Source organism: Rhyacophila brunnea, unplaced genomic scaffold (assembly GCF_057557595.1).
Source record: "Rhyacophila brunnea isolate RB1 unplaced genomic scaffold, BYU_Rbru_1.0 scaffold_188, whole genome shotgun sequence".
Taxonomy (NCBI): Eukaryota; Metazoa; Arthropoda; class Insecta; order Trichoptera; family Rhyacophilidae; genus Rhyacophila; species Rhyacophila brunnea.
Window position 1 is genome coordinate 159,644 of NW_028232846.1, and position 72,089 is coordinate 231,732.

General features: G+C 31.9%; 3 protein-coding genes and 2 non-coding genes across 5 annotated transcripts; 3 read left to right on the plus strand and 2 right to left on the minus strand.

The window, feature by feature from the left end:
- The first annotated feature begins 1,658 nt into the window (after positions 1-1,658).
- Positions 1,659-2,099, plus strand: LOC147073022 (uncharacterized). Its single transcript, XM_085945689.1, has one exon. The coding sequence runs from the start codon at positions 1,659-1,661 to the stop codon at positions 2,097-2,099; it is 441 nt and encodes a 146-aa protein (XP_085801815.1).
- A 2,744-nt stretch (positions 2,100-4,843) lies between these two features.
- Positions 4,844-6,955, minus strand: LOC147073023 (uncharacterized). The gene has a single exon (XM_085945690.1). It carries the CDS (start codon positions 6,953-6,955, stop codon positions 4,844-4,846), a length of 2,112 nt encoding a protein of 703 aa, XP_085801816.1.
- Positions 6,956-20,560: 13,605 nt separating this feature from the next.
- LOC147073024 (uncharacterized) lies at positions 20,561-31,715 on the plus strand. Its single transcript, XM_085945691.1, has 4 exons — positions 20,561-21,206; positions 21,639-22,235; positions 28,494-28,613; positions 31,711-31,715. Exons 1-4 carry the CDS (start codon positions 20,561-20,563, stop codon positions 31,713-31,715), a joined length of 1,368 nt encoding a protein of 455 aa, XP_085801817.1.
- On the plus strand, positions 22,456-22,527 carry TRNAT-UGU (transfer RNA threonine (anticodon UGU)). The gene has a single exon. It is a non-coding gene; the product is annotated as a tRNA-Thr (tRNA).
- Positions 31,716-36,478: 4,763 nt separating the features above from the next.
- Positions 36,479-36,550, minus strand: TRNAD-GUC (transfer RNA aspartic acid (anticodon GUC)). Its single transcript has one exon. It is a non-coding gene; the product is annotated as a tRNA-Asp (tRNA).
- Between the last annotated feature and the right edge of the window lie 35,539 nt (positions 36,551-72,089).

A 72,089-nucleotide genomic window follows, 5' to 3' on the forward strand; every position in this document is an offset into this window, starting at 1 on the left:
AATTCTTTTCTCCAACATGGAAGACAAGAGGAAAAACTCCTGATGAGTATATAGCTATATTAAGAATAAAAGGTTGGTTTTCTACATTTTTCAGTTTATTTATCTTACTAATTGTATATCCTCCTTTCAATTTTTTTAATTAAAAAATACAATAGATTACAAATAGCTATTGATATTCCAAGAAATACACTTATCTTCATTGTAGACATTTTTGACAAGAATTGGTATGTATAATTTCCATTACTTACATTCTGGAGAGTAATGATTGTATAAAATATGCCAAAGACATTAATTAATGAACATGCTAGTCCGTGCATCTGACGATCTGGATTCTTGAAAAGATATCCTTCAGTCTCACGATTATTGACATCGGTTGCAGTAATACTTAGCTGATCAACTTCTCTCATATGTATTTGATGGAATAGAAAAATAATACATATGAATGGTAAAGCGTGTACAAAAATGTCATGATACACTGGCATCTCAATTCCCATTTCAATCTCTTCCTTTGTTCTGAATGATTCGCGGCTTATGGCCAACAAAGTCCAATAGTATACGGTAACTATAGTTTCTAGAACTAGTGACAGATGAAATATGGAATAGAATAGGATATTGTTAAACGACATGTCACTGAGATGATTCCATAGAGTTTGCCATTTGTTAAAATGAGTCTTGGGTTCCAAAAGCATTACACCTGTGCTATTATATATGCTATTTCTTGTCGGTTGGTCTTTACTTAGCTCTTCCTGGCAGTCTTTATACAGTGTTTTCTTTTTATTCATATCAGAATTACCAGTACTATATTCCATTTTTTTTATAAGTCGCTTAAGTTTATTTAGGTTTAATTTCTGATCTATAATCAAATACATCACTATTGTAGTAATTGTGAATAACAGGCCTAATTCCGTAAGATATGAAAATCGACCTAAAATCAAAAGTTTCTTTTTTTTTGACAACTGTTCTGGGACTTTAAAATCCGTATAGGAAAATAAAAATGCTCCTAAGAACATTACAATAAGTAGATTAGAATAGTTCATGGGTGATGAATCAAGCAGGAAATTATAGACAATAATAAACAATTGAATATACAAATATACTGATGAAAAACAAACATTCACAATTCTATTGCTAAGCCTATTATCTATAGCAATTTATGAAAAGTGGATTTTTTACAATGAAAACCATGTTCTATCCTGTTTAAAGAAGGTTGTCATATAAATTTTTTAGTGGACAATATCTTTAGGAATATTATAGGGTATTTAATGAGCGTTATTTCATTGAGATTTTGTTATATATCATAGTTTTACAAGCCAGTTCTGTTTATTAGCACAAATAATCGTGAAATGATTTAAATTACCCTAAACAGTGCTTATGAAAGATGAATAACTAAAAGTATTTATTACCCCTACTTTATGAATAAGCATCTTAATTCTTACGTTCACAAAATACTTGCAGTCATAAAAAGGGAAAATCGACCATATTCATTCAAGGAAGTTGAGAAGGAAACCAATATCTCAATTGCCACTGTTATCACTGCTCTTAGAAAGAATCCAAAAGTAAAAATAGAGAACAACAAAATAGTTTATGTTTCTGAGTTCAAAATCTATACACGCGAAGATCTAGTTTCTGTATTGAAAGAAGAAAAATCTGGGATTGAAATGAGTCGATTAAATGATGGACCAGTTGATATAATGAAAATAATAAACGACAAGCCCAGTGAAAATAAATCGAAGAGTGATGCGGATGGAGAATCTGAGAGCAGTTTTGGAACCAAATCACCGGATGGTTGCAGTCCTAATCAGTTTAAAGATGAGTTTATTATTTTAAGAGATATGGATGGTTCAGAGATAATTTTTTACAATGACTTTGTCCTGGAAATGGACAGCTCGGTCAAAGAACTTTGGAATGCCATTAAGATTCCTAACTATCATGATATTTTGGAGGAACTAAAAGTGGCAGGCCTGAAAACCAATATTGTTGTAAAGAGAAAGGGGATTGTTAAAACCAAAAAACCAAAGAAGAATAAGCGAAGAATAAAGGTAACCAACACACATGTTGAGGGATTAGATTTGACGGAAATGAACGATTCAGACTATTAATCCCAAGAAATGATTAAATATTCATTTTGTCGACTCACCCTAAGTTATTAATAAATTTAATTTGGACCTGTAAATGGGTTTATTTTTTTCTATCTGGCTCATTTGCCTGATTTAAATGATTGATCATAGAGGAATTCTCCAAGTTTCCCGGTAGTTCTTTCGGCATTTCTTAATTTATCACTAAAACTCTTCACTTCTTCAACTTGTCTCTGTAAAAATTTATCAACGAATTGGGTCACTGAATAATCCTTGTATCCATCTGCATATCTATAAATTTTAATAAAATTATCCAGAACAGCCTGTTCCAACTCTACAGCCTTTGTAAAGATTAAAACCACGGGGCATTTGGAGCTATTCATTTGATCAGAAAGTTGATCAATTTTTATGTCAAAAAAATCAATTGTAAAGCCATTTTGATTCATAAAATCAATAAGTTCTCTTGCATGTTCCAACTCTTCGGAACTTTCCCTGTAAAAAAATTCAGACAAGTTTTCCATAGCTATGCATTTTCCATTGAAAGCAGCCCCTGCAGATAGATAAAAATAGAATGCTTTATGTTCTAACATTACAGCTTCAGAGAAAAGTCTGCTGATAACACTTTTATATTCGGGTGAATACATAAAGGATAAGAATAGAACAATGAAACAGAGAAATAGGAGTAACCAGGAGAAATTGATATGATTTATTAAAAAGGGGCTCATTCATTTTTTCTCGTAGATAATAGGTGTAACAAAACTTATCGTGAATGCAGCAGCTCAAGCCTTTTGGCTTTGTGGCAAATTAAGAAACCAGACAAATCTAAAAGCGTTTAGAATGATAGATATGGTTTTGAGATATGGAGATAGAAGCTATTAAGCCATCAGTAAAAAGAAGAAAATATGAATTAGTTAAACATGAAGCATTTAATAATTCATTATGATGAGTCCCAATCCTCATCAGAGTCTCTAGGGGTTTCATTTGAACATTCATCCTCGACATTGTTACCATTAAAATACTCATTACTGTCTTCCTCCGAAAAGCTTTGAAACTCCATGTTTGATTCTTCTGATTTGCTAGAACTCTTTTCATCATTTTCCACCAATCGATTAGAATTGCAATTACTTCTGCTGGATTCATTGCATTCCTCACTAGTTTTATTTTCATACTGTGAAAACTCCATATTTTTATGCCTATCATCTTTGTCACCATATGATCTTACTTCTTGATCAATTGAAGGAGATGAGGCTTCTACTTTAACAACTTCATTGTAATCCAACTCTTCAAAAGAATTATCTGATTCGAAATCATGTTCGTCATTATCAAAGTCCGTGTTAAGACTTTCCAAAGAACCATTGTTGTCTGTAACTTTATCTGTTACAAATTCATCAGAAATATCAGCAACGGAATTTTTTATAAATTTAGTTAACTTAGAGTTGATATAAGTTCCTAAAGAAGGGAAAACACTTGAGGTAGATGCACTTGCATCACTCTCTGTTTCTAATTCTCCCTTTTTTGCATGCAGCTGAAAATCAATGTTTTCCTTCTCTGAATTCTTAAATCCGGAAGAAACATCTGAGAGTGGATCATCAGTTTTATTGATACGAGAACTAAGGTTTATTGTTGGCTTCTCCTCAATAGAGTGGTTGTTTTCTTCAGTTTTCTGATCCTCCTCTGTTTCACAGCTTGAGGAGTTCCATGATTCATAGTTTGAAGAATTCCTTTCAGACTCATCAGTTTCATTAGTAGTGTTGGCTTGAACCATATTAGATGTATTCTTCTCTATTATCTTGCTATTTATTGTCTCTGAAATATCATCATCCATATTTTTAACTTCAATCATTTCTTTATTTGTAGTTTGATTGGATTGACTATTGCGTCTGATATCGAAACAGGTATTCTTTTCTTTGCAACAGTCTTGGATTTCACTACATAAACGATGAAGAAAGCAAGGAGTTCTGAAAAAGTCCCTTCCAAACTTTGGATATACATCTTTAAAATAATAGACCAACTGCCCCACAACAATCCCATTGAATTCTTCTAGATGGATAGTCTTCTCAGAAATAAGCGTATAGAGCGGTAATAGAAATGGAAGATAGAAAGCATAAAAAGTAAGAAATCCATATGCCTGGACGAATGCTCTCGGATTTTTTCTGGTCCACAGATATGTAATGGTGCAGGACAATGAAGGGCCAAGATGAGGAGTAAAAATGAATGAAGCATTTACCAATAAAAACAAGGAAGCAATGAAGAGCACCCAAATATAATCTGACTTGTGGAAATATGAATCCTCTAAGAGAGATGAATATCGATATAGGAAAACTACATGCATCAAATTTTCAACAGATAATATACCAAAAGAAAAAGGAGCTGTGAAGATTCTGTGGATTTGAAGGTCTTTCAAGTGGTACCAAGAATATGACATCTGATATGGCTTTAACAGGTCAATAACACTTATAAATACCAAAAAAGCCACTATACCACATAAAGCACGAGTAACTGGTGGGGTACTCTTAACAAACGTGATCAATACATTATCTGTCATTCAAGGGCTAAAAATAAGCCGAAATTTGAAAGAAAACAAACTAATAAATAGAAGCCGTAGAAATACACAAATATGCAATTGCTATAGTAGTTTAGATTGTAGGTAATGAAGCATCATTTTCTGCACAAGATTTTAAAAGAGTTAGGCTTTATGATATTAATAAAAATACCATAATTCCACAATACAATTTATTAAACAATAAACCTAATCAACCAATTTATTTTTATAATCTTTCTTCAAAACGCCTTTTTATTGAAATATCTTCCAGTCTAACTTCATATATTTCACCACTTTTTACTCGAATTGATCCAAAATTGCTTTTGATAGAAACCAGAGCACCTGTTTCACCCTTACCAACACCTTCCAAAATGATGGCATCTTCGTATTTTTCAGGCTGAATATACTTTACGTCTCGTTTCTCAAAGATTTCACCTCCTTTACACTTAAATATCCCATCAATATAGTCATCTACTATGTACTCCCTGTCTTTTATCTTAATAACAGTTCCATTATAAGCCGATGTAAGTTTATTCAACCAATCTGTCCCTGCCTCCTCATATTTATCTATCTTGTCATTGTATCCAGGTGTCATACCAGTATGGTATCCAGGCGTCATGCCGGTATGATATACAGGTGTCATTCCGGAGTCATATTCTGGTGTTGTGGCATTTTCACCAAATGCTGACATATGGAAGGGTGTCTTATATCCTGGTGTTTTGTATCCCGGTGTTTTGTATCCAGGTGTGATTATGCTGTGGCCATTATATGATTCAACTTTGTTAGACAGTGGAATATAACTACGCGGGCGTTCTACTGTTAAATCCATTAAGTTTATCCCCACATATTTGTTTGTATTCAGTAAAACACGGCATTTGCCCTTGTAAATATCCCTAATGATACCCTCCTGTCCTTTGAACTCACCTTTCTTTATTCTAACAGCCTTATTTACAAGTGGATCCATCTTGATTCTTCTTGGCTTGACAGGTTCTGAAAATGTTTTTGTCTCCAAAATAGGCTTCTGTAACCGATCAATATCAGCGACCACCTCTTCTTCACACCCACGAATTGCAAGAATTGCAGTCGTATTGATTGGGATACTGTTGTTGCCTACCAATGTCTCATTATTAAGTTTGACAATTATTCCATTAACACCATCATAGGATACCTCTTCTCCGACTTCATAATATTTCTGTATATAGTCTATATTCATCTCGTATTTCTTAGGGCCATCAGACACCACTACAGAATTGTCGCTCACTGATTCTATCACTCCAATTAGGTTGGTAAGATCCCCTTTTATTACTTTTATTCTCGTATGCTTTCCTAGCATGGATCCCTTGCTTTTCCCAGAAAATCTGCCTAGCTCTACAAAGGTATACTCTGTATTAAAATCAATATTACTCTTCAGCATTACTTTTACCAAAAATCCATCTTTATAGAAATCTCGATTGTAGTAATATCCTCCATCCTTCTTCACAACTTCATTTCTAAATTCCTCCGGATTAAACATTTGTGGAGATGCATGGAAAGTAGTAATAGAAAATAAACTTTCTGATCCATCATTGCCTATCTTCTGTCGCTTACTATTCTGCTTTTTTCTAACAATACTTTCTGAGGTTGATCCTAATCTTGGAATAACTTTAACCTTTACACTACTTTCATACTCTTCAACTATTTGAACTAAGTCCCCTTTGTATTTTCCTCCTCGAATTCGTCCATACTCATTAATGACTTGCTCTTTCTTATAATTAATGGCATCCACCATTTCACGGAATGGAACATGTGAAATCCTGTTTCTATTCACATTCTTTATTCCTGTAAGAACTTCCTCAACTGCAGACTTCTTGTAGCTTTCTACATAAATATATCCTTTCAGGCCATCCTTACTGATAGCCGAACAAATATTCTTCATGGTTGTGGATTTATCGGTATTGTCTATGGTGGTGGTGGTGCTCTTATTGCTGGAATTTATCTTGTCAATCACCTTATTCACAATATCAGCTTCCTTTCCAATCTTACATCTTACAAAAAACAACAATGGTGATGATGATGTTGGCAACAGTGAAGACTGTGCAATCCTATTGTGACGTTCAATATCTTCGCTCTCACTGCCTGTATAAACTTCCTCATTCTCAATGTATCTACGCTCCAACTCCTCTATCTTATTTCTATACCCATCTGTTTTCAATCTGTATATGCTTTTGTCAACAGTGTCATAGTCATCTGCATTTTCTGAGTCTATAAAGTTGTCTAAATTCTCTGAAAATTCATCTGAGTGATATTCTTCATCCGAAGATTCAGCCTCTACATTGACAAATTTAGAACCGCGAGACATACAAAAAGGGCAAAAAATTCTGATGAAACGAACAAAACAAAATAAGGATTAAAATTATGTGGTTTAATAGTTTACTTATAGTATGTTCGTTTGTTACTCACACAATTCACAAGTGTACATTCCAGAATCACCAATACATTTATTGCGTGTTACGGTAGTAATAAATTTAGACAGCTCAACTTCACTGGTTAGAAACTTCTCCAATAGAGTAATCGATTCGTCCAACTCATCATCTCCTACTCTATCGATCTCGTAAAATATTGCTTCAAAATTGATGGAGGAAATGGCCATTTTAAGATTATCAAGCATTTTTTGGGGCTATATACATTTCCAGAAAGTACTAAATAGCTATTCGGGGAGTATCTTAATGTATAATCCATTAGTTATGGAAAACCATTGAGAGTCCATATTCAATAGAATTTGAAAAAGTTTTCTTACTTTTTATTCAAATCCCCCAATGTACATTCTTCTATCGAGCAAATGCCACAAGAAGACAAAATTTCTCATAGAAGAGCTGGGAGAAGTTCTGCCAAATGCCATATTGATAGATGATGAGGAATTTTACAATCAATACAAAGTAGATAGAAATAATTTTGGATATTTCGAAAAGACAAATGACGCTATCGATACCCCTATAAGTTCCAATAGCACTCCAATTCCTCCGTATATATATGTTCATGAGGATATTGGACCACAGTATATCATTATAAATATCGGCAGCAACCAATTTGTTTACAAATTGATTAACTATAGAAGTAGAAGCGATCTGGGTATTCAATCCAAAATTAAACCAGAGAGCCAACTTATTCTCAATAACTTTAAAAGTGATATTGGTTTGAAAGTTGCTGATAGTCTTATGGATTTGATTCCATTGAATATAGATTCCAATCAAGTAATTAATTTTACTGTAAAAGGAGACTTTATATATTTTAGAATGTACAGATTTGTAATAAGAGTTGTAATCGGAAGCAAAAGTATTGGTACGAATAATAACAACCACGAAAAGAAAATTAGATCGCCAAGTGGTGCAAAGCCCATCTTGGAGCAGATAGGCCCACAATTGACACTTAGACTATGGAGAATAACCGAGATCGAGAATGATGAAAAGAAGGTGTATAATTACAAAAAATACATAAAACATAGAAACCTTTTATGATTTCCAATTGGAATACTTGCCTTTGTTTTTTTCTATCTATGAATATAATATAGATTTTTTGAGTAAATTAAGGTTAATTTCAGGTTTTGGAGCTGTGAAATTTTTTCGAGCAAATGTATTGTTGTTTTAGGAGCTTCCTTATTGTAAATTCAGTAATATAATTTGTTTGGTGGTAATCACGTTGAACTACTTTCATCAACCGATACATAATTATAGTCTATTGAGCAATCAGTAATTAGGTTACAATTTCCACAAACTTATTAAGAAGAGTTTTTGTAATTTGTTGATTAAAATAAACAAAGTAACTTGTTTGTTTGTTTTTAGTACTTGTATGCCCCATGAATTTAAACAATACTCCAACAGTTGTGAATAATTATGGAGAAATAATTCTAGAGGACAAAGTAGGATTTTCTTCAATCCCAAATCAAATTAGAAATAAAGGGATACATGAGGGTTTCATCTTTAACCTTCTTGTTGTTGGCAGGCGAGGATTGGGCACCAAAACACTTGTAAATAGTCTGTTTGGATCACCAATTCTCAGTGCAGAAAGGTCAAATGACATAAACACATCTATCAGTGAGATTATTGAAAATGGCATTAAACTTAAAGTCAGAATCACCACATTCCACAATTCAAACTATGACAAGTTATATGACCATATTTCCTTGTTAAATTCAGAATATTTTGAGGAGGAACAGTTGATATTCAACAAAATTACAGACAAGCGTATTCACTGCTGTCTCTTCCTGATTCCAAATGACTCGATTCTAGAAAATGAATTAGAGTGCCTAAGAAAATTAGCAACAAAAACCAACATTATTCCTGTAATCACAAAAGCAGATACATATACCTGTGAAGAATTAGAAAACTATAAACGACAGATTAATTCAAAGATATTTGACAACGGCAGAGTCAATGAAATGAACTCTGGCGATATCATTCCATCTATATCTCAGATGGATATATCAACCTGTGATCAACCGTTTTTATTTAGTCCAATCATGAGTGTAATAGCATCTGAGGATGTTTTTGATATCGATGGAGTATCGAGAAGAGGAAGGCAATATCCATGGGGCTTTGTCCCAATAACCGAATACTGTGATTTCAAAGCGTTACAACAGCTAATCATATATGAGAAGTTTGAGGACTTACAAGAACGAACAAATGAGATTTTCTACAGTGATTATAGAAAAAAGAATTTCAAGAATATTTCAGAGGAAAGATTTTTCAAAAAATTGCAAAGTCAAATTGAAGGAATTGTTCATGAAAAATATATAGCTAAGAAGGAGCAGCTTCTACAGGAGGAGAGGGAGCTAGATAAATTCTTTCATAAGCAGGAGTTAAAGTCAATTGAGGAATAAACATATTAGAATAAAATAGCCTTTGAGATCTCGCTCTCAATACAATTTTAGTAATGAATAGTTTGTATTAATTTTGAAAAATAATAGTTAGGCCACATCTTCATTCAATATGAAGAAGAACTATTATAAAAAACAGCAATATTTCTTGTAGCAAAAATAGATAGCTTCTCCTCTAAACAATAAATGTCACTTTAATAAATCTATACCCAACACATACATTTTCAAAAGTGATATGGTTATGATTTATTCATATTAAGTAGTTGCACAACATCATCAACTCTTTTTTGTAATCCAGCAAATTTTTCTTTCATCGATTTAAGTTCTTCTGGACACAATTCCCTTGGACTAATTGCATCGAAAAAAAATGTTCTCTTCTCACAATCTATCCAACCCTTTACCAATCCATTGCTCATTGCTGATAGTATCAGCTGGAGTAGTTCAAATTCATTGACATCCATCTTATTCAAAAATACATCGAACTCTACATATTTTGAATAACTTACCTTGCAGATATTTATGAGCTGAATTACAGCAGCTTTCTTTGAAACAATATTGGCTGAAATTTCTGGATGCACAGCATTGGTTGTAATACCAAGGTTTAAATTTCTAACGATTTCAATCAGTTCATTTGATTCAGATCCACAGATTCTTAAAATTAATGAAAAATCATAGAAATTCTCCGAAATCACTGCATACTTGCACAGTTTATTCAAATCTACAGCAATGCTATTCAAACTGGTTGTTTCTGCAGTGGTATTACACTGTTTATTGGAATGGATTGCGGATTTGAGATTGGCTAGCTTGATCATATATTTTAATGTATTCTCCACATTCCCTACCTTTTCATAAAATAGATATGATAAGTAAACTAGATTTAAATAATTGTTTCTACAGAGCTTGATCTGTTTCCAATCAAAAATCTGATATTCAATTTTCTCTAAATTATTAATCAGTGTATTAAATATACACAATTTTAGCTTAATCGCAACAATATTTTGTTTGTATGTTTCCTTGTCATGAATGGAAGCTACTCCCAGATTAATCAAATCAACATAGAACCCAGAAGAAGCATTTCTTTCAAAAAAATCCATCTTGTTAGATGCACATTTTCTGGAAGGTACTTCAAAAATACTTAGACATTCTATTGTTTTTTCAATGGTTTTGGGATGCATTTTTGGAATAGCTTCTTTAGCATACTTTAAACAAATTTCGTAGTTGTCTGTGGAACTCTGTTCAATCAGCAGGTATACATCGAACCATTTTCTTTCCTTTATGGAATTTTCAAAGGAATCGCTCAAATTCATGGGATAAAAATAACAAGAAAGTGAAGTGGAAAAAATAACTATTTCGAAGCATTGTATTTCTAGAAAGAATGTAATACTGAATATAGGGCAATATAAAATAATTTATAGGAAGTGGCTTTGTTTGTAGAGAATTAGAAATGTTGGTTAATTCAACCATCAAAGTATATGGCTGGATGCAACACGTCTTAAAGTAATAAGAATCACTGGACTAGCTTTGTAAAAATCATTTTCTAAGCACAAAAATGCCTCTAAGTAACTGCAGTATATCCGATATTCCTATATTTATGATATATTTGTAATATACAAAAATTCTATCAGAGTATGCATCTTTTTTCATAAATTGAATAAAATCCTCCTGATAGCATGTATACACCATTATCTGCAATTATATAGCTCTTATTTTCTCCAAAATGTACAGCTTCCAGTTTTTCAACTCCGTTTTTCGGGATTCTCCAAATTTGTTCATAGTTCTCAATGCAGATGCATTCATCCACAATTCCTGCAATCCAATCCAAATCACTACACGATCTGCTACATAATTCCTCAGATCGTTGTGTCACCTTTACTATATTCTTATATGAACATACTTTTTTGAAGCCATTGCAAATTAGTTTATCACCATTTAAAAAATATAAATGATTTCCTGAAACAGTAAAATCTGAAATGTTTTCTACAGGTGAGCTAGAAAGATGGCAGAACCCGCATTCTCCAAACTCTTCATGTTCACAAAGTGAATTTATAGACAATTCACAGCCTGTTCGAATATCAACAGTCTTAATTGTTTTCCCATCAAATAGAACCATTACATCTCGTATAAAACCTATTTTTTCAGTATTATGACTTTTGATAGATTGGATCATGTACCTTTGTCTCAAATCGTATAGTTTAATATTAAACTCATCAAAACTAGCCAGAATAGGAAATTTATCGTTATTATAGCAATGGTCTTGTAAAGACTCAGTTCTATATTTGTAGAGAAGGATGTTCCGATGAGAATCATAAACACTCAGCCCACACACATCAGTGGTTGTAAATACGGCAGAATCTACTGGGAAAAACCTTGTATATACATTTTTATGAGTGGTAAATAGTTCTTCGTTGTCCAAATAGACAACTCCTTCTTTCGAAGAATAGATTAACAAATCTGAAATGAAATCTGATGAAAAATAACTCACAGATTTACAATTTGCAAAAATATCAGAAGAATTGGCCTGCAAGTTGGTGATAGATGTACTACTATTAATAGAAGACAGGCATGAGTTATCAGAAGGAGGATAGGTATCTGTGTTTAAATACAATTCTCCTGAATTGTACAAATTAGATTGAATAGAAGAGACCATGAGGGTGAAAAACAGGGAATTACTGAATAAATAATAATACGTTTTTTAACTTAATTGAATTTGAAACCTTTATAGTATGATTATCCCAAAGAGCCTTGATAAGCTAGAGTTGTATGTAGAATGACATACAAAAGCATTACAAGACATATTCTATTAACAATTATTTATTAAAATCACCTACTTTGGAGCAAAGCAGTTGATCACTATAACCATGATGAATAATACATCCATATGTTGTGTAAAAGTACTTTGACTTCCTAAAATAACTATTTATCCATCAGTTGTGTAGCATGATTCATACAGATATCTTAATAAAGATGTCTCCTTTTATGTTACTCTGAAAAATTGATATCAACTGCTAAAATTTAAATAACTTAAGCATTATTATGATCGATTTTATAGAATTTGAAATGCTTTAATCTACGATCATTAAAAGTCTCTGGGACACGTATAATTGAAGTGAATACTGGATCATTCATTTCCTCTATTCAAGTTTCAACAAAACACTTACCACTGAATCATTCATTTCCATATATTCTGTAAAACCCTGTCTCACATAATCAATAGAAAACTTAAAATTACTAAAGAATAATCATCTTCATAATGCTTATAGAGTTGATTTATTTATGTTTTCCATTTCAATGATGTGATTTGCCTTTATAATGTTGTCTAACACCTGATTAACTTCCATATTCCAGTTTTTCTCCCCTAAATTTACCATGGAATTACACTGATTGATTTTTATGGAACAGTACTTTTCATTTACCATTTTTGTAATAAAATCAATTAATAGTTTCTGAGGATCTTCTTGATCTGCAAAATCATTCTGGGAAATATTCATAATCTTTGTCATGTTGTCAATAGAGATAGTAGAAAAGGAAGAGATCACTATACAGAAATTATGTTCCATAACTGCTAACTTCAAGGATGAAAATAACAGAGACATTAGATCTCCCTCTGATGATCGTCCATTACCATCATTTCTTCGATCAAATTCCCCTTCATAATCACCCTCGATATCATTTAATGCATTTTTAATATACTCTAAAACCCCATCTACTTGGGTAACTTTGATAATCCTTTCATCTCTGAACAGTTTCACAAGCTTTCTCATAGGTTCTGAAATTTCTTTGTTTCTATGAAATTTCTCTACCATTTCCCTTTTATCCAACAAAATATTTCTTTTTTCTATTAATGAAGAGCTTATTAAACAGAAAGCTGCCATGATATCTGCATTTAACAACATAGATGAGGAATTATCATTAACAATTGAACTCTCTTTCTCAAAAAACTCATACCATTTCTTGCTGCCTTCCAAATACTGTTCTAAAAATATCTTCAGTTTTATCTCTCTTTTTAAATATTCTTTGTTTCTCCCACTTCGTCTAAATTTTCTTAAAATCACCTCACTATCTAAGTATTCCTTTAGTTTTAATGAATAATCCATCTGTTTCAGGAGTATTCTGTTCTTAACCTCTTCATTCACACTCGTAAATGTTTCCACAGGAATATTTATCAATATTTTATAGCTCCGAGAAATTGGTAAAATAGTTGATAAGAATTCTGCAATATCAACCCTTTCCCGTTCTAAGTCCATTTTACCAGTTAAAATTTCATCTAAAAGCCTATTTAAAAAAGTTTCAGGCTGTACATCAATATTCCTTATAATTTTATCATTGGGATTGGAATTAACGCCTATTGCTTTCACATCATCAAATATTTTGCGAATTATTTGACGAATGCATTCCATATTTTGTTTTCTCTTGTTCTGCAATACCTTCAACGTACTAATAATATCATCTTCATTTCTACAATGTTGAATAATTTCGATCTGTATTTGTAAGAGGGATTCAAAATCATTTGCTATCCTTGCCAATCGCTCATTTTCAAAAAGTGAATCCATGGGCCAAAAAACAAATAATCTTTTAAATGGTGACTTTGTTTAAGCTATTATGAGATCAGTTGAAAATCATACTTGAGAAAAATTGTCTCATGGTATCAATAGATAGCGTTATTAAACACTTAATATGTAGTGAAGCTAATGTTTGATGTATGCATACAGACTTAAATTTTCACATCAACAGCTACAAGACCTGTTTATTGTATCCATGTGTATATTCAGAACATCTTTTACTTGTATCAGTTAAAGGGTGTACTACACTATATCATGCCGAATACTTTCACTTTTATTGAAAATAAGACAGCTTAATAGATTTGGTGTTGCATTTTCCAATATGTTTTCAAAAGAAATATTTTATTGACATTATCATCCATAATAGAACCAAAATAGTCATTTATAACGTTATCATTTAAATTTCCTTATATTTGAAATTAGTATTTACAATTGTAGATAATTAGTTGAATATTGCTAATAACAAATCATTAATAATAGTCGCTTAATCCTGAAATAATGGGTAGAACTAAGTAAATAACAAGAGAGGTATGTTAGGCTAGGTATAATTGTGTTCCAGCCAACAGTCCATTCCAATAATACTATAATATTTATTTAAATAATCCCCCCCAATGATTGCAATTCACACATCTGATTTTGTGCCCGACAGTGGTAGTAATAACATATTTATTAGAGAAAGTGATTTGATTTATGAGTATGAAAAGGTACCCTCACATTTGCATTTTAATTCCAGTTTTCAATTGCATGAATTTCGTCAATCTGGATTTTGTTTTGTCCTTTTTGAAAAAAAATTAGAAGTGATAAAAGACGGAGTGCTTATAAAAAAATATAAATCAAACAAAAAGATTTTGTCCAGTAGTTTTATGAGGATTGAGGATACCAATGCAGATTTTTTTCATACGCATAATCAAAAGGAAATAGAAATGCCAGAAGCAAACAGTTCACATCTCTACTCTACATGCTTCTTAATTTCTGACAATAATGTATCTTATATTGTTGATGAATTCAACAATACCATATTTACCACATCGACTGATCTGGCAAGTCTTTTATTCTTTACTACAGATGGAACAATATTCTATAAAAAAGATGGATATTTAACCTATTCAAATAGAGGAAAAGAACACATGTATAATTACAACAAAATAATTGTGAAAGTGCGAGATATTGATGAGTCAAACTCTCGCCCCACTACAGAAACAGAGAATTCATTTGCAGATTCTGAAATCTCTGCTATGGATGGGACAAATATCTGGGAGAATTGTTCTATTAGACACATTACGGATATTTCATGTGTGGTCATCCATAATAGAGTATATGTAAAGATCATTAGTGAGAATAGGGTTTATATTATCAGCAATAATATTATAATAAGCGAAACCATTAGCATAAGTGATACCGTACCTTCAGCTACTTCTTGTCACAATTTAAGCAGCATCATCTATAATTCTGACAATATTAATCATCTGCTTCATTTTGACTTAAATTGCACTGTATCTAATTATTTGAGAAGCTCTTCTATAAAGCACCTATTCCTATACTTCAATTGCTTTTGGGAAGTAGGAATTACTGGTCTGGAAAATGAATTGAGCAGAATAGTTATGGAAAAGGTCATTAGAAATATAAGCGATGGGGATAAGGTATATACTAATAGTGTTAATGGGCTACAGACCGTTGACATAATCAATTTAGTTCATAATGAACATATATCAGAAAAGTCTTCAAGATTGTTGGACATTGTGATCAATAACATTTGTATAAATGTTGATGAATATTCTCTCGCAAAAACCTATCGGAAAATTGATGAAAATGGTAAACGATTAATTAGAAAATTTTTAGAGAAAATAAAAAGTATACAAAGCTTGAAATTAGTTATCAGGGAAAACATGGATAAAGTGGAAGAAATTGTCACAACAAAGCATTTAAATGAGGAATTATATCAATTGCTCCATGAACTTTATGAGTTTTTGAAAAAGAATTATGAGGTTCTGCCTCATAATTCACATACATTAGATTGGTACAAAAAACTTCTATTAAAGAATAATATCATTATTGCAGATTATAAAGGTATAGAGAAGATGGTTGAATTGGAAAGAAAAGAATATAACAAGGGATAAAGAGAATATCTCGCCAATTAATAAACTTATGTCCACAACCTGTTTAGAGATGTACTTGCATTTATTCCAAATATACCCTACTAATAAGTTGAGAAAATGAAGATTAAATATTATATCTATCTATAGTCCTTTGATCAACAATAGCTAGCTTTTTAACCTACAAAGTGAAAGAAAATGATTATCATTAAAATTTTTATCCAAGCCACAGAAAATATATACACCTATTGTCTTTTAATAAAGTCTGTAGTATTCCATTATCCTTAATTTATTCATTTTTAAATTCATCAAACGATAAGGATTTAAATAAACTTATTATTTTTTGTCTATTTATTTAAAAATTAGTTAATTTTTATTACTTTTTTTTACTTGACTTGTAGGTGCACATTGCAGACTCACATACTTCTCTACATTTTTCATAGTAGGTTTCTTTATCATGTAAAAACAATTCTGCGGCATCCGCTCTCAAAGGATCCATGGGATTTGGCTCGTCTAGCATAGATAGTATCGAATACAGCGTCTTATCGATTGTTAATGCTGGGGACCAATCTTTTCCCAATGTGCTTATACAAATTGATCCATTGGAATTAATATTTGGATGATAAATCGATGTAGCAAAAGTAACTTTAGGGGGACTATATGGATAAGTAGGTGGAAGTACAATTGAAAGTTTTAGCACGGTATTATGGTAAACACTCGAATTACTTGGGCGTATTTCAGCCTCCCAAGTATATAAATCCCCATTTATACAAGGATCAACAGTCAGCTCCTTCGAAGAATTGGACATACACATTTTGATCTCTTTCTTAATTCTCATTTCAGTTGTGGTGTTTATAGTCATCTTTTAGAGAGGGGCCTGTGACTTAGTGAAAATATTTTGAACTAAAGGGGGTAGGAAAAGGGGAAAATATATATCACAAATCAAATTAAAAATCTCTTCACTATAGCTATAAGCTATTGATTGATAAACTGCTTTATGATTTGATATGTTGTACACAACTGATCAGACAAATGAAAATATTTTGAACTAACAAAGTCAATGGTAGTATTACTCCTAAATATAAGTTTCATTTATCAATAAAGTTAGTTGGTTATTGAAATATAATTCCTGCAAGATCAATACATTTTTAGGAGGTTTGATTATCTAGCCAAATCACAATCATGTTTATTTATATGCTATATACAATGCGTTAAATTTATCACTTACAACTGAAAAGTTAATAGGCTCAAATATTCCTTCAAGAATGCTCTTAAAAAAATAATAGGCACAGGATCCACCTGCTTGCTCTAAGCTTTCTGGAAGTTTAAACTGCTTGAAATTACTATCCTGTCGATAATCATCCAGAACAATGCCCTCTATATTGGTGACTGATGGGTTACCATCCTGTTTGTTCGGTATCTGTTCTTTAATTTCTATAGGTGTTTCAAAATAAATTGAAAAAAATCGAAGTAAATACTCGTCAGTTTCATTCATCGAGATTTTTTTAAAAATATCGAATTTCTGGAAGAAATCATCGGCAATTCTTGGTGAAATGTATTTACCAATACTTTCAGCGTGTAGGTTGCTGTTTTCCATTGAGAAAAGAGTTCGCATAGATGAATTGAAAAAAAGTAAAAAATAATCCGTGGAAATGTTATCTCTCATATATGGGTTCCTTTTCCGAATTATTTTAATCTTAATTATTGAAAGTTAAATTAATCGTACCAACTACAAAAAATTCCAAGGCTGATATCTTTAGTATTTACTATATTAGTGTTAACGGGATTGCCAATTTGGAAACTTTTCATTAAATAGTTAGTCACAAGTATATTTTTATAATCTGCATAATAGTAAGGTTCTTATCTATAATATACCATGGTATACAAATATATACATATTTGGGTTTTGTCGCACCCACTATTTTAATATTTCGAGAATTGTATTTTTACTTATTACCCCTAAAAATTTTATTTATTTTTTCTGATCAAAATATTTATTATTTAGCTGATAAATATTTTTAATTGAATGGGATATCCATTTGATATGCCATGGTACAGTGCCCCATCCATTTTTAGAGTAGTGCAAATCCCATCAGTCAATTCAGTAAAAATTTTGCTGATCAATCTTATCAATTATTTGGATTTTGAAACACATGTATCATGTATATAAACAAATAAATAAAAGTATTAAAAGATTTATATTTACAAATATCAGCATGGAGCATAATTATAACCAGGAGCTCAGAGATGCAGAGCTTTATGATTTTCTCATCAATGCCCCCAAAAAATTTAGAGATAATGAAAGAATCAAAAAGTTTCAGATGAAAAATGGTGACTTAATACACTGCATCTTGTGGAACTATCATTTTTATATCTCAGGTACCGACATTGTAAAAATTTTAATTTATAGATTTCAGCTTGAGGGTCGACAGATCGCAAATTTAAAGAAATTTGAAGAGGGTATCTTCAGTGATTTAAGAAATCTTAAGCCTGGTATTGATGCTACGCTTGAGGGCCCAAGGTCGGATTTCCTAGAGTTTTTATATAAAAATGGGTGTATTCGAACTCAGAAAAAACAAAAGGTATTTTATTGGTATTCTGTTCCTCATGATGCGTTGTTTTGTGATGGATTGGAGAGGGACGTTCGTAGAGAAAATCAGGTATTTGCCTATAATAATTTTGTGCAATCCAATCACCAACAGGTTTCTCAGCATATAATGCATCACCAACCGATGAATTCACAAAACCATCATACAATGCATCATCAACCCCCCCAGCACGTTCAGAATCCACATATTATTTCCAAAAAAAGCCTATCGAATTATCAGAAACAGCGTAAAGGTAGCATTACAGGGTTGCCAGCAAAGAACTATGATATTGGAAATTCAAACAAAGAGATCAATAACTTAAGAAATACTTTATTTAGTGACACATCCTCACCCAGCCAAAACCTGTTTATGGCAAATGAATTTAATCATATAGATACTAAGAGAAGCAGCGATATTCTTAAGAAAACGCTATTCGATGAGGAAACCCCAAATATAATTAGCAACTATACTCGACCATCCAATCTTAGTAGAAGATCTTCACTTGTGTTTTCGGGGGATTCGGAATCCAATAACAATTTTAGACAAAGATCCTCTAGTGTTGCTCCATCGAGAAATGCATTTGACCATATGAATAATTTTGGATTTATCAACGATAATTATTTGCCAGAATTTGACTTTGACAGGAGTATTTGCCAAATTAAATCAGTACAAAATACCATCGACGAAGTTAACGAATCGCTTGACAGAAATGGCAAGGTACAATTTGTGCAAAAATCTCATAATGCAAAAGAATAATAAATACAGAACTTTTCAATATTTTTTGTAAATTTAGTGTATTTCTAATTAGCTACACTTGATCATAAGGTACATCATAAATGTGTTTCATACAGTTGATTGAACTGTTAAAATAGATATTCTTTAGCTACTTGGAAATATTAGAAAGATTAAACCAATTGGCAGTTTGGGATAAAGACACTTAATAGAACACCTTTCGTTTAATGGCGCGCCAACACAAAAAGCATGGAGTTTTGCAGATTCATCACACAATGTTTGATCTCAAGGCTTCAAAACGGAGTGACTTGTGAAAACTCAATATAATAAATCGTGGCCTATCTATGTATCACTATTTTCGTCAACATATGCCATTATTAATTTATTTATACTATTACTCCCAAGCAATCATCCTGTAGAGTTCCAATTGCATAAACTTTTGAACTATCTATTTTGGTTCCAATAATTTTCAATCGTACAACTGCACCTGTGGCCAAACTATCTACCAAGCTTTGAGGAATTTGATAATTTGAAATAAAAATAGATAGGGGGCCAACAAAAGCGAAAAATCCCATTTTTGAAGTTGAAACAATCTGTGCATCGACCACTTCTCCTTTGACTGGATTCAGAACTACGGCTTGGTAGTTAATTTTAAACGCGGTATGGCCACTGAGAAGAATTTTCCCTTCGGAAACACTATCGATTTTAAGAACGGAAATAATATATCCAGAAGATGAACAGGAACCTTCTACCGTACGTATTAAGTAATCTTTTATGAGTGTATAGATATTTGGTCCAAGAAACTGAGGATTCAGATTAATCGAATGTACAAAGTGTTTGACATAAAACATCGGAGGGGGTTGAAAATATGGAATACAAATTCTCCATGTGGAATAAATGCACCATGAAATCTATAATATTTGCAGGCATATCATTAAAGTCCACTATTTTAGAGTGTCTTTTCTAATGAGACAGAGCATTATATATAATCAAGAACCCACAAGTTTCCCAACAGTTGATTCATAATTAGCACTCTCAACTATACTAAGATCTATTTGTACGTATAGTGTAAAGCGCCCAGCTGCCCTTTCTTTTAATAAGTTTTTATCACCCTTCCTTATGTATGAACAACCCGGTAAAATTCCAAGAGTAAATATTCCTCAGCATGATATTTCAGTTCACAAAGTGGAGTACTTTCAGAAGTTGAAGATTTGGATTGAGGACTCGCTCGATCTATTCAAAAATGATCTAATTCCTCTGCTATATCCGCTTTTTTTACATATCTACATGGATTTAATCATCCAAGAAAAAATTCAGGAGGCTAAAGCTTTTTTTCAGAAGTATCGATCTGACTTTGACAATAATGAATTAAACAAATTCGAGAGTATCTATTCCAGTGCCCATATCCATCAAAACTCCATAACATCCGGGTTTCGAACAAACAAATATTTTCTGGTAATGTCAAAATATGCATATAATTTACTGATAAATTTTATAGAAGAAAATGATATGATTTATATTTTGAAGTTAATGAACAGCCACATGGAAATAAAGGTGCAATCTGGGAGTATTGATACCAATAAAACGAATACCTGCGGGATTGATGCTTATGTAGAGGACAAGCCAATTGATCTAACCACAAATTTGGTTTCAGTGGAGTGTGAAGCAGCAATTCTGGCGTCTGAGCAATACAAATATGATCATTTAGAAACATATGTACAACAGCTAAAAAAACAGAAGAAGGCTGAGGCCAAGGTGAAGCCAAGCCCTAGTTTAATCAATGCAGAAATTGAAAAATTGAAGGATATTTGCAAAAGAGTGAGTCTAAACAAGGAATACTTGCCATCGATATGCTGTTATACTGTTCAGAACACCTATGAAAACCTAACCGCTATTGAAATATCAAATGACTCCAAATTTATGGCATGTGGATATAATGATTCATATATAGATATTCATAGCCTTACAAAAGAGCCACTAAGGAAGTTGAAAAGTTCAATTGAGTTGGCCAAAATGGATATTAACGACAAGGATTCTGTAAACTCAAAGTATGATGAGGTTGGAGAAGTTAAGCGGTTAATTGGCCATACCGGGCCTATTTTTAGTTTGAAATTTTCAAATACATCGAAATACCTAATAAGCTCCTCAGCTGACTGCACTATTAGACTATGGTCATTGGATCTGTTTACAACAATAGCAGTGTATAAGGCACATGTCTTTCCTGTCTGGACTGTGGATTTCAGCCCAAACGATTTCTATTTTGCCTCTGGAAGTGCTGATAAGCAGGCTATTATGTGGTGTACGAAAAGTATTAAACCGGAAAGACTGTTTTTAACTTCTCTTAGTGATGTGACTGTGTGTAAATTTCATCCAAATGGAAACTATCTATTTGCTGGCTCCTCAGATTACAAAATAAGAATGCATGATATTGAAGCAGCTACCATTGTTAGGACATTTAATGGGCATTCAGGTACGGTAACATGTATAGATATAAGCCATGATGGAAAATTGATGGTAACTGGAGCAACAGATAAAAAAGTTATTCTATGGGATATTGAAAAGAGTAAGATTATAAATGTTTTTAATGGTCATGAAAATACAGTCTACTCCGTATCATTTTCGTATTTTGGTTCAATTATCTGCAGCTCAGGCGCAGATAATTCTGTTCGACTTTGGGATAAAACAGATATTAAAGGAACACAGTTGGGGGTTTACTATACCAAAAATACACCAGTGATTTGCTCTAAATTTGGCTATAGAAACATTATTTCTTGTGCAGGTCCATTCATTGGATAAATAAAACTATTTGAACTTTATTTATAGCTCCTGGTGGACACAGCCATAAGGGGTTTGAAAATCACTTTGCACTAATTCCCGTATAAGGCAGTTAGTAAACATCAATGTTGAGCATATTATTTTTTATTTAAAGCAACTTGTTTTTCAATTAAAATTAAACAGTCTTTTAATTATAATCCCAAATTGTTTATGATATTTATGTAAAATCTGCCGCCTAGGGCTCTGTAGCTCAGTGGTAGAGCGACAGTCTTGTAAACTGTAGGTCCCGGGTTCAATCCCCGGCCGAGCCTTTTAGGATTTTGTTTTTACAAAATAATTATGAGAAGTTTTTTTGAAACTACATCGACAATGAGTGTTGCCCCAGATTATCCCACAGATTTACTATAAAAAATAATTATTGTTTCAGATGATTCTATGTCTTATTGACTCATAGTGTATCTAGATCTATAGCTACTTTTTTAGGTTGTTTAAACCTCATTTTGCGGTTAAATCTTTTGATACCGTGTTTTTAATTTAGTTTCAAGGTTGTTTCATTAATAAATATTTCAAAAGTTTATGCTGGTAAGTTCATGCTAATTTTTCTGAATGTAGTAATGGCACTTTTCTTAAAAGATTCCGTAACAAATCAGTACCTTCTATTCGATGGGTCTTTAAAGAAACCTGTTGGAACCTCCAATCTTGAGAAGACAACTGATATTCAATTTATTCCATCAATGACTTTGCCCACAGGATTACTGATGTACGATCTTATTACCAGACATCATATGGATTCAAACTCAGGAGGAAACAGTTTTGTTCTGTGGGATCATTATGGACCTGAATTTAAGGGCAATAGTAATTCAACATACAATTTTGAGCTATTACCCGATAACAAACTGATATTGATGCACACATCAAGATGTTTAAGCTTTATCAATGGCAATGAAGTTTTCAGAAACAATTCTTGTGATGATTCATCGCTCCGATTTGATATCTATATAGAAACTACCCCTACAGATGATGATAATACTAAGCCTCCATATGTGAGCCCACCTAAACCATTGATATTACCAGGAGCTTTAGAGACCGAAACCGTAGTCCAGGCTCCTGGGAAGAACCGTCGTCAAGATTCTGGCCCTGGACTATCTTATAAAATACATCACAAACTAAATGGAGATGAAAACCTCTCCAAGACTTCATTATTTAACAAATAAACTAGAATTAATCAATCTAAAAGTTTCAATGTTTTTTAAAACCTTTAAAACACCCAAAAGATTTTAATTTTTGATAGAGTCCTAGGGTAGGTATTATAAAGAAAGCTATACTTAGTTATAAGTTGATGGTCATTTACTAATTTGATGTATCATTTAAGGGTATCTTACTAAGTATCTAAGCATGTTATGCTGTTTCACTTTAGTATGTATGGCTTGATTCTCTCCGACACATTTGGAATTTTCGATAAGAAGTTTGGTATCAAGCTAAAACTTTCATATATCATTTCTATTTCGTGTTAATCAGAACCACAATTCTTAAATTGATAGACAATTTCATTAGAGATGAGCATAACAATAGCTATGATAGATAGGCTGATTTGTGAATAACCACTAGTTTGTTCTGTGAAATGTTTCATTTTAAAATTTAATTTGTTCAACAATCTTGATACATGTTTCAAATTTATATAAATAACGTTTTTCAAATCACACTATGCTAATTTTTCTGAATGTAGTAATGGCACTTTTCTTAAAAGATTCCGTAACAAATCAGTACCTTCTATTCGATGGATCTTTAAAGAAGCCTATTGAAACCTCCAATCTCGAGAAGGCAAGCGATATTCAATTTTTTCCATCAACGCCTTTTCCCACAGAATTACAAATGTATGATTCTGTTACCAAACGTCATATGGACAATGTGTATGGCAACGACGACGTTGGTTTGTGGGATTACTCTGGGCCTAAGTGGACGGGTAATAGCCATTCAACCTTCAGTTTCGAGCTCTTACCCGACAACAAGTTGATTTTGATGAACTCAGCAAGGTGCTTAAGCTTCATCAATGGCAATAAATTTGTCAGAAACAAGTCTTGCGATGACTCATCACTCCGATTTGATATCTATATAGAAGCTACCTCTACAGATGATAGATATAGACATGGTACGAACAAATATGATGTTATTTCCATAAAAAGTGATAGTATAACACCAGGGCTAGCAGTAATTAATCCTTTAGAACATCCAAAAATAGTGATAGATCACATGGAAAAGAATCCAAAACCAAAAAAATTTGGACAAATAATTGAACAAAGCAACAATGAAGATGATGGCATGGTAAATCCAACGGTAAAGAAGTGGACAGATAAATAAATAGTATATATAAGAATTTTTTCGCGAAGTTACCTCCACTATATTAGAAATCTGGTACATTATCCACTATGTTACAAAAGAAGATTGAAGTAAAATACTCAGTTCATAGATATATCATTAAAACACTATGAATATAAGATACAAACGAACTAATCCATATATTTATTTTATAGCTACCTACCCTTTGATTTCCTTTATGTGATCACTTTTTGATACTGAAGAATTTTCTTTATCTTCTGTATTTGCTTGCTGTTCCTTTATTTCATCTTTAACTTGCTCCCTTATCTCATCTTTTACATCATTCTTGCCAGTAATCGTTTCTTGTATAATTTCTTCCTTCACCTCTTGCTTTATTTCTTCTCTGGCAACTTCAGGATCTTTCTTTCCAGAAGCATCACTTGCCTCTGTAATAACAATATCTGTTCTTGGCCCACCGATAACAGTGTCACCAACAGTGGAGGCTGTTTCAGATTCATCAGTAAGACTTCTATTGGTATCATGGCTAGATTCTCCCATAGATATCGAAGTTTCTGATATGGGCACTGGAATTTTATCTTCAACATCTTTTACTTCATCTTCTGCTTCTTTAGTTGGATAAATGAGTTTCAAGCCCGTAGATTCTCCAAATTTCTTCTGTTTCTTGGATTTGTGATCTTGGAATTCGATTTCTAATGGAGGATCTATAATTTTTGAAGAGTTCTTGGCCTGAGAAATTGCTTTTGAAAACTCGAAATTACAAGATTTAGAAACCACTACATTATACTGATCATATGCTTCATTAAAATCCACAATGTCCTCTGGGTACACTAGACCATATGTAAGACTCTCTCCAAAGAACAGAATGCATTCTTTATCATACTCCCCTTTATGCTCCCTTAGACCATTTGCTATTTTATTATTTGCTACTCTGCCCGGCCAAAATGGAGAATCCTCAAATTTAGCCCAAACAAGATCCCCAGCCTTGAAATTACATTTATAATCACCATTGTCAATTTTTCCAGAAGTATCCATGGGTATAAAATAAATTTAATATTTATGGAATAATTTAGAAGAGGGAAGAAAAATCAACATCAAAAAGAAAGAAATTGGGTATTATACTTGAGATAAATTATTCAACAACTCAGAAGACCATAAGATACTTATTGTTGCTTTGAAAACCTTTCTATTCTAGACAGGATAGTTCAAATTTAATATTTCTTGATTTAAAAATACCTTGGGTTTCTTTTATTCCAAAAAATATTTTTCAAAAATTCGATGAGAGTGAATGGTTTGTTTACAAAAACTTAATATTAGCCAATACAAAGGTATCATCATTAGCTAGCAGGTAAAAGCTTGTTTTGTTAGGAATTTATTAATTAGACAGTCTGGTCAGGATATGCTTAGTGAATGGGATGAGCTTCATCTCTTTGATATACTTTCTTGGAATTTTCTTAGCTCGTTCCCTCAGATCCGGATCGGCAGTGTCGAAGAATCTTTGAACAACATAATTGGCGTACATATCTGTACACATATGAAAGAGGCACGGCTTTCCGTCAGAAGATATTCTGGAGAACTCCACAAGAAATTGCTCAAGCTGCTCCTTTGTGCTACTATTTACACACTTCTCAATCACATTTGATGAGAATTTAAATTTGCTCAGATCAACAGAATTGGAAATAATATAATCAAATATTTCATTTCTTCGGGAATTTTCAGATTGTATCAAATGCTGTATCACATAGTTTCCATATTTATCATTAATCAGATCCGAAATTCTATCTAAAATTTCTGTATACAGTTTGATGGTCTCAGATTCATCACAGACTTCAAACAGTCGTTGTAAAACACGACAACCATACCTCTGCTGAGCCAAAAAAATACAGTTGTTCTCAAACTCTTTGATGATAAACTTCTTGTCGATATTCTTATCAATACATTTCTGAATAACATGGTTCCCATTCGGACTTCCTATTAAATCGGATATGTGGTGTTCTAATTCTCGAACTACAAAAGAAATATCCTCAACATGGTCTATAAGCTTTTGGATAACTCTGCAACCATATACATGAACACTTAGTTCATATACATGATCACAGAACTGAATCACGAGATTATCACATTCGTTGGAATTCAATCTGGGAATAATCTTTTGAATAACGTAATTCCCAAAGAGATTCGTACTCAGATCAAATGCACAATCTACAATCTGATTATAGAAATATGATATCTGCATCTCAGTCCACTCATCCATCTTATTCTGAATGAATCTTGATCCCTCCTGGTCTTTGCACACAGTCACACAGATAACTTTTGGATCCTCAACAGACTCAGTAGAAATAGATTTGTAGAATTCTAAAGTTTCAGAAATTAAGGGAGAAGAATTCTCCTTCTGAATTGAGCTAATGGGAATTGGAATATATATGGGTGTCTGCAATCCAGAGCTAATTAGATCAAAGTCGAAATTCTTATCCCCAACTGGTGTGCCTGTGCGGGATCTACCGTTAAAGCTAATGCACTTTTCTCCTTCTGGGTAATCGCTATCGATCATTTGAACAGTTGTTTTGGTTACGGAAAATGCTTTCTTGATAAAACTGTCTCTCTCCGTCTGCCAAAATGGCAAATTGTCTCCGATAAATATTTTTGGGCGGCAAAACTCACTGTTCCTATCATGCCTATCAAAATAGACTTGATGTAATTGATTTGTTATATCATCAAACTCTAAATCGTCGCTAATGTAATTAAATTTGTTCATTGGTGGAGCACTAACACTTCTATCAAACATAGAGATTAGGGGGAAAAATAATTTTGAATGAAACTATTTTATTTATTTAATCACAGACTAAAACACAAATAACAGCATTTCCCGCAATAGATGATGATATAATAAGCAAAATACAAATTACCCCTTAATGAACTATTTATTCTTGGTTTATTAACTAATTAATTTATCTCAAAAAATTTTAGAAATTTGACCGAAAATAAGTACCAGTACCTCTATTATTAAAACTACTCAATGAGGTTGTAGATGAATTAATTATTTGTGAAGGATGCACAAAATATTGTTGAATTAATGGATCTGAGTTTTAGTTGTTTAAATCGAAAGTTTTAATGATTAAAACTCAATATGGAAATTATTTATAGGGGAAATCTTTTTTATAAATAAGCTTCATTCATATTTGTTTCTGATTGTGATTTTAAATACCTGCCTCAGACTTAGTTTGTTTTGAGGTATGTTGACTAGTGTGTTTTTTCATATTTTGGAGTTTAGTCTTCCATCCAACAACATTTTATTTTTGATAGCCCATAATACACAGCAACTTTTTCCTTTACAACTAAAACAGTATCTAGCTGGTTAAATTAAGCATATGATATATCTCAATAAGCTATAGTATCTAATTAAATATTTTCTTATAAACAATCAAACTACATATTTAGTAGATAATATCATGCTAATTACAGTGTCTATAATATCTTCGTATGCTATTTTACGATAAAAACTTTTGAATTTTTTTGAAAATTTTTTTAAAAGTTTTGTAATTTTGTCTTTAAAGAGCCCCAATGACAATTTCAATGACAAATTCCGTAGCTAGTTCTATTGCAGCAGAAAGTGACATTCTGAGTACTAATAGAAATTCTGAAAAGAGAAGGAGTGTTCCAGGTGTTAGGGAGGTTGCCTTGCAAATTCGAAGCTTAAATGATCAGATCCAGAAGATTGAGGATGACATGAAATTCAGTCAAAAAAGAATATCTGACATTGTGAAGAAGGAGAAGGAGTCTTCACCTAGGCAGAAGTTTATTTTGAAGATTTCAGAGGAGTCAGACAAATTAAGAAGCTTGCGTGCAGAGAAAAAAGCACATTTTGATGAGATCGATCTAATAAAAAACAAAATAGACAATCTTCACAAGGCTGGATGTAAGTACGATTCTACTACTGTTGAAGACATTGATGAGTCAATTGAGAAGTTGAACAGAAAGTTGATTGTCGAGAAGGTTACTCCAAAGGAAGAGAAGAGTATTGCAGCAGAATTATTGGCTCTAAAAATAAAGAAAAATAAGTTGGGTGAATCACAGGAGAATATAAGAATGTTGAAGACTCTAGAAACAACTATGAGGGAAATCAAGCAGAAGATTGCGGCTCTATCCATCCCAATTGATACACATCAGAAAATGATCTCAGAGCTTAAATCTGAGTTGGATAAGTTAGCAGCCCTATCTAAGACTAAATCCAATCCAGAAATTAATTCCTTAGAATCCAGGATTGATTCTTTGAAAAGTCAGAAGCAAGTGTTGCTTGATCAAAAAACGTCCAAGAAAGAAGTAATTCATAATATGGAGCTTGAATATCAGAAATTAGAACAGGATATCCTTCTTCAGAAACAGTTGGAGGATGAGAAGGATTCTATCAGAGGGGAAATTTCTCAACTTAGAAAGGATATAGACAGATTACTTAAGGAGCAATCTGAGTTTGATTCTAAAATATTTGACTCGCTGAGTTTTACAATTAGTTCGTTAATTAAATCTAAAAGATTTAATTTAAATATTGATCTAGTTAATACCTTACTTAAACATGGGATTTCTTTACCAAAGGATGTTAAATCAGCAGAGGCTGTAATTGAGGAGTTGAAAAGAAAGAAGATTGACTTTGAAAAAGATTGTGTTGTTAAAAATAGACAGATTACAACCTCAATTTCAGAGATTAATAATACCATCTCATCACTTATATCGAAATTAAGTGAGATGCCAGAAACTGATTTGGAATTGTTGAAGAAAGGTGGGTTTAGAAGGATTAATAAAGAATAATTTTAAAAGTATTTTTTGATGAACTACAAAAAAGTTTTCCGTACCACTCTTATATCGTCTACTACTGTTGCAATTTTATTTCAAAGTTATTATACAATAAGAGGCAATACCTAGGTAGTTAACCCACCAAAGCTTCACATTCCTTCTACAAAAATCACCTGATGTCTTAAACTGAACAATTTGCTATTGTGATAATGTATAAAGGTTTAATAGTGAGTAACGGGATCCACTTTCAAGAATTTATTTTAACTATTAATTACTTTATATTAAATATGAGGTTCTCGGATATAAGATGGTCATCTTCTAACTTTTTATCACTTTTTAGTGTCTAGATATTCAATGTGATCATGAAGGATCTTCTCTGGAATATTTTTACTAAAATTTTTTAAACTATCCATATAAACCTCAACAATATCATCTATGACATCTTTTGGCCTCTCAACTAAATTAGATTGCTGGTGAAAGTTGTTATCGACCGGACTACTCATGGTTTTATGAAGATGATTGGTAATGATTCTCTCATTGGATAACTCCTTTACTCCCATATTATTTACATTTACTCTTCCCACTAACTCTTCAAATCGGCCGCCTGGTGGAATTTCATTTTTGCGAGAATTTGTTATTTCGTTTTTACGGATAATTTCAACAATATCATCTAGAATTCTGAGCATCTTACTTGCCTCATAGAAGTATATAGAGCTTTGGTCCGATTTTGATATAATGTAGTGAAAAAAACGCGATAGAGAAGAGTGGCATTCAGACAAATCAGTCTTATCAGTGATTGGAAGGGAAACCATTTCATTAAATAGCTTATTTGAATCATGTTGAGAAAGAATTGAACAAATATAAGAAAACATTTAAGGGTGAAAATATATTAAACGAAAAAACAAATGCATTATACATAGCTTTTGGTTATTTTCATCTTTTTGATCGTAAAGTGGTCGAGCTATAATTGAAAACCTCACTAATAAACAGTATAGTACTAACTATTGATAGCCCTACATTTATTGAAAAAATATGAACCATTTCAAGACTTGTTATTATAATCTAATTTATTATTGATTTGTATCTATATCATCTCTTTCCACCGTCAGATCACTATATTCCTTTTATATTTTAATCGAATGAAAACTATTTTTACTTAGAATCATTTCTCATTTGATAGGTTATCACCTAATTCTTCATATCTATTCTTTATTAAATTGTTTTAAAAAGAATATGGTTCATAACTATTCATTTCAACACCTTTTATAAAATGATACTTGAAGTAAAAAACTTATCATATCTTATAATATTAATCAAAAAAATTAATATATCGTGATTTTTATTAAAACTAAATTATTTTCCAAACTTCAGAAATCCAATAGAGCATAATCCAATAGTTTCTATGAAGAACAATACAACAAATATCCTCTGAATCCAACTTCTCATACTTTCGCCAATTGTTAGAAATACACGTGAACAGGATCTTTGAAAATTACATCTGGTTCCATTTCTATCGTGAATGGTTTCAAAACCACAACATTCCAATTTTTCTTGCACAAAATTTCTTTGTATATCGGACAAGGAGTTCCATCTTATATTTGTCCATGCATTATTCTGATCAACCAATTTATTTGATTTGATCACAGTTATAAGCTCCAGATTAAGAAGAGCTGATAAGGAAAGCAAAAACAGGAAGAAAGTAAGTTTAGCATTGCCATTTCTGTTGGCTGGGTTATTAGAACTGGTTCCTGTACCATTTCCTCTACTACTAATCATATCAATTACCTTATATCCTGAAATACTATTAACAATACACATTATTCCTAAAACTGTTATTGGGATCATATTGTTTAAAGATAAATGTAGAAGATTTGTAGAACGGTAGTAGATAGTCCAGGAAAATAGAATTAGAGATATCCCCGAGAGAAGTATCAGAAATTGAATCATTAAAAACAGAACTCTGATACCACCTTTAATTTGCTTTTTTCCCAGCATTACCAAAACAATAAAAAATTAATATAAATGAAACACAATTTATGAAACAAAATAAACATACAAGATGAAACAAAGTATCCTAATGGCATTAAGCTACTACAATGTCCTATTATAGCATATAAATGCTTCCACTTATGAGAGAATAAAATTGGTATAGCGAGGATTCTTTTTATTTAAAATGAAAACCCTAATATAGCTGCGACCTTGTAAGTATGTATACATTAGGTCTATTTTTACAACAAATATGAGTTCTTCACAATATAATAAACAATATTTATGTACTATCATAAGTAGTTATAGCTCATTTATAAACATCCCTTTTGATTTCTTTATAAATGCCTGAACAATATTCACAACCAATTCTTCATTAATTTCAGCCTGATCGATTTGAGCTAGATATTCTAATAACTCTTCTGATCTCCTTTCTAACAGATCTGGTTCAAAGCACTTTAGAATAGCACACGAAAAATATATCAAAATGTTAAATCCGTAGAACATCAGGTAATCCCATATTTTTAATGTCAATTTTATAGGAAACCTCGCAAAAAACGTCATATACCATCCAATCCCTGTCATTGTAAAATCTATTTGGCTATTCTCTAAATGAGCTCTGATTTCAGGTATACAAATTGAAAATATTTCATTCTGAGGATCTGTAATGTGGAGCAGAAGTGATAGTTTTTCATCGAATAACCCATCTAAGTCGTTCTTCTCCATCAGGGCTATCCAAAAATTAAATGCCTCTTTTTCACAGAAATACATCAGAATAATCGCTGCAATATCACTCATTCCTTGGCAGTATCCTACATTTGATTTATAATTAGAGATGGCCACCAGTACATTAAATAGCTCGCATTGTCCCTTTCCATATGTTTTATTGAACAGAAAGTGAAATCTACATGTTCTTTGAACATCCACATGGATCTGATACTCACAAGAAGATGGTAGAGCTCGATATCTTTCGTAATCATAGTCTACTCTTGGAATCAACTTTGTCCAAATTCGATATTTCAAAGAGAGTGGGATTCCTCTCGACAGTAGATTGCGTCTGACGGCCGATCTTTTAAACATTTTAAGATTAAACTCGTATTTTCTTAAAAGATCAAACCATTCATGCTTCAGCAGAATATCCTCCTTATTCCTACATTTGATTACAAACTGGTCTCTAACAAATCCATACTCATCTGTACATATTATAGGATCGAATTCTGGAAAAAAATTATATTTCGACCTGATATCTTCCTTCTTAGCCATTTAGATTGAATGGATTAGATTTGTTCAATAATATTATTGTTTTGGTTTTAGCTAAACAAACAATTAATTACTGGCAATAGTTTTCTAAACCTGACTAGAATCATTTAAAAGCTATAACCCAATCAATGAACACTTATTTATTAATTTTGCAAATAATCTTCAGCATTAATCTTTTGAAGTCCCTTCCCAACTACATATATCTCAATTTCGCTCGGTTTTAATTCTGCAACATCTGGATGTGCGTTTTGTAAAGACCTTAGTCCAACTAATATTAATTCATTCACATCCATGGATTCAAAGTTGTCCACCTCATCTTCCAAAATAGTTCTGCAAGACTGGTTTCTGTTTCCTATAGAACCTCCTTTTACAGAGGACACTTTTCCGTCTGGATTTATTATGGTAATTGAAACTCGTCCTGAGGATTCAGAGGCAAGTAGAATTCCTGAGACACCACATAGGCGAGATTGGCCAGTTAATGCGCTAAATGACATCGACACAACCAAATCATCAAAAACATGTATTGGATGGATATTCCTATCCTTTACTACATTTTCTACAAGAGCACAATCCTTTAAATACTCTACGATTGAAAGCCCATCATTGGTAATTCCTGAAAATGTGAAAAGTGCGGTACAATTCTCGTTATCCGAAATCGTATAAATCTTGTTCTGAGGATGTGCTAATTTACTTCTTAATGGGTTGTGGGCTACAAGTACTCCACAATCTTTACCTTTCACTGAGACACAGGTATTGCCCAACTCAGTGGCACGTCGGGCATAATCCAACTGCATAACCTTTCCCTCTGGATTAAACATTATATAGCTATCGTAATTGAAGGAAGACATATGGGGGCTAAAAATAGAGGAAACTAAAAACAACTCTATAAAGAACCAGTATTAACACTATAAATTGATTTGTAGGTTATACAATGGAGGTCCAGTCTATTGCTAAGGTGTTTTTATGTCCTTCTAAATAAGATTAGATACGGCTCAATACCCTTTCTATATCTCATTGTTAGTTATTACTACTCATAAAAAGTTTTAGTATGGAAAAAGCTGTTTTTATTCTTTACTATCACCCAATAGAGAGAATTATTCCAATGAGTTTGTTGATGATGAAAATATACCCCTTGGACATAAAAGTATCGGTAGAAATCTCTATAAATTAACTCTTAAATTAAAAACACAATTTGGTAGGGTATATCGAATATTTTTAAAGGGTTATTTGGCTTTTATTTTCATTGTAGCAAAAAATTAACCTCTCAAATGAAGTAAAATAAAGTATTGTAATAATGTTTGCAGAGAGATTTATGGAACACTTTTCAAATTTAAAAAATGATAAAATTTTATCAAAATTTACTTTTTGGAAACTGCAATTTTTTGAAATCCCCAAATGGCAGAAAATGAGACACTAACAATTGGCGAGCCTGATTTTTTTAATGTTCGTGTGATGCAGAAAAATCTAGTCTACATAGTTGGAATTTCTCAAAAATACTCGGAGGAGAACATTCTTCGAAAACAAGAATATTTCGGTCAATTTGGAAATATCAAAAAAATAATCATCAATAGGCGAGGAAATACAAATGAAATTACATCCTGTGCCTATATTACTTATTCTAATGAGTTTGAAGCTAAAAGATGTATACAAGAAGTGGACGAGAGTGTTTTGGATTCGAAAATGCTACGTTGTACATATGGAACAACAAAATATTGCTCATTCTTTCTAAAAACCATTCCATGCCAGAATGCTGATTGTATGTACCTGCATGAAATGCGACCATTGAGAGATATTTTAACAAAAGATGAACTTGTCCATATTAGACATAAACTTCATGATTTTGAAAACAAAAATAAAAATGTTGAGAGAATTGGGAAAAGGACTAAACTTGACTTTTTAGATGAGCTTCTCCAGTATAAATCACATAGCGAATTTAAGCCCCCAAAAAAGATCATGTTTGAACCCATTGACTTTGATGAACTGTAAGATATATACCATAAATAAAAATGAATGTATTTGGATTTTAATGTCTTTAAGCCTAAGAGGATTTTATTCACGATAAAATTGTTTTCACAGATTTATTGGGTATGCAAATTAAGTTTTATCACTAAACCACTGTCAGTTGAACAATAAATCTTCATAGTTTTTAATTCCGGAACCAAACTGCATTGCTTTTTTCATAATTGTTGAACTAAATTGCATTCCAAAATGTCTCAAAACATTTCTTAGGATTGCTTTGTTTTCTGATTTCTCAATATCAATTAATGCCGAGTTGTCCAAACCCATGGAAAATAATATGAGATTAGCATCCAAAAATGGTGTTCTAACTTCAACATTGAAATTTGAGATAACCCTATCGTCTCTGGTCAGATTATGGGTACTTATTGTAAAGAGATCAAAAAATATGTTATCTCTAAAATTTGGGGATCTTAAATATTTATTATACCCACCAAACACCTCATCAGCACCAGAACCGTTGAATAAAACAGCTGAGAATTCTACAGACTTCATTGCTGTAAAATAATGTATTGCTGCGATATTAAAATCCATTCGACTATTTTTTGGATAAATTAAATCAATAATGGTATTTTTATGGTCTAAGACTTTTTGGATAGAAAGATCGTTTGTAATAAAATAGCACTTTCTGGACGAACCCGTATAATTTTCAAACTCCATAAAATTCTTCTCGGCTTGAATTCGATCAAAATGGCCCGGAAATGATGTATTAATAAAATAAAAATTATGGATTATTGGAGCTGATCTGTGCAAAAATATTGCAACCAGTAAAGAATCTATACCTCCGGAGAATGAAATACAGATAGAATTATTTGGGAGTCCAATAAGTCTTTTCTTTATGGAATTGCCAAAGAAATGTATAAAATTACCAATATGTTTATCAGAGTTATTGAAATTGATTGAATCAACAATATTATGCTTTTGGTCCTTAGCATTTTCAGTATAAGCCTCGTAATCAGTTAAGAATTTGTATTTGCCATGATTTTTTGGTAGATTAATAAAGTTGTTAATTCGGTGGAAATTTGACAAGTACTTGATGACTAGTAGAGAATTGGTTTTGAACTTTGAGTGAAGCTTATTCAGCTCAAAGTCATAAACATACAACTTCATGGAATCAATCTCATTCTGATACATTAATGAGCCTACTGAAAAACCTTGTTTGTATGAGTATAGTTCATTGTCCATCGGAAAGAAAGAGTATCCCAAACTTCTTTTTCCAACATCATCCTTAAAAAAATATACTTTGTGATTTCGAAAGATAACTACAGCAAGATCATTTTCATAGGAATTAATTTCCCTGTAAATACTTTCAATGAAGTCAAAATCATCACACCTGTAGCAATTCCTTACAATTGCATTTTCTATGAATTTAGTATCACTCTCCATATGAGAAAATAATTCACCATTAAATTGTAGAACAAAGCGTTCATTTAGAACTGGCTGAGAGATCTTTAATCTTAGTGATAGTACGCTTGATGTGGCTGTAAATTGGAAGTTATTTTCCCTAGTCTCTATAGAAGAAATATACTGAATTTGACCACCTGTAGATATTTGAAACGAGATAGTATTGTTAAAATCCTTCCCACGCTGGTAAATATACTTCTGTAATTTTTCTGGTAAGTTTAAGCCACTTCTTAAATCAATTCCACACATTTGGGTAGTAGTTTTATTAAAAGTTTCATGAAAAAGTCCAGAATAGTATAATTACATTATAATACTGCTTAAGCTGGTAAGGATACAAAGAAGAAATAGTATTAACATACTTAAGTTTCGAGGTATTATTTGATATAAATTCACTAGGAAATGATAGGTGGAAAAGAAATATCAGATAAAAAGAATTCAACATCTCAAAGTAATATTTATAGTGGAAAAATAATACTCCACGACCGGGAATCGAACCCGAATCTCCAGCGTGACAAGCTAGTATGCTGACCGTTACACCATCGCGGATAAACTGGAGTTATTAGTGATTTATACAAAAGAACAATTCAATAAACTAGCCCAATTTATGAGATGGCATAAACTTTTAAAATTTCATCTTGGACACAAAAAGATATCTCCATATCAGGATCCTAAATAAGTATATTCTATGTCCTTTTTGATTGAAAATAATAATAAACCCTTTGTTATGCATCTGTTCAAATATTATTTGTATAATTCCTTATGAATATAGGGTGGTATTTTATAATTGATTTGCCTCCAAAATATTTCACCCATGGAAAGAAGCGATGATATGCCCAGGAATGGCAATATAAGTTCTAGAGTAATAGTAAACATTGAAGAGAATGCTAGTATTAAGAAATTTATTACTAGTGCCCTTCCATATGTGAATAACCAACCACACTTGGGAAATATAATTGGGTCACTTCTTAGTGCTGATGTCTATGCACGGTTCTGTAGAAAGATGGGATATGATACAATATTTATTTGTGGAACAGACGAATATGGAACTGCAACTGAAATGGCAGCAATTAAAGCTACAGCAGAGAAAATGAAGCAGTGTAGTTCAACATCGAATATTCATGACATTGAATCTATCTCGGAAGTTGAATCCGATAATACACCCGTTCTTCCTATTGATATTGTTCTCAAAAATAGACAATTGCATATTCAAATATACAAATTCTTTAATCTATCTTTCAACTATTTTGGACATACACATTGTGAGGAGCATAGAAAGTTAGTTCAAGACATTTTTATGAAAACAATACATCAGTTTCAGTCTATTTCACTCACTCAATATTATTGTGAAAAGTGCGAGCAATTTTTAGCTGATAGGTATGTTGAAGGAACATGCCCTTGTGGACAGTTGTCACATGGTGATCAATGTGATGGGTGTGGTCGATGCTTTGGAGAAATGACCGATAGTAATGTAAAAGGCGTATTAAACAATCCTAAATGTGTAATATGTAATAGTTGTCCATCAAAGAAATCCACCAATCATTTATATCTTAGACTAGATAGATTACAGAAATATGTTTCTAATCTAAATATTGAAAAATGGTCTGAAAATGCAAAATCAATTTACAAGCAATGGATAATTAAAGATATTAAGCCAAGATGTATGACTAGATTGTTGAAATACAAATGGGGTGTGCCAGTGCCTCTGAAAGACTTTGAAGATTATGTGTTTTATGTCTGGTTTGATGCACCGATAGGATACTTAACATTCCTAAAACAGGCCTTAGAACAGAGAAAATTAATGGATAGTAATAATCAATCCAATAAACATCTTGACAAATCGGTAGCAGACGAGGTTATGGCAAAATGGTTGAATGGTTCAGATTTTGTTCAGTTTATGGGGAAAGACAATGTTCCATTTCATTCAATCATGTTCCCTTCAACATTATTTGCATGGAAATTTTCAGATACTGAAAACATTTGTGAAGATATTGAGAAGAAGTGTAGTTTGAACGACCCATCTAGATCCCTCACTGAAAATATAGAATCATCCTCCAATACCATTTCTCTTGATTTCAATATCATTATAAATGCCACAGAATATCTTACCTTTAATGGTCGAAAGTTTTCAAAATCTAAGTCTGTCGGAATTTTTGGAATGGACCTGATTAACTCCGACCTGGGGGATATCTCTAAGTGGAAATTCTATCTATTAAAAAGGAGACCAGAAACTAAGGATGCTGATTTCAACATTGAAGAATTTATTACAATTGTCAATAATGAATTAATAGCTAATTTAGGAAATTTTATAAACAGAACATTAAAATATTTGGTTAAGAAGAATGTGAATATTAACGAAGAAATTAAAGAATTTAAAAAGGAAGTAGATATCTATTATGTCCATAGTGCCGACATTGATACAAATAGTTGTGGTTATACCAATAGTTTGTTTGATCTCGAAATCAAATTTGTTGATGACATTAATTCTATGTATTCTGAGTATATTCAGCTTATGAATTCTATAAAGTTAAGACCAGCCTTGGATAAAGTGTTGGAAATTAGTCAAAGAGGTAATAAATATCTACAAGAATTGCAAAAGACCAAAGAGAAAATGCCGATGGGATATTCATTATGCTATTCTCTGGTAAGTCTACTATCTCACTGTATAGATCCTTTTATACCTGAAGCATCGGAAAAGATTAATAAAACCATTGGAAATGACTTCAGAAAATCTGATGATGTAATCTCAACAGTAAATAACACGGTTATACCAGTCAATCACTGGAATACCTCATCCGTATTGTACTTTCCAGCCAAATTTGAAATTGTCCCTAATCCATCACTTTTAGAAAATATTGAAGTGATATTTACTAAATTTACAGATCAACAGATTGAAAATTTACGAAAATATTCAAATCAATAAAACCTTACCTTATCATCCCCTGATTTTGCTTTATACTTACTTCTTGTGCTCTATTTTTGAACAACAATATCGCCATTCATTATTGGAGAGTTTTCTTCTGCATTTTTCAATTTATAAATTGTTTTAAAGAATACAGGAGATATGATCACATTTTCTACAGTAAAGTGTATCAGTAACATATTCGTAACAAATGTTTCAGACCTATTTTTACCGTGGAGGAAATCTTACTCAATGATTTTATTAAATTTGTATGTTATCATTTCTTTTGCCAGGAAAATGGCTGGAATAATACCCATTAAAGATGGAAAACTAATATTTGTGAGCAATATTAAGGGAAACTATATATTTCCCAAAGGAGGGGTAAAAACAGGGGAGAGTGAAAAAGATGCAGCCATGAGAGAGACTATAGAAGAATCGGGCACAATAGTAGATGATACATTAGGTATGAAAAATGGGCATAGTAATAAAAATAGATTTCAAGCTAAAACTAAAAAAGGTAAGCGAATGATATTTTTTATAATGAATGTTGTTGAAGAACAAGACGATTTTAAAGAGAGTAATAAACGAGAAAGAATAGAACTAAATCCAATGGAAGCTTTGGAACATCCGAAGATACCAAAATATGTAAAAAAATTAGTCAAAAAAGCAATGGATGAAGGATTTTTTTCTCACAAATAACTTTGAGTCTGAATAAATACAAAGGTATTTTAATGATACATTTATCTTGGTTTTGGTCTGTAAGGTATTGAATCTAGGTTGAACTTGCAAGATATTTGATTTTTAATCCAATTTGATATATTTTCATTGTAGAAAAGATTATGATGACATCATAATGAATATAGTTTAACAACATCTTAAACCAAAACAAAAGAATAATGTATAATTTACCCCATAGAATAGTGACAATATCAAGATATTGGAGTAAAAATACAGAAGTGATGGCATCTGGCAAAAATACTCAATAAACAACCTATTATTTTGGAAATTAACCCCTGAAGTTTTTAAATATAAAGGGATAATATCTTATCCATAATGAATGGCTGTAGTATTATAAATATTTATTTACTAAGCATCACCAAAATATTCTGTACCCTCTTGGGGTTAAAACAAAAATTTATGGAGTTTAATAACTTTAAAACAATCAATCAGAAAGATTATACCGTTAGAAGCATTCAAGATCTTCTCGTGCTAGAAGGTAAGATATTAGATTTTGCAATTCTTTTTGAACAGGAGGATAAAGTTGTAGGCCCAATATCATCAACTGAATACTACTTTCTAAGTGACCTTGGCATCATCACTGATTTATCTGGCTCAACTGAAGAAGAAGAAGATTTTGTAGTTATTAGACATATATTAGCCGAAGAACCAGCTATAATCTCAGACATTGATTTTGAGGAAATAAAATTGAATTTGTCCCCATACTTTAAAAGTGATAAATACAATCTCAATAGCAATGAACCATTTATAATCAAGATTTTAATTAAAACTTCAAATAATGAAGTTTTTAAATATGAAAATGAAGCTCAATTTTGTGATAATTATTCGATTCTTAATCTAAAACCACCGAATACTTGGTATAGAATGTTTTTTGGTTAGGGATTTTATTGAGATTCTCGATTATTCCATTGGTCAGGCTCTATTGGCTAGTTTAAAATAAATAACCATGCTATCGTTAAGTAATTTTACACATACTCAGTATTATATTATGAGATATATGCTAAGAACTGTTTTTTGTTGGTTAAAAAATACTGAATGTTACAGAAAATTTGTTCCCTTTTGTTTTTCTAATCTAATTTATTCATGCTTGTGTAGTTGTGGTATCCTTACCTCCCTTAAATAGGACCATGGCCAAAACAATTGCTAGAATCACCAGAATTGCTATGATGATCATTAACCAGAACAGCCATCCTCTAGATGTACTTTTAGGAGAAACGATAAGATTGCCATCTTTGTCAAGTTTTCCACTAAGCTCATGCTTGAAAATCTTTCCTTCAGCGTCCTTTATCAAAATTTGAATATCAAAGTCCCCATCAAGTGTAATATTGGAAGATTTGCAATGAGTTGGAATATTGATGTTAACAGTACTACCACCTTCTTCAGGCTTAGTTTCTGTTTTTTCACCTTCAGGCTTAGCTGGTTCTTGTTCTGGCTTATCGGGTGTTGTAGGATTTGCAGCTGAAGTTGGTTCTTCTGTTGGACTTTCTTCGCCCTTTCTTACAATCGTTAGTTTAGTTTCACCACCTTTTCCAATGAATAATGCATATTCTGAAACTTTTCCTGTTATTGTCAAATTCTGGCCTTGACTTTCTATTTTGTATGATTTTGGATCAATATTTGGAAAAGAATCAAATTTACCTAATTCTGATTCTAAAGAGGTGCTTTCACCGGGGGATTCTGCAGGTTTGTTTTCTACTGTAGCTCTCATAAGACTCATTGTTAGTGTTAAGAGTTTGAACATAGGAGTAGAAGATTATTTTCTTTTATAGATAATTTTTTAAGGGGTATGATTAATGAAAAGCAAGGGCAACTACTTAATTGATAGAGCTAAATCTCCTTATTTTTCTATATGATATTTTTCAGTGATAAGGAGTTCAATTTCCTAAAAAAGATGATTTTTCAATTTCCACTTACAATAAATCAACTATTGATTCAGGGCTATCCCCTATAGTTCAATCAGTTAGTGTTTTAATTAGAAACACAGACAAAATAAATCCAAACAGTATGTTTTAAACACTCTAAAAGCCCCATAGTATTATCAAAGAAACTTGGGTTATTGCTTTTTTGTTTGAATTGTAATATTTCATATTCTGTTTCATTAAACAATAAACTATCTCAAATTATTATTCCCACTACCAACAACGGTATGCATGCTTCTGAGTATAATAATAGCATTGGATTGATATAATCTACAGATTATCATATAATTAGAAGGTAATTTTGTGAAGGAATGTTCATTATTATTCAATGGTGAGTATTATATAAGCTTTAAAAGTTATATCTACTGAGTTGTAGAAAATGCTGAAGATTGTATTCTATTAAAGCCAAAAATTAGTGGCTTTAGGAAATGATTTATTGAATTTACAATCATCCAAACATAATTACTTTACGCCAAAAATTGATAACCTTATAGCCTATATATGCCCAAACAATGAATAAAAGCACTGAAACTACTCCCAAAATCAACCACATTATAACTGATAGATGGATGTTTATCTGTTTGTGCTCTGGAATTAAATTGCCATCTTTTCCAATTGATAAATTAGTTTCATATTTGAAAAATTTATCTTGTGTCGTAGCAATGATTAGCTTTATATTGAAATGGGTATCTGAGAATTTGATTGACTTGACCAAAGATGAAACATCAAGCCAAATGTATTTGAGATCATAATCATCAAAATTTGGAAAATCATTGAGCATGTCAATTTTATTTGCTTCATCTGCATGCTCTTGGAGTGGATTTTCATTTTTTTCTATAGTCTTTTCATCACTTTTAGCATTTGTAGACGGAAAGTACGATAATGCATATGTAATATTTCCTTGAGACATCATGACACAGAGTTTAGTAATCAGCCCTTTCTCTCCAATAATATACAATTTGTTTCTACAAATTAACATTCCAATTGTATCTGGAATTGAAGATGCCGATGCAAATTTATCTTCATAGACATGTAGTTCTGAAGCTGGTATTGGAGTAAAAGTCATTTTAAATAATGAGGGATTTTGGGAAGTTTCTGATGTGTTTAAGACATTACAAATCATAACTAGAAGCTTGATCATGATGGGTGATAGACTATTGATTTTAAATGGTAATATTTAAAGGAGTTTAATAAGTTGAGTTTGACTCATTTTTAAGTATGAGAGTCTTTAACTGTTGAAACTATTTACTACACATATAATGGATAAAGTACTTTTATTAGTTAATCTTCCACAAAAGAAATTTTAATATAATAGTAAAGGAGACATATATCCTATATAAAGTAAATAATATATTATGGAAGAACTTTAATATGATTGTTTAAATTTCAAACATTTTACCATTTAGTCACTTAGAAAGCTAAATGGCGATTTCGATTGATCATACCCCTTAAAAAATTATCTATAAAAGAAAATAATCTTCTACTCCTATGTTCAAACTCTTAACACTAACAATGAGTCTTATGAGAGCTACAGTAGAAAACAAACCTGCAGAATCCCCCGGTGAAAGCACCTCTTTAGAATCAGAATTAGGTAAATTTGATTCTTTTCCAAATATTGATCCAAAATCATACAAAATAGAAAGTCAAGGCCAGAATTTGACAATAACAGGAAAAGTTTCAGAATATGCATTATTCATTGGAAAAGGTGGTGAAACTAAACTAACGATTGTAAGAAAAGGTAGAGAAAACATTAAATTTGCGATTGTAAAAAAGGATGGGGAAAGGGTACTAGAGGAATCACCACCTCCTACAGCTGAAGATGATATTATCTGTGTCAACATTCCAAATCTTTGTGAATCTTCCAATATTGAACTCGGTAGCTATTTTGACATCCAAATTTTAATAAAGGACGCTGAAGGGAAGATTTTCAAGTATAAGCTTAGTGGAAAACTTGACAAAGATGGAAAATTTTCCTTTCTTCCATGGGACCATGGAAGAAACGGAATGACATTAGAGGCCTTTGCAAGCATAGTAGGATTAATAGGGACTCTAGCAATTTTGTTGGCTATAATCTTATTTAGGAAATATATGGGTATCAGCACTACATTTTGGGATTTATTCAAAATATACCTAATAATGTCTCTAGTATGTAGTTTAGCTGGACTCCTATACTATTTATTATCAAGACGATAAGGACCAGTACTACACAAGCATGAATAAATTAGATTATAAAAACAAAATGGAGAAAATTTTCAGTAATATTTTATATTTTTTAACCAACAAAAAACAGTTCTTAAGCATTTATCAATTCAAATAAATACCTTCACAAATCAAAATTTAGCCTGAAAATTTACTTCAATTTATTCCTCCTTCTTTTTAGATGACTTTAATTCTTCTACTTTTACTTCATCATGACCTCCAAATACCCTATTTTTTTCAAATGGCCTTAGCATCTTAATTCCATAAATATATTCCCTGAATAATCCTGAGAATAAGATCGGCTTGACGATTCCAAGTGCTTGTATCAAAACAGGTTGAATACCCTTCCATTTATAATGAATAAAGCTGGTAATCAATACTTGAAAAAGCATCCCTTTAAGTGCCTTGTTACATTCAGCCATATCATAGTCAAAAGTCGCAACTTCTATTTCATCATCTTGGAGTGGTGCTGGATTTTTGTATCTGAACTTTTGTTGGTTGTTTGTTGCAACAATTTTTTGTCTAATATACAGATATGCTAAAATCTGTAATAATGTGGACACAATAAAACCAATCCGAATCATAGTTACAGCTGCTGTTGTGCTTAGAAATGGCTTCTTAGAAAAAGCCATTGATCCTATAGAAAATGCAAAATTTGTCACTTGCTCAGCTGTTGTAATACTAATGGACATGGGGGTAAAAATTTTTACGAAAGTAATCTTGCAAACAAACAAATGAAAAACACGATCAATTCACCTTTCTATAGATAGAGTATTCAAATGGTTGCGGTATTAACACGAGATCCATTTAATACCTGATTTATTGATAGAATCACTTTAGTCCTAATATTTAATGAAGAAAATTCCGATGAATTGCTATTTCTTTTGGTCTTTTAAGTTCAAATTGATCATAAGCAAATTATAATATTCAAAAACTTGGAAACTGAAAGTGGGTCACAAGTATTCCATTATTGAATTCACATTGGAAACCAAAATATTTTGACTTGAATAGCTTCCCAATTCTTTTTAATAAATTTATTTTTTCAAATATTTTCACCCATGGAAAATTCTGAAAGCAATGCAATAAGCATTTGCTTCAAGAAAACGAAAAATAAAGACTCCACAATTATATCTAATTATCCAGAGAAAGAGATGGACATACTGATTAAGAAATTGAAGACTAAATATGGGTGTGGAGGGTCAATTTCGGTTGTTGGAACAAAAAAATGCATTGTTTTGCAAGGAAATCATGTTTCACAGATCATGAACGATAAAGCGAGCATTTTCCCATTAATGATCATCAAAAAAGTTGATAGTTTGATATAAATAAAATCATTTGATCAAAACTGTCTTAGGTAATCTATAAATAGATAAATAAATAACAGCCTGAAAGAGAATAATAAACCCCCCATAAGGCAAGTTTAACTAAACATAGTCCCATTCCATTGTTAACGAATAAAAGCTTAACAAATCAAAAAATTAGGCTTTAATTATATTTATTCTTCGTTAACCTTTTCAATAATCTCCTCAAGGACATTTCTAGCCTTCTCAGTTAGAATATTCTTTTGCTGGAAGTTGAACCATCCAATGGTTTTTAAATTTTCAATTGCAGAGCCTATTACAAATTTGGATGCTGAAGCAAATCCTGTTGGTCTAACACCTCTGTTATGTCTGACTGAGTATTTCATTGCTAATCCATTAATGCTTACTTTGCCTGTTTTCATTGCTAATCTTACGATACTTGCCATTCTAGTATAGAACCATTTCTCATCACTTGGAGAATATTGCTTACCAAATCCTGTCTTGATCAGATCTACGTTATTGGGCAATGTGATTTCCTCTTTTGTTAAATGCTCAGCAATTGCATTAACCAACACATGTGGATTTACTCTGAAAACTTTGTCCATTTGGGGCCTTAAAATTTTGTAAAAATTTGGATTTTTAAAAGTAGAATTCTATCAAAGGGCTACTGATGCATATGATACATATAATGGTCGGGGATTTAACAGAGCCATGTATTTTTAAAATTGTCGAATTTATACACTGTCTATATTATTTATTCTATGGTTAGAAGTTTTTCTATTTAGTTTTATAACCCCAATGACAAATTTTAAAGAATATCTCTCTAATCTCTCCAAATCGAATTTAATCCAAACTATTTATAATAAAAATAATGTTGAATTTGCCAAAAAAAGTTATTTTGATGTAAAGAATCTAAGAACAATAGCACTCAAAATATGCTACAGTGGGAGAGAATACAAAGGAGTACAAAAACATCCAATTGGTCTTAGTATTAGTGAAGTTTTAAATAATGCAATATTGAGGTCAGGAATATCTATTCCTGAAAATATGCTTACATTTTGTGGTAGAACAGATGCTGGAGTGAGTGCTGTCAGTATGATAGTCACATTAATTGTCAAAAGTAATAAAGTAACTTTAAATAAATTTACTGATGAAATCAAACAGCTTGAAATTACCCCCATTAGTAGATTAGCCAATTCGTTAAATACGAAATTATCAAAAAAGACTGTTGAAAAAAACAATTGGGGTGGATTGGTAGGTAATGTATTACCTCAACCAGAGAATTTATGTAAACCAAATATCAAATCTGATCTAGATATTTTATCGGATGCTGGAAGTTCATCTGAAGAAACTTCTCAATTTATGGGTGATTTGAATGAGCTGAAAACTATGCCAGGCATTAGATTGGAAGAAAGCGTTGATTTCGTATCATCAAGTAATTTATCTTATGGAAAATCAAAAAAATATTATTATAGTGAAGATCAATTTAAACTCAAAGATTCTGATCTCATAGAGTATCCTTACGATAGAATCATCAACAAATATTTGCCAGATAAAATTCGAATAAAAGGATGGGCACCAGTGCCAGACAATTTTAATGCAAGACATTCATGTCGGCAAAGACATTACAAATACTATTTCATTTGCAAAGAGGAACATATTGATAAGTATCAAGAGGCTGGTGTTAAAATCAAAGAAATGACCAATTTTTATAAATTAAGTAAGCATAGTAACCCACGAACTGATTACAACAAAAGTATAGACGATCTTACGATTAGCAAAGTACATTCTATAGATTTAGATAGGACCAAGGTACTGGCTTGTATGGATATAAAAGCATACTGTTTTCTTCATAATATGGTCAGGAAAATCTTTACAGTCATAGACAAATATGCAAGGGGGTTTGGATTTCAATTGGATCATGTACACTGTGCCAATCCAGAAAACTTGGTCTTTTATGATGCAAAGTTTGATTTTAAACTGAATTTTATAACCTCTTCGGATCACGAATCAAATCAATTTAGGAGAAAATATGAGCAATCAATAGTTGAGCAAGAGATTTCTAAATTAAATTTGTAGCTAAATAAGCTTTTTCAGAAATAGAAGAAAATGAAACTTTCATGTGGCACATGCTGAGTTCTAGGTTTGTACTGATTAAAAACACTATTATGTCCTGTACAATTCAGTCGCTAGCCAATTATAGTCTAATTTATACTAATCAATGCTAGTAATATCTATAGACTCGATGACCAAAGCATTTTATGTCATATATTACTATCTTTCATTCGTTAAAATCATTTACATCAGAATAAAACAAAGAAATTATCATATCGTTTCAGTTTAATAAATAAACCGTTAATTTTTCATAATCTTTGGAAGTTTAGGGGTACATAATTTCTATATCTTCCTACATTAGTATTCACATGGTAAAAGTTGCTTTATTTTGGTTTGTCATTACCCTTTATGAATAAAAATAACAAAATAAAGTTGAATTCGTCAGATTTGAATACTTATCCAAATGCATCTCCTATCCACAAGCCAAGCTCAAGTGCTTTGAATTTAGAATATGATAATCGACCATTCACTAGTGATTTATTGACGGATTCTACACTATCCTGTGGAATTGAAATTGTAGAAAGTAATTTAGCGAATGAACCTATATCTCAAAATCAAAGCATGATACAAGACAATGATTGCGAAGTCCAGCAAAAAAATATCCCTTCGAATCCAAAAAATGAAAGAAGTTCAACAGCATCTTTTACTCAAAACAGCCCTTCTGCAGAAAGGGTTGACACAGATAAGAGTCTTTCTAATAATGAAAACTCCGAAAAACTAAAAAGGAACTGTTTAGGGTTTAAAGACTATTTAGCATTGAGATCTTTTACTGCCAGGTCTGATTCTAGCAAATTAATAAATGATGCTGAAGAAACCAAGCCACGTTCTTCATCAGGTCTCACAGAAAACTTTTCTATTAATAATATATGGCGGGATATCAGTGGCCAAAATCCCCATAATGATTTGGAATCTAGGGTTTTATTGAATAATTCACTTCTGCCAAGCTCATCCAGCATTTCTGATGGCCAAAAAGATAGAATTTCTAACGCTTTATCCAAATACAATCGTCTGTTTGATTATTTTTGTAGTTTATTTAATCATGGAATTATTAATATGGTCTTACTGGGTATAATAGTTTATTTGATTTTTTTTCAGAAAGATAAATTAGAGATTTTGCAGTCAGAACAAACGAGGAATCTTTGTACATTGGAGACCTCAAAGATACAATACCTACCGGAATTATTCCATTATGGATTTTTCAAGACGAAAATTACAAACGAAGATAATTTTTTGATCGATAATGACAAATGTACATCGTTCAAACAAGCCGGAGTAATTCTTATTACTCTTTCATTTAACTGTTCATATTTTGTGAAATCAGTTGCTATTTATCATCCAAATAGGGCAAATAAACACTCTGCAATAAAAAACTTCTCCATTGAGCCATTTTTATTTAATGGGTCGATGGGCATAAGGAAGTTCATATATCAGAATGAAGGGTATGAAGAATTTGAAGTTAATGAAAGCATGGATAAAATAAATATAGCCATAAGTGATAATTATGGCAGTGATTATACTAGCCTATATAGGCTATATATATTTGGGACTGGTGGACGGGTATGATATTCTTATTGAGCAATATAATGAATTACATAGACTTTCAACCATTGAATATCATTTTTTGAGGAAATATCCCACAGTTTTATTCATACAATGGTTTAGAGACAATATGGTATGTGATGGAGTATTCGTTTAAATATTATTCATGTTATGTTGCTTTTAAAAATTTTCAAGCCCAACAAACCCAGAATGGCAAAAAATATCGATAAAACAAATTTGAAAAGACTTGCTATTATTAATGAGGAGCTATGTAAGCCAGAGAAATGTAATCAAGAGTGTAGGAGATCCTGCCCCGTCAACAGAATTGGTAAGTTATGTATAGAGGTTGATAAAAAAGCACACATCTCAGAAAGCCTTTGCATTGGTTGTAGTGCATGTGAGAAAAAATGCCCTTTTCATGCAATTAGTATCATAAATATTCCGACTAATATCGATAAGGATTGTTCTCATCGCTATGGTCCAAATTCCTTCAAATTGCACAGATTGCCTGTTCCACGCCCTGGAAAGATCCTTGGACTCGTAGGAACAAATGGAATTGGGAAATCCACAGCATTAAAAATTCTCAGCGGGAAAATTAAGCCAAACCTGGGTAATTTTGAAAACGAACCCGAATGGCAAGATATTTTGAAAAATTATCGAGGATCCGAATTGCATGGATACTTTACCAAACTATTGGAGAATAAACTGACGACAAGCAACAAAATACAATACATTGACAAAATCCCCAGGATTTTAGAAAAGCGTTACAATAAAGATTCTCTGACCGTAGAATTTGTATTAAATATAATGGATGGTAGAAAAATGAGAGAGTATTATACAAATAAATTTGAGCTAGACTGTATAATGAATCGTAATTTGAGAGATCTGTCTGGTGGTGAACTGCAGAGGTTATCCCTCGCATTAGCTTGCATGCAAGAAGCAGAGGTTTATGTCTTTGATGAGCCTACATCATTTTTAGATGTCAAGCAGCGTCTTACTGCAGCTAGGGAAATAAGAAAGATTGCGGAGAATACCAACAAATATGTTATTGTTGTTGAACACGATTTGGCGATTTTGGATCTGATGAGTGATTATGGCTGTGTTCTATATGGACAATCTGGGGCCTACGGAGTAATTTCATCCCCCTTTGCAATTAAAGCTGCTATAAATATTTTTTTGGATGGGTTTATTCCCACCGAAAATATGAGATTTAGAGAAACCGCTTTAAAATTTAATATACAAGATGCCGAAGAGCTGGGCAAAGGTGAAAAAATGCAGTTTTCATATCCTGCATGTTCTAAGACATATGTAAATGCTTCAAAAAATACTTCTAGAGAATTGGTTAAGAGTGTGGAGAAAATATCCATTAAGGTTCCAGCAAGGAATTCGAATTTGGATAGAGATAAAGACTTAGCTTCTAAGAATTCCTTTAAATTGGATGTTTCTGGTGGTACTTTCAGCAATAGTGAAATAACTGTTTTTTTAGGCGAAAATGGTATGGGGAAGACTACACTAGTCAATTTATTGGCTGGCTTGATTACAGATGATACAGGATTCACTGTTTCTTCTACCTCATCAATAAGTTTAAAACCTCAAAAAATTTTGCCTAAGTTTCGTGGATCAGTCAGGGATTTGCTCAATCTAAAAATGAAAGCAAGATTTATGGATCAATCGTTTCAAACTGAAGTAATTAAACCCTTAAGAATTGATTATCTGTTTGATAGTGATATTTCCTCGCTTTCTGGAGGAGAGTTGCAAAGAATTGCAATCATTCTTTGTTTGGGAAAAGATGCTGATATTTATCTGTTTGATGAACCAGCCGCATTTTTAGATTCTGATCAAAGAATTATTATTAGTAAAATTATTAAAAAATTCATCTATTCGAAAAAGAAATCAGCATTTATTGTTGAACATGATTTGGTTGTTGCAACGTATCTGGCGGATAGAGTAGTTGTATTTGAAGGAGTGCCTGGTGTTCATTCACTGGCTTCTGAGCCATTAGATGTACGAACTGGAATGAATCGATTTTTAAAGACCTTGGATGTTACATTTAGAAGAGATAGTACTAATTATAGACCTAGGGTTAACAAACCTGATAGCTCTAAGGATAGAGAACAGAAGAAGTCTAATTCTTACTTTTTCACATAAATAAATTGAGCTTTCACACACTCTAAACAATATCAAATTTTAGTACTAGTTCAATGAAATTTTTTGAATAAACTTAATCGCTGATATGGCTAAAAATGGACTATTATACTCCACAATTAATAAACCAGGGGATTAAACTATTTTATTTAGAACTATCACAAAATACAGGGAGATCTACAAATCAACCACTAAATACTAATGACTTTATTTAACTTTTATAGCTCTTCATGCAGTTACATTTGTAGGATGGCCCACATGAAATATTTCAGGCTGAGATGTCAATGGTGTATCGATCTGTATCGTTATAATATCAATATTCCATTGCATCTTTAAATATTCTGTTGTATTTTTTAATAGCATTTCATATTCTTTAATTAAAATGTAATCCACTTTCATCGTTATGGTGGCAGCTATACAATTAACTCCAATAGACCATACTCTTAGGTCTGTAACCTTTAAAACCTTGTCATAGCTCATCAATGTGGATATTATTTCATTTTGATCAATGCCCTGAGGTGCTCCTTCAGCCAATATAAAGCATGCATCTCTCACAATCATAATAGTAGATCCTAAAACTAATATTGCAAAGAATAGAGTGCAGATTATATCCACGATAACCCATTTTGGATAAAAATATATTATAATACTTGCTATTATTACTCCAATTGACTGTATAACATCTCCAATAACATGAATGTAGGTCGCTCTCAGGTTCAAGTTACTTTTCTTCTTATTTATGAATGGCTTTTGAGCTGTTGTAAACTCTTTAATTTCTTGTGAAAATGGATAAGCAGCCTTAGAAGAATTACCTGTGGGTAAGTTTGATATGGTTTCATCACTGGAGATTTTGTTGACATAGTTGCTATTTTCTTGTTTTATATAGTTTTGATCAGAATCTGCGTGATGCTTTAAATGATCCGAGTGCAAAATGAATACACAGAATAAATTCACTAATAGTCCAATGATAGATATTCCCACAAAAACTTTTCCATCAATCTCTTTGGGATGAATAAATTTATGAATTGATTCGGATACCAAGTATATTACAGCAACCCAAATTAAAATTACTGAAATAAGTGCTCCTAAAATTTCATAACGCTGATAACCAAAGGTGTAACGATTATTTGGTCTTTTCTTTGCCAATTTAAGGGTGGCTAAACTCACCATAAATCCAGAAATATCAACTACTAGATGCAATGCATCTGCTAAAAGACTTAGGCTGTTAGTTTTGAAATGGCCCCACAACTCCAATACCATAAATATTACGATTACAACAGCTATTTGCTGGATTTTTTGAATATCGTGATCATGCTGATTATAGTCTGAAGCAGGAAGATTTTTATGAGGATTAGGCTCAGAAAATGGGATTGATTTTGAATGGTTCATTGACAAAGTACAATTATTTCTACACATAAAGACAAAATAAAACCATTATTTTTGAATATTGTTTCACAAATAAAATTATTTGAAACAGCTGTTTAATTTACAGTAGATTTTTATATCAAACCCAAAATAAATATTTATTAATTTAAAAAATCAATAATTGTGATACTCTTCATATTTAGGCAAAAAGGTTAATACAACTTTGAGGATTGAATTCTTTAAACTCTTCTGCTTTGTAGCTTCATAGATATAAACTACATAGATACCTGATTATCAAGTTGCTGAAAAAAGTATACCCCTCAAATCCAATGTTCCTGGACAACAAAAACACGCAAATTAATTCAGATAATCTAAAGCTTGATTTGTTTAACATTCTTAAGGAGTTTGATGGTAACAAATTTAACCTGATGATTTCCGGAGGCTCTCTTTTAGATATTTTAAATTATTCAGGATATAGTGAACTTAATTCTTCACGGTGGAAAATATTTTATGCGGATGAAAGATGTGACAAGGACAATTTGAACTATGAGGGCTCTAAAGTGTTTTTAAATCTAATTAGAAATGCAGAAATATTTCCAATAGAAACATATTTGGACAATGCAAGTGAGCTTTATGAAGAAACTTTGAAGAGTAAAACTGTAACAGAGCAGGGTAAGAATGCCGATTCTAACCTTTTAATCGATGTTGCTTTGCTAGGCATCGGTGAAAATGGCCATATTTGCTCTCTTTGGCCAGAATCCGACAGTCTTCAAAGTGAAAAGTATGTCATTTCAGTGAATGTAGAAGATAAAATTCCAAAAAGAGTTACTACCACAATTAAGTTTATAAACAACTGTATTGGTAAGGTTTATTTTATCCTACCATTTAAAAATGGAATGCCAAAGGTTGTTTCAGAGCCTCACTCAAGCATAAAGAGACTAATAAACAGAGACTATACCACAATTTATCAAGTAAAAACGAAATTGAAACCAACGAATACTTAGTAAATTTATTCAGTTTAGCGTTACAAATTATGTATCAAGTTCATTTTTAAATTAAACGATATTGGTCTGTATTTTTCATGCAGTACCATTCGTTTGATGTAAGTGATCAAATAATAATTTTTTATTTTGTAATATGCTTTTTTTATTATAGCAAATAAATCATATAATACTTTCAAACCCGGTAAACATACTATGGATTGTATGAAACAATAGCTATCAGCCTTAATTATAACGATATACACCATTCCAAGAGAAACACATTAACTCAAATGAAACTGAGCTGATGAGATAAAAAAGAATGGTAAGCTTTCTGGTACTAATGACAGTATCAAGCACAATGCATATATATTATTTTGTTCTGATTTGTCAGTGAGGAAGTATTCAGCGTTAGTGTTTGGTGAGCAGTAAACAAGCTATTTTATATTCTTTCAATGCAATTTCCTACTAAAGAGTTTGAAAATTTACTATATTTGCTTTTGAAAAGTTGTTTTAGTTTAGCACTTCTTAAATCAGTATATGTCTCACGATTAGATACTGATTTACTCACAATTCTATTATTTTATGAAATTGATTTCTAAAATTACTTTTGTTTTTTTGAATATTAAAAAAGCAATTTTTGTTTTAATATTTCAACTATGAAAGTGAATACATCAAAGATAATACAAATGTGCACCGTTTTATCATCTGAGATTTTGAAAATAAAATAGATAATTAAACTCGCATACAAAATAAATTATTTAATTGATTTTGAAACAAGTACTAATAAATTTCATGAATAATGGACCCATACCAGAAGATACTTAAGTGTTGAATAACAAGCTACATCAAAAAGACTAGTATATCTTTTTTTTGATTTAGCTTGTTTAAAATGTCAAAAATGACACATAAAAAATTTTACGAATGTACCCATGCTATCACCAGATGATTTTGAATTTTTACGTATTATTGGATCTGGGGCATTTGGAAAAGTGTTTTTGGCAAAGTATAAGAGAAACGACAGTTATTTTGCAATTAAGCAAATGGAGATTTTATCTCTGAAGCTCAACAGACAGATGGACAGTATTGTAAATGAATCCTCTATTTTGGAAGAAGTTCGCTCTTGTCCATTTATTGTAAAATTTTTAAATACGATTCATACGAGAGAGCATATATTTATTGTGATGGAATATGTTAAGGGTGGGGAGTTGTTCTACTATTTGAAAAAATATAACACCTTACCAGTATTTGCGGTACAGTTCTTCGCGGGTGAAATTATTATTGCCCTTAAATATATGCATGATAGAGGAATTCTTTATAGGGATTTAAAGCCAGAAAATATTTTGCTAACCGAAAATGGGCATATCAAATTAGCAGACTTTGGGTTTGCAACGAGAATGAACGAGAATGTATTTACTCTATGTGGTACCCCGGAGTACATGGCACCAGAAAAATTATTGGGCAATGGCGATTCTACAGTTACAGACTATTGGTCTTTAGGATGCCTGATATACGAAATGCTTTTAGGAGAGCCTCCATTTTATGCCGAAGTGCCACAGTTAATTTATAAGAAAGTGATAAGTGAAGAGGTAAAGATTCCATATGGACTCTCTTCAGAGGCAAAAGACCTACTAATACGATTGCTTGCGAAGAATAGATGTAATAGACTGGGTTTTAATGGAACTGAAGAAATTATGAAACACCCTTTTTTTTATGGGGTGGATTGGAATCGAGTGAAGGACTCAGACTATAAATCGCCTTTTCAGGTAGAGATTAATCAATTTGAGAGTCTTCAAGACGAAGATTTTGAGAGGGAAAAGCTACCTACCAAAACATTTAGTAGCTATAGACGAATTTTTAGGATACGAAAAGGTGAGTGATAAACTCGAAAGATTTAGCAAAGGCTGCATCCTAAGTTCTCTCTGCTGCAATGTAACTAAACTTGTATTATTTTTGTACCTTGATCATGGCATTTATAATATTAAGGTTGATGTATATCGTTTAGGATAGTTTTATCATTTGCTTCAAGGGGAAGATATACCTATCAAGAAATGATTTATTAGTTATCTATCAGATTAAAAAAGTATTTGTATTTTCTTAAAAATATTTGGTTAGATATATAATATGCATTTATGAAAATTTAAATAAATATATCGAAATTTCCATCTTCATTACCCAACAAACTAGATTCAAACAAAAGTAATATGTTTAGTATGAGGATCTTTTGCAAGTCTAAAGTAAGGTAGAAAGCACTAATAGTGATTGCTTTCATACTTACTTATAAATTAGAAGAGTTTTGTTGATGGTCACACCTCAAACTGTATATCACAAAGACTCTCAATAACATATAATATTGTATTATCCTTTCGCAGTTGCATTATTTATAGGAGTTTTGAATAAATGCCTATCATCAAATTAAAAGTATCTTTAGGTAATTACTTATTCTTCATACTCAAAGATTCAAGGAACAAGAATCTATTTAATATGCATCTAATCCCTCTATGGTATATTGATTTAAGCTATTGTTTGTAACATCAATTCATTAAAAACCCTTTATATATACTGAAGTTATCATAATGTATTGTTGGCTAGTGTTTCTTCCTACATTTATATAAGATTTCCAGGGTAACTTTTTTTACTTTACCTTTTAGGTTGGACCATTTGTTTATTACATATACTACCTCTAAAATTTAACAAACAAATTACACCCCATGCCAAACCAAGGAGAATTCATAAGAAATAGTAGTAGAACTACCCTCCCAGCTCCACCAAAAACAAAGGCAGCGAGTGGCCCATCATTTTGGTACAAATTTTCCAGAGTTATGACATTCTTAGTACCTGATTGTATGATTAGGATTTTTGCAAAAAAAGAAACACCTGAACAACGACAAGCATGGAGAGAAAAGGTAACACTCTGTATGCTGATTTCTCTTGCATGCTTTTTTCTAGCAGGAATTACATTCTTCATGAATATATTTATATGTAACACATCTACGATTTTAATTTTCAATAAACTAAAGCCAGAAAATTTTGAAGACAATATTATTGTGGCAAATGGTAAATTGTATGGGACAAGCAAAGAGTATCCACTAGAGAATAGTACGCATTTGTTTAGGAAAAGGTCTGAGGCCTGTAAAAGAGCATTTGGTTATCAGATTTCATCAGGAACTCTTTCGGAGAGCAATTTTGAGGAGAGAGATAGAGTGTATTTCGATTGGAGTTATATCCAGGACAACGGATTTATTGTGATTGACAATAAAGTATATGATCCAAGCTACTGTGATGAAGAGGACCTGAGTCAATTCATCCAAGATTTTAGAGGATCAGCAGCAAGTAAAGCCCATTTGGAGAAATATGATAACGATTGCATCGAATGCTTTAAGGATTCATTTTATTCTGGAGAAGTATCATTTAAATCCAATGGTTGTATACTCGGAGATATCGTACTTTGGATGGGTACTGTAATTATATTTGGACTGATCCTAACTCGCTTCTTCCTAGCATTATTCTATGCTTGGCATGAAAAGAAAAGAGCTGTTTCCATTCGTGGCAATACCCCAGTAATTTTACAAGTTGCATGCTATTCTGAAGGAGAAGCAGGTTTAAGATCCACCTTAGATTCATTGACTGCCTTGGAATATGATGATGACTACAAGCTAATAATTGTTATTGCAGATGGTCAAATTAAAGGTGCTGGAGAAGAGAAGTCTACACCTGAAATTTTATTGGATATCTGCGATATTGAACAGGATGTGGAACCTATGGCTTATCTATCTCTTGCTCCCGGTCATAAGAGATTTAATAGGGCCAAGGTCCATACAGGGTGGTATGGGCACAATGGTAAGAAATCTAGAATAATGGTAATTAACAAAGTAGGAAACCCTGGAGAGGTTGTAAAAGCCGGCAATCGTGGAAAGAGGGATAGCCAGGTCATTCTTATGTCATTGTTTTCCAAAATTCTCTATAGCGATCGTATGAGTGATTTAGACTGTGAAATATATCGGAAAATGAAACGGATGTTTAACAAATTTAGTCCTGAGGACTTTGAAATTTTGTTGATGGTAGATGCAGATACAATTGTTGAGCCCGATGCTGTAGTCAAAATGGTTTCTGCATTTGAGAAAGACAATAGGATTATGGGACTATGTGGAGAAACTCAAATATCCAATAAATGTGAATCGTGGGTAACTGCATTGCAAGTATTTGAATATTATATTAGTCATCATCTGGCTAAGAATTTTGAAAGTGTCTTTGGAGGGGTAACATGCCTTCCAGGATGCTTTTGTATTTATAGAATCAAGATAGTAACAGATCAGCATGGCAACATCAAAAACCATTCTGATAAAAAGATTTATGATGAAACATGGACATGTGTTCCAATTTTAGCAAATCCCATAATTGTAAATCCATACTCGGTCTTCGAGGCCAAAACACTACACGAACAGAATTTGCTACATCTGGGAGAGGATAGATACCTAACCACATTATTAATGAAAAATTTCTATAAAAGGAAACTGATATTTTTGGCAGCTGCAAAATGTTCAACCTGTGTTCCCAATGATTATAAGACTCTACAATCACAAAGAAGAAGATGGATAAATTCCACAATTCACAACATGTTTGAACTAGTTTTAGTGGATAAATTATGTGGAACAAATTGTTTCTCAATGCAGTTTATTATACTTTTTGAACTTTTTGGAACATTGACCCTCCCAGCTGCAATATTCTTTACCGGAGTTTTATTGGTAAAGGCATTCGTTGGAGAGCCTGCATGGATTCCACTAGTGATGCTGGCTCTCATATTAGGGCTTCCAGCCGTATTGATAGCATTAACAACTTTTCAACTTCAATATTTCGGATGGCTCTTGATCTACATTATTAACTTGCCTGTGTGGAACTTCTTCTTGCCTGTCTATGCCTTTTGGCATTTTGATGACTTTTCTTGGGGAGATACTCGTAAAACCGAGGGTGATTCTTCCAAGAAGGATGAAAAAGGTGAATTTGATGCCACAAGTATAACTTTTATAGAGCTAGAGGAATTAAAGGAAGACATTTCGAAAGAATTTGAGGCCAAGACTAAATAAATAGAATATAAAGATTTTGTGGAAAATTGATGCATCAGAAATAGGGTAGCATATAATTATTCAGAGGAGGTGTTCCCAAATAACCAGACAAATCTAGATGATGTGCATTCTTGATAATCTAGCTAACTGTTGAGTTTTTATAAAATTTTGTAAAATTTTTTCAATCCGTTTTTATCCCCAAATGAGTGCACTTGCAAATGCATGCAAAGCTATAAATAATGCTGTTAGAGCAAAGAAATCACAGGTGTCAATTCTACATACCAGTAAAGAATTGAAGGACTTTTTAATCGAGATGAAGAAACATGGGTATATAAATACACTGACATGTATTCAGAGTGTGGACAAAGAAAAGGTTGTTATAGGATTGAATGGTCGTCTTACAAAATGTGGAGCAGTTTGTCCCAGATTCACGTATAAATGTGATGATATCCAAGCTACGGCTAATAGATTAAAGCCTGCTAGACAATTTGGACATGTATTATTTAAGACATGTAAGGGTGTTATTGATCATAACGAGGCCAATGCTGTGAGGGCTGGAGGTAAAATTATGGGATTTTTCTATTAGGAATAAACTTAAATACTTATAGAAATCTGTTTTATTAGATCTGCCATAATTTCTTCTATCTTTAAAGTTATTATAGCCATAGAAAGAAGAAATTCACAAAATAGATACCTTAAATATTAAAATATGTTTCGCTTATTGTCATTTCGAAAAATTGTTAGTCTGGCATAGCAATAGTTCTTTACTTTTAGGTAAAAGCTTCTGAACATGTACCTACAACAATACTACTTCATATAATGATTTATTATTAATTTAGCACGTGCATGTTGTTATCATGATGTCTATAGTTGGCAGTCCATCTAGAATCAATAACATGATCTGGATGCGCTGATAGATCTGATTTACGATAAAATTTAAATTTATCAGGGAAAAATATTGGAACATGTGTAATACTTACAGGTGGGTCATAGTGAGTAGTTTTTCCATTCAAAATGTATGTTATAGTTCCATCGTGTTGAACTGGAGGAAGAGAATATATATCATGCTTCAGTGAGGCCAAATGATTTGGCAATTTGTATTGAGATGAAGAAGAATCCGTTGAAATTGTTGGATTTTCAACACTATTGAGATTTATGGGATCAAAAGAATTAATAAGACCAAAAATACTGAAGAAGTATATGGGTAGCATATTTTATACTTACTTAATATAAGTATTTATTAATGTTTCTGAAACAAAATCCAAAACATACCAATTAAATGCAGTATTACAACAATGAAACAAATAGTTGATACTATATATCAGAAGAGTTATAAAATCAAATAATAGGACATTGAAAAAATTTAGGAATAATAGAACTGTCTCGCATATTTCATTAATTTTATTCATCTGACGCGATAATATCGGATATATCAGACCCATCATCAGTGTGTTCTTCGGATTCCGATGAATATGAATCCTCAATGACTTCACTTACAATCTTAATGGAATTTTTATTAAAATACACCTCAATTCCATTAAAATGATTTTTGTTAATTCCATTGAAATTATAAACTTTATCAGCATACACAGTGATGTCAAATGTCTTTGCCTGTGCAGTGCTGATATTAATCCTACTAAATTCTATGTAGTTGATTGAATCGAGTGGAATAGAAATGGCTTTTGGAAGAAATTGTAAACCAGATTCCATAAGATATAAATGACCCTCATAGACTTTTGATGTGCATCTGAAGTGTAAATCACTCTTTTCAATTCTCAAACCTACCATATTCTCAATAATCTCCGTAACAATATCACATTGGTCCCCTTTATAATATGCTTTAATATTACGCTTGGTGTGATGATCCAAATCGTTTAACTCTGACTTTGAGGCAACTTCAATCTCCTTAGAATCTAACAGGAAAACTAGTGATTCATATCTTGTCTGTCCTTGCAAAATTGGATTCTCTAACTTTATCACCAGATAATGCTCATTCTCATTGTCGAGGTATAGAATCTCTCTTACGTTCTTATAAAATACATGATGATCGTAGGATGAGCCCCTAACTTCGAAATAATCATCGAAGAAAACCAAGGTTGATTTAGATCTAGGATAGATACAATTTACGTTATTTATAATACAAATTTCTTCCGACACTTTGTTTTTTAGAAATGATGGTAGATTACTGGTTGTATTAAACACAATCTCAAGATCTGCGGCATGGAACTGTAGTTCATTATCAATTTCTAAAATCTTATCAATTTTTCCTTTGGGAATGGAAAATATAGTTTTAGAATTCTGAAGTGTTAAAACACCATTCGAGAAATCAAAATTACCTTCTGTGGTGTTAATCCTCTCCAACTCTGTCGTTGTCAAAACCATTCCAAGTTGAGAAGTAGAAAAATCCTTTATCTTGGGAATATTCTGTTCCTGAATATTGCATATATCATAGACATGATTTTCTGCAAAAATTCTTAGATTAAAATACCTAATGGATCGGAATAGCTCTAAATGCCTTAATTGGTCCTTTTGTAATGAAATGGAACTGCTGTCTGTTTTAATGACGATTCCATCACTTGAAAGCTTCAAAGTAGCTGGGAATTGGTCGAAGTAGACAGATTCTAAATTTAAAATTTCCATGGGTGAAAAAATTTGTAAAAAATTAAGATGGATTACAAAGAATAATTAAGAAATAACATGAGATATATAAGGATTTAAGTATCAAACTAGTTTGTTAAAAGGTCTGTCAAATTTTAAACCTAGTAAAATGATTAGTCACCCTCTAAAGCAATTTGGTTTTTCTTTATATATAACTGAGCCTTACAGACACACCATTATACTTTGAATATTTATACTTAATATTCACAAATGGAAACTATTCTAAAGATTAATATTTTGTTGATTTAAGCATTTTTATCATTAACTTTTTATTTTTATGGGGCATCTGTAGGATATGATTGAAGAAAACTAATCTTCTTTTGGAAATCTTGTAGGAAGTATTACTAATACAATTAATACTTCATATGGAGAAGAAGCCCACAGACAATATATAAATCAAAAACTTAATGAATTGAGAAACTGTAAACGATTTTTAAAATTGGATTTACTTTAAACATTTTCTCTTCAAAGTATTACAATAATTGTAACCCATATTCATCTTGATAACTGATCACGAAATACATTATCAAATATGGGATTAGATTTTTTACAATAATTCACATAGATCTCTGTCTAGCGAGTTCTTTAGTTTACAGTTGGACAGATTTTCGTCGATATTAACTTCATTTCTATTTGTTATTGGGGTATATTGTCCATTCATATCTACCTTATAAAAACATTCTCCATTTTTAGGATTTCTAATACATCCACTCGCTAAATATTCCTTTTCAACTGTTCTTATTTTAGATTTTTCCCGAATACTTGCAACAACCCTGCCAATCTTGGTTATTTTATTCTTAATATCAGTTAAAAATGTCTCTGGATCTTCTAATCCATTTTGACTGTAATTTCTATTGATTTTTGGCATGCTAGATCTTCTATGTTCCTGAGTATCACTTTTTATATCGTTAAAATCAGAAGATATCCAGTTATAGAAATCTGTATTCAAATCCAACTCCAATTCTTCAGAATTTAAGAATTCATCATTATTTTTATCCATCGACTTGGGAATAAACAGAAATATTTGATTGTTATCTTGAAGACAGCGATCAAAATATCTGTTTTTCTGATTATTATTATTTTCTGAATCAGTACATATACATCTATTCTTATACACCTTACCACTTATAGTAATACACATATTCCCAGTAATAAACTTGGCAATGCCAGTATGATCAATATTTATTCTAAATCTGTGGGTTATCTTATTCCCAATTTTAGTAATTGCCAAATTAAGATTATTTCTGGGATTATTCCGATTAGTAATTTCTGTAACAGATATTTCTATTGGTATTGATGAGAGAATTAACTTGTTTTGATACAAATTTATGAAAGCATTCTTGTAGGGAAAATATAAATATCCAACAGTATTCCTTGAAGAAAGTTCAGAATTAATAAAAAATGCAACAATGTAGAGATAGATCATACAAAAGATGTTTTGAGCGACTCAAATTTAAGTACAAATAAATAAGGTAAAACATAACAAAATTTTCAATATTTAGATGGTATTCCCAAGTTAATTAAATGGTGTTAAGTCTACTATCTTGGATATATTAATAAACAAATGCTATAGACATATTAACTTAATTCTAGAGTCATAATTGCATCTAAAGGATTGATCCAAATCACATCACCTATGATGGGTTAGTTAGTTGCCCTTTAAAAATATGAATAAGCTAACTCTTAGGCATACAGTGACTTTAAGAGATACTTGTTATCACTACTAGCTTGTTGTTACATGGCATGGAATTATCAATTGGTTGTCCATCAACTTTAAATAAAATGACTGATCAAGCTTAAGAATATCTGTATTACGAATATTCGATTTATATTTAGTAAATTTTAGATTTATTTATTTAGCCATTTTCTAGTATAGCCATGGGATAATTCTTTCATACTGTACAAATGTGCTCAATTAAAACTGTATTGCATCATAAATGTCTGGAACTCATCTAATACTTGCCTTAGACAATTTTTTGGATTATTTTTGCTACAAAATTTTGCCAATTTTTTCTGCCCTTTATGTCAAGGGGAACGAAGAAGGCTGGTGTAACTGGAAAATATGGATGTAGATATGGAAGTACTTTGAGAAAAACAATAAAGTCAATAGAAGAATCACAACACAAGAAATATCTTTGTTCTTGCTGCGGAAAGACTTCTGTCAGAAGATCTGTCGTTGGTGTTTGGAGCTGTAAAAGTTGTAAGCATCAGTTTGCAGGAGCTGCGTATGCTCCAGCCAGTGCTTCTGGACGAACTTATGGTGCTTTAATCAAATCATTTAATAAATTCATCTAATTAAGAAAGATTTTGTTACATAATCAGGCTGGTGCTATATGTTTGCTGCTAATATTTTGTTTCAAGTTTATTACACTGTTTCATCTTGCTTTTATAATCATTATTTTGTTTATTTTCAATGCTGCTGATACTCTTTGCTTTTCTGATTTTTTCTATTTTGCCTAGAAATCTTATGGAAACGCCAGCTATAATTATGAATAGTCAATTTCCAAACGATTTTTTGGTATTTGGAAATGAAGATATTGTTAATCCAAAAAACAGAGAAATCCATGTGGCCCCATTAACTATAAATTCTATAGATCAAGGACTTTTCTTATTTCACATGGATAAAAGTGGTCATTTGGTCCTAAAGGATGTGGGTAAAAAGTATAGATCTGTGAAAAATTCAGGAACTTTACAAGTTACTGACGATCAGAATGCAATATCAGAATTATTTCTAAAATTTATTGATCAAAAAAATAAAAATATTAAAAGTCCATTTCAAATAATTTCAAACAACGAATGTATGACCATGAATGATGGACTTAGTGCTTTAATAGATGAAAAATCAAGTAGAACAGATTCTGCTCAGTTGAAGAGTAGGAACAATAGAAAGTATGTTTCATTCAAACCCTGTACTCTTGAAAGAAATCAAGTTTGGTCTGCAATTCCAGAATATACCGTCTTAAAAACATTAAACCATCAGAGCTATCCTGATGAGACATACCAAATTACTAATATTGAAGCAACACTGTTTGACTTGAATGATAAGAGCATGGAACCTGAAATAGGTAGAAATAATAACATGATTCCAAAGGGGCAATATTAATTAAAATGATTTAAAAACTACGTGAAATATTTGATCAAAATATATGCAATTTCTATTATTAAAATTATGAAAGTGTTCTAAAAACAATAAATTCAATTTTATTTCTTGCTTTTAAATGGTATTTATTGTATAATTTATCTCAATGGTGTTTGGATAATCGACTCAGTTTATTCATATTTGATGATTTAGTAATTCACTGATTTGGCTTTACTAGAATCATCATATTTGAAAGAGATTTAATGTATAAACCTGAAAAAACTCCAAAACATTTGTTGATCAATTTTTCAACATATATGACCGAGAAAATGTTCCTTTATCTGTAATTTTGTATATAATCATGTATCATTCTCTATTTTGAGAATAATCAACTGAGTAGCGATACAAATGATCTTACTTAGTCTGTATAGACCTCTCTGCTTTATATAACAGTATTTCAACAATTACATTTTATCTTATTTGTAAATACGCCTCAATTTTAACTCCAATCCCTTTTAAAATAAATCATTTTTTGAAAATAGTTTTTAATTAATTTATCCATTATTCACAGCATTTTCTATTGCTTCCAAAAAATTTCCGGAGAAAATAGTTCCTGTATTGCCCTGTATTGCCTTTCTTGGCTGAATCTGCTGAGTTTCAAATCCAGTCATTGCACCCATTGGTTGCTGTATAGTCTGTTGTTGTACTGGAGCCTGAAAAGTAGCACCCCCATTCGAATATGCCATACTGTCTAACGGATATATCTCCCTAGAACTTCCCATAGTCCTCTCATCTTCATAACTACTGGAGTCAAACTCAATTTTTGGACATCTATGCAGATCCACCATATTCTTCTCATGGAATCTGTAGTTTTTCCTTTCTGTATCAATTACAGCTTTCTTCATCAGTTCTATATTTTCTATATCTCCCATGGAATATATGGCCCAGTAGAATCTATTTTCCAGATCCCACCAGTCTTCAAAGTCACATATTTCCAATCTTAAGTTGTGATCCATGCATTTTCCTTTGTATACAATTATACTTTTCTTATCTACCTTACTGATAAATACCGGAAAGACATTGAAATCAAATCCAATATAGTGAGAATTATTGTTTGCATTTTCATCATAATACTGACTACCCAAATTTGATCTCATTGATTCTGACGCTGGTGTTAATTGACTCTTTGAAATAGAATTCTTAACGTCATTAATAATATTTGAAGGATTCAATAAATCTGATTTATCGTTTGAAGATTTCAATGAACTTGATTGTTCCATTAAATTAGATTTGTCTTCAGAATTATTCGACTTATTAGGTACTGGCAATCTATCTAGTAAGCTGGATAACTTTGTCTTATCATTACTCTCCCTTGAAACTGCTCCCTTATTCTTTATAGAGAGTCTCTTTTCTAATATTTTCTCAACTGTTTCTGCTATCATGCTTTGCAGATTATCTGATTTTAATGGCTGATTATTTTTTAAACTGGACCCCTTTAACTCCGCATTTCTAGAGCTTATAACAACTGGATTCTCATCTCCCGAATCTCTTGATGACCTTGAACTACTTGGTCTTTCCCTGTTGGGTGGTGCGGATTTTCTCGGCTGACGCCTGTCATTGTTCTCACTACTCTCATCATCTATTCCCTGCCTAGTTTTCAGCATTCTTTCTATGGATCGTATTCGCTCATCCCTATCAATCTTTTCTAAATCATCACCTCCGTCAGCTATTTTAACATACTTTCCATGAGGTTTCATATATCTTCTACCCGCTCGAAATCTAAAAAATGACCCGTCAAAATCCATTGTCCACAACGGAACATTCTGCTTATATTTTCTATTTAGATCCAAATCGTGATTAAGATATTCTGGTCTACCTACTTTATATGGAGAAATTGCCACCTTTTTTGAATATCCCCTAAAAAGCAATAAACAAATTAATTGGAACATTGACCTAAATGTTAAAGAGTTTTTAAAAAAAAGCTGAAACATTAATGAAACACATTCAAAACAAATTGGATGAACTACAATTTATAAGATTAAAATTTGCTTATACTAATTAATCTACAATTCTATACCATTTGCTATAATAATTATCTTTACAGACCTTGTTTAAAAAGATTCTCATACTAAATCTTTCCTGATGAGAAGATGGATAAGTATTATATTCTGGGATCAACTTTATTTTAAATATTAAATCTTATTAAGAATATTAATCCAGAGGATGCCCAAATAAAATGTGCTTCTATAAAATCTTAATTAATGTAAATTCTGAAAAATTCATTTTCTTAATTAAAGATTATTTATTCCTTTACAGTTTTATATGGATTTTAGATCATAATATTAATTAAGTTAATGTCAACCCATCGCTTCATTTGCAGCCATACCTGCTGGAGTCATTCCTGCTAATTTACCAAATAGTCCTCCTCCTTTTTTTTCTGGTGGATTAGGGTTAGGGTGATTAGGTTCATTAGGCAGATTAGGCTTATTAGGCTCTTTCTTTGAAATCTCTTGCTCCAGTTCTATTTTTTGTATTTTTTTATCTTGCTCTTCCATATGATATGCATCAAGCTTTTTTTTAATAGTTTTCTTGGCTGCTTTCTTGGCTGCTTTTTTGGTAGCTTTTCTATCTGCAGCTATTATTTCCGCACTATTATAAAGTGTTGGTTGACCGAAATAATAACCTGGAGGTTGGAACACATTATCGACAGTCTCTGATTCACCCGGCACATAGTCACTATCATTTTCTTCACTACTATTATCTTCTTCACTATCATTTGCTTTTGATGGATAAGGAAGATTATAATAATATTTTGGTGAATAAGGACCTACAAAACCATAATTATATTCCCTTGGATAAGTAGGTGGTAATTCCTCTGAATAGGGAGATGGTGGTCCTTGTGAATAGGGAGATGGTGGTCCTTGTGAATAAGGGGGTGGTGATTCCTCTGAATATGGAGATGGTGATTCCTGTGAATATGGAGGTGGTGGTCCCTGTGAATAAGGGAGTGGTGATTCCTCTGAATATGGAGGTGGTGGTTCCTGTGAATAAGAAGGTGGTGAAGGTATTGATGTTGATTTTATGCCACTAAGTCCAATCTCTTCGGCTTTTTTATTTTTCAATGTATTCACTTTTGAATTTTGATTATTGGGCCTATTTACTTCAATAATTTGTCTATTATCATCTTTAACTTCTAAATCATTTGGACATTTTTGAATGCTTAAATCTCCACTTTTTAATACCATCATACATTTTCCGTCTTCTGTTTGAAGTGTAGTGATGTCTTTCTCTCTCACAAATTTCCATATCGTAGTGTTATCGTCTTTCTCATTAGTATTTTTAGGATTCAGAAGTGAAAGATCAGTAGTTAAATTTTTTCCATTTGTTTCTTGAATCTGAAATCTTTTATTTTCCTTAATTTTTTTGGCCTTAAAGATACTGGGCGGTTCCCCTGATTTCCCTATATATAACTCACCATTATCATCAATTTTTACAAATTTGTCTTGCACATGCAATACTATTTCGCCGGACTTATTCCTCCGTCTAGCATAGATTATAGTAAAAGTCAGCAAATTAAAGAAATACATTTCTTATTTAGAATGTCATGTTTTTAATAGTTATGTTTCAGAATGTACAAGAGATCAATGAAACATAAAACATAAGTTACTGGAGCGATGAGAGTATAAAAAGTATACTGGGAATATTATTTGAAAAGGTCTAAGGTGGCTATCGAGACTTCTACCTTGTAAAAACAGAGATAAGAATAGATCTCGTAGTGAGTTTCAAGTACTTTCTCAAATTACTCTGAGTAGAAACTCTTTGAAATCTTAATAAATGGTCATTAAAATATCATTATTTCATGATTGTTATTCGTAATTCTATTGTAATTAACAGTATTTTTTTAACATACACAATCTTTAAAATATAATTTTATGCAATATGCTAATGAAATTAAATTTTTTATAAGGAAGAACATTGATTTTGTATTACATTAAGCTATATTTGTGTGAGGCTCGAACTATGTACATATGATAACAATGCTACTACTATTCCTCCACCTATTATAATCAAGATAAATGCCTTCGAAACCCAAAAATTTGAAGGTGGTTTTGAAATTGGATTATCGGGGCTTATTGGTTTCTTATCAATACACTGATCTTTTTTATATAAGTCTTTGATTTGTTCTTTGGTTTTATCTCCCTTAACAATTTGCTCTTCGCTTTCCAAATATTTTACCTCTGGCTGATATGTAACCGCTTCAGGGTTTTTCTTTGGATTTAAATTTTTATCAAAAGGAGTATCTTCAACATTTCCTAAATTTTCATCGGGTATACCTGCAAATTTAACCGATTTCCTTGGCTTTTTCGATATTTCACTATTTTTACTGTGTTTTAAAATACCTTTTCTAGGCAATTTCGTTTTTGATGTGATATGTGACGATGAATCTGTCAAATTTTTATTTTCCATAGAAGATGCTATAAATTCTGTGTTTTCTTTCTTAGCATCTGGTTCATTTGAAAATTCGAAAACATCAACTCCATTTTCTAAAACTAGTAACTCATTTAATTCTTTTCCATCTGCAAACTTTGCATAGAGCCCTTCTTTATTTGGAATCAGCTTAGGGATAATATTTTCAAATCCAAACTTCATTCTAACTGGCATTTTATCGTTGATTACATTAGGGTTTGATATAGAACTGATGATCTTAGTAATCGCTTTTCTACAATCGATATTATTTAACTTGTCAATTTCTAAAACCCTTATTTCATTAATATCAGACAACACAGATAATGGATATGATTGTTCTTCAATTAAATCAAAAAATACATAACAATTATTTTGGAATCCCAAGAAAAGGGACTTCTCTATTGATCCCCCTACTTTTACATTTTCTACTCCTAAGACCTCCTTTAGATTATTAAAGATTAACTTGCAATGTTCTTTATCTGTGAGTGGAGCAATACAATTCATATTAAAACGATAAATTATCTCCAAGATTGGTCCAAAAAATATGCCAATTTTATTTTTACAACTCATGCAGATTGTAACTTCATTTTGAATAGAGTTTTGTGTAAAGCAATTTCCAATAAATTCATTTCCAGCTTTTGATTTTCTGGGTGTATCATCTTTAATTAAACTCGCATAAGCAATATTTTGCTCATTCTCTTTAAACCCACAACAATAGTTGCCATTTTCTGGATCCAGATCTTCTAAACCTTTATCATTTCGTAATATCAAATTGGTTACTTTCAAAATCATTTGTTCAGAGTAAAAACTCCAAATTTTGTCGGTGTTTATAAGAATAGAATCTGATTTAGAGTTTTCAGGAGCAGAGGGTTTTTGAAAAACAATGCTTGAAAAATCATGCTCATCTTTCAATACAGGTATTATTTTTTCACTCTTATACTCATCCACAGTTGGAATTTCTCCATAGATGGCATTAGTTTCATTGATCCAATACTGATCAAATACGTTTTCAGGAATATATTTATGTAAATTGTCTAGGGTAATTGTATCTACTGTTGCATCTATTGTAAATCGGTTCCATGGAATAATCTTTAAATTCTCTACATCAATAACTATTAATCTGTTATCACATTGGCCCAGTACAAGAATCCTCTTCGAAATAAACAATCTGACGGTGCGTTCCTCGATTATATTACTATATTCTTTCAAGGTCATAATTTCATTTTTCATATTTTGGTAAAAATATACTGGTTTCCTGATGTCGAAATACTTCAATAGTATTTTCTGATCAATTTTAATCAATCGATTCATATTGTTTAGAAACTGAAAATTTTTTACTTTGGAAATAAGTGGTAGCTTCTCTAAACATGCTGCACATCCATTCATTACGTATGCTTGGTCAATGTAACTTTTTTGAATGCGATTGGATGGATAGAATGCAATCCCAAAGGGTGCATGGTAGATATCTTCCTTGTTCAGTTTAATGGCCTGCAGATATTGATTTGCAATGCATCTGTCTTCATTTTTATAGTCTACTGTCCCCAAAATCCCACTAAGTGTATGGAAACAGCATGTTATTAAAGGGTCTGATGAACAGCAGGTGTTTACACCAGGTTTTGCAAGTTTCAAGTAAAGTGGTCTATAAACACTATCATTTTCACTTGTAGTTAATATAATCTTAATAATTGACCAAGTACTTAACAAAGCCATTATCATATTGATGGGCGACAAATAAAGTTAACTTTAAGGAGTGAAAAGCAATAACCTCAAAAGAGATTTAGAGAAAATCTATAGAGATGGAAATGATTACATTGTAAAACTACTTCGAAGTATATAAATTTGGATATTATACATGTATCGAAGTCATGATCTCTTGATTATAGAATTTATTAAAATTATTGACTGCCTTAAATATTATGGACTGTTTAATATTATGTAATTAATACTGTTCAGGATTGTATATATAATAGATGAGTTTCTCTCAATATAGTAAGGTGATTTCCAAATGATTAATATAAAGAGATTACTGGAATATAACTTCATTATTAGATGGCGTTTAATGGACTGGAATTTGAGTAGGATAATATCCATTATTAATAGGAAGAGGAGGTGGACGTGGAATTTGAGTAGGATAATATCCATTGTTAATAGGAAGAGGAGGTGGACGTGGAATATTGTGAGGATATCCATTGTTAATAGGAAGAGGAGGTGGTGGTGGAATATGAGGGGGACGATTATAACGATGATGTGGTGGGACCGCATTTCCTTTATACATTAATTGCCCTTGAGTAGCTGATCCTGGCCTTTGAGGTTGATATGGGGAAGCAGATTGTAAGGGTAGAGGCCTAGATTGTTGATACCTCTTAGATAATTCACCATATCCTTCTCTATCATAACCTCCTACTTGAGACCCTTCTTCTTCCAATTCTGCTGGTGATGGTGGTGGTCTTGGTTTATTTTTTCTTAAAAAGGGTATTTTTTCCCTGATTTTATCCCCAAGACTTGTGTTTCTCTTGGGGGGTTGTTGTTCTAGATATGGTTCTTCTTCGAATTCATCTTGTGGTGGACTTGGATCTAGTTTCCTTTTTTTTGAAAAGGAAAATTTATTCCAAAGCTTTTTAATTTTATTACTCTTGGGTGGTTGTTGTGGATCATCTATATCTTCTTCAGATTCATCTGGAGTTCGTTTTCTTTTTCTTGAAAGGAGAGTTTCAAATTTATTGCTCTTGGGTGGTTGTAGTAGACCTATCTCTCCTATTTGTTTTACCTCCTTTAGATCTTTGTCTTCTTGATTTTGTTTAATTTCAAGAGCTTCTACTACTTTTAATGCTATGAGGGTTGCAGTTGCTTCCTCCTCTTTTTTACGTTCGGATAAGTTTTCTGGCGAATGAGTTTCTGCTGTTTTCTTAATTACATTGTGCTCCTTTCGCTCATCTTCACTGGTTTGCTGAGGTATTATAACAATTTCCGATGGCTTCTTTCCATTACCGTCTTCACTCTTTACATCAGCATTTGACTTATTAGTCCCTTCCTTTGTTTCAGCCATATCCTTTTTTTTGGCTGGATCATAAGCCTCTAGTTTGAATTTAGTAGAGTCTAAGCCTTTTTCATCTGTTGCCCCAAGATTGCCCTTAATCATAGTCACGCTGTCCGTATCCGTATGAATTTTAATCTCATCACCATTCTTTAAGGTTGGTCCACTACTACCGAGTTTATGGATGTCGAATTGGGCATCTTTAGTAGAAATTTTACCAGAAATATCACCTTCATATCCAGTTTTTGGATTATAATTTGGATCAATAGCTTCAAATGATACAACTTTAATTTCTCCAGTTTTATTATCGAGCTTTAAAATACTTCGTCCATCTACTATTATTCCCACAACAATATTAGATTTATCTGGGATATCCTTTTCTGTATCTGGCGATTTAGATCTATATACAAAGGAAAATTTAGAAGCTTCATCTAAACTTCCTAATATTAGATGATTTCCATCCTTCTTTAAATATTGATCCCCCGTTCTTAAATAGTGAAAGTCACAGAGTATCCAAGAAATCAAAAGAATAATGTGCTTCATACGCTATACTAATAAAATTATTTTTATGATGGCGTTTCTAA

Coding starts and splice junctions, on each gene's coding strand:
- LOC147073022 (XM_085945689.1), top strand. CDS start 1,659: ATGAGTCGATTAAATGATGGACCAGTTGATATAATGAAAATAATAAAC.
- LOC147073024 (XM_085945691.1), top strand. CDS start 20,561: ATGTATGAACAACCCGGTAAAATTCCAAGAGTAAATATTCCTCAGCAT. Junction 21,207..21,638: donor TGAGGCCAAGGTGAAGCCAA/GCCCTAGTTTAA, acceptor TTACAACAATAG/CAGTGTATAAGGCACATGTC. Junction 22,236..28,493: donor TGCAGGTCCATTCATTGGAT/AAATAAAACTAT, acceptor CTACTGTTGAAG/ACATTGATGAGTCAATTGAG.
- LOC147073023 (XM_085945690.1), bottom strand. CDS start 6,955: ATGTCTCGCGGTTCTAAATTTGTCAATGTAGAGGCTGAATCTTCGGAT.